Source organism: Mytilus galloprovincialis, chromosome 8 (genome assembly GCF_965363235.1).
Source record: "Mytilus galloprovincialis chromosome 8, xbMytGall1.hap1.1, whole genome shotgun sequence".
NCBI lineage: Eukaryota > Metazoa > Mollusca > Bivalvia > Mytilida > Mytilidae > Mytilus > Mytilus galloprovincialis.
This window is the reverse complement of record NC_134845.1, coordinates 22372533-22444621: the sequence shown is the minus strand read 5'-3', so window position 1 is coordinate 22444621 and position 72089 is coordinate 22372533. Positions and strand designations below refer to the sequence as shown.

At 32.8% G+C, this 72089-nt stretch overlaps 1 protein-coding gene, 1 long non-coding RNA gene and 1 pseudogene across 2 annotated transcripts; 1 reads left to right on the top strand and 2 right to left on the bottom strand.

Moving 5' to 3' along the window:
* Window positions 1-620: 620 nt before the first annotated feature.
* Window positions 621-2730, bottom strand: LOC143043181 (zinc finger MYM-type protein 2-like; annotated as a pseudogene).
* Window positions 2731-42286: 39556 nt separating this feature from the next.
* On the bottom strand, window positions 42287-44224 carry LOC143043180 (uncharacterized). Its single transcript, XM_076215599.1, has 3 exons — window positions 44156-44224; window positions 43733-43842; window positions 42287-42618 (listed from the first exon to the last, which is right to left on the bottom strand). Exons 1-3 carry the CDS (start codon window positions 44220-44222, stop codon window positions 42301-42303), a joined length of 495 nt encoding a protein of 164 aa, XP_076071714.1. The 5' UTR covers window positions 44223-44224; the 3' UTR covers window positions 42287-42300.
* Window positions 44225-46925: 2701 nt separating this feature from the next.
* LOC143085330 (uncharacterized) lies at window positions 46926-68471 on the top strand. Its single transcript, XR_012981300.1, has 2 exons — window positions 46926-46961; window positions 67101-68471. It is a non-coding gene; the product is annotated as an uncharacterized LOC143085330 (long non-coding RNA).
* Window positions 68472-72089: the final 3618 nt, after the last annotated feature.

Genomic DNA, 72089 nt, shown 5'->3' with positions numbered 1-72089 from the left:
GTTTCAACTTTCTAAAGCACTAAATCACAATTATGATGTTGTTTAAAATTTATCTTTTCCAGACCATTTTTCCCACATAATTGAAATTACCAATAAGTAGCAAGTTACGGAATAAAGGAATCAGATGGGTCGTCAAGTTGGTTACCTATTCCTTATTCTTATTCCTTATTAGTAATTTATTTCTTATTCGTAACCTATTCCTCATTCGTTTTCGTTACTTATTCTTTATTCCTTATTCGTTACTTATTCCTTATTCGTCACCTATTCAATACTTATTCCTTGTTCCTTATTCTTAACTTATTTGCTTTTTAATATATTTCCCCGTTTTTGATTCTTTATATTCTAATATCTCTGGTAATTATAGTTCTTAAAACATTGTTGTGACGTAATTCTATTGTTCTACGTGTTCTTTATTTCAGTGATTGGACTATCATTTACCTGTAAGAAACCAATATGTTACCTTTAACTGTCCAATATTTTTAAGAATAGATCTCTCTTTTCTTAAAAATATTGGACAGTTTAAGGTAACATAATAGTTTCTTACAAGTAAATGATTGTCCACTCTGACACTAAACTTTAAACATCTGTCTCCTGTAAATTTACATCGAAAGAAAACATGACGGCAATTTGACAAACACATTTTTATTAAGGTAACTTTCCTAATCAGTTATTTTGTGGACAGTTTTTTAGAACTTCAAATTTATTTTAACACTTCCAGCGTCAATGCTTATTTCACGGCCATTCTCATTTTTCGGGTCGTCTCCCTTGACGTCGACTTTGTCGACAATGCTCTTTGTAAGTGTGGAGTCTTGCGTCTTGTGAACTTTTGCGTTAACAACGCTGTCGACCATTATAAGCTGATCTTCACATGTCCTTTTATACCCACGCACTGCCGATGAACGATGACCAGTTTTTTTCTGAAATTAGCTGCTCATCTACACCTGCCGCGTATAGCCTTGTCGCTGCCGTCGCACGTAGAGAATGATTTGTGAAGTTACCAGAAAATTGAGCACCTTTACACAAATCCGACACCGTTTTTTGCAGCTGGTGGACCCCGATTGGACAATCGTCGTACCATTCATCACTTGTTGGATATTTCTTTGATCTCAAGTAAAACGCCTGACATTTTCCCTCATTTGGTCTGAAATGAAATGCAAATATCAAAATTAAACTCTACATAGCACCTCATTTTGAAAAAAGTGTAAAGTTAAATAATGAAACGACCAATCAACCTAAAGAGAGGAGTTGGGGAGGGATATCTTTTTTTTAATTTAAGGCATGCTCCAAAAATCTGTGTAAAACGTCATCCGGGTATTGATGCTCCGCAATGTAACCATTTGACAATTGTTGAACAATCAAAGTGAAAAAAAGATGAATTGTGTCGTCAAATATTATTTTCAGCGCAAGAATAGTTTACATGTATTGCACAAAACTGTTAACAAATGTTTATTGCATCAAATCTATTTCAAAATTTGTATTGTCACAATGATATGCGTTTAAAGGCTGAACGGTTGTTCATAATTGCGAGTATCAACTTCATTTAAACTTTGTTGGATAATCGTCTCATCGTCAATCGTATCACATCTACATATTTTATATTATTTTGATACTGTTTACATGTAAACTAAAATGGGGACAAATCATTAACAAAGAAAAGCGAAAGTATGAGCTTAAGGATGTACTCGGATGAAAAAATCTAAAATATAGAATCGATACTACAAGTCAGAAGAGCACTGTTCCAGCAAAGAAATGAGTTACAAGTATTGATAGGTTAAAGATCGTAAAACTGAAGTTTGAATAAAACGGCGGTAAAAGGCTGTCTTGGACTTCTTTTTTTTTTGCATTAGATTTTTTTAATGTTTCTAATCGAAAGAAAAGAAATATTCAGTCTGCTTAAATGTTTGGTAAGAACCTTTTATGAGCTATTGGAGTCTTATATAAAAGAAGAATTAATTTTATAAAGCAAAATATTTTACCCTGTATTATAGGGAGAAAAAAAGAGTCCAATCAATTGACAAAATTCCTAAACCTTATCATCTAAGTACATCCTTAATAGTTGCCGAGATAGTTAATAATTTATACCAATATTATTCTTATATAAAGTAATCAATATTTACCTCAGTGACATGTACTTTTGGTACATATTTATAATGCATCTTTCAGGACAGTCAGTATTCTGGTATGCCCTCACTACTTTTGATTGGATTTTTCGATGCTCTAACCCCCCGCAATTCGTTTTTGAAACATCCTCTGTATATTCTAAATACTTTCTTCCATCAGTAGGAGATATTTTCAAAGATATTTGTGAATTAGTACCAACACGTAGATTTCTGTGTTCTTGTCCGGCACGCAAGGCAAAGTTTAACCCGATACAGTACAATAAGGTGTCACAGAGTTTTTTTGGCGTATCAGTTCCTAAAATATTGTTACTCCACATGTATGTTTCCTGGTCAGCGCTTATCACATCCGCCTTCTTTGTTTTAAGACCAATTCCGTTTCTACTTAGTTCTTTCATTTTAGAATCTAGAACACTGCGCAAGGCACTAAAATCTCTGTCATCTAAAATACTTATGGACCGGTCATTTTGTCTTAAAAAACGCTGGATGCAAATTAATAGTTCATACAGTGTATTTGGATAGTATTCAAGTCCTTTCTTATTGCGCACTTCAGTAATAAAATACCCAAGAACTGTGTTGAGTTGATCATTTGTCATGGTAACTAATCTACCTTCACTTTTAGAAATCTCATAATCAGTTTTCGCTATTTCATTTCTATTCTCTAGCCAATTTTCGAACAGTTTCACAGCCCAATCAGTTTTGTTTTTCGTGCTTTTGGGGATTTCTTTTTGCACAAGCTGTTTTATGTCGTCATCGGTCTTCGGATATACAAATCTTCCGCTTTTGTTGTTGTTAATCTCTTTCTGTTGACCATCATTTTCAGCTACAATAAAAAAAATTAAAACAATTAACGCTTTATAGACAATGACACAATTCGATTGATTGATTGTTGGTTGCTTAACATCCAGTGGCAAATATTTCATGCATATTCAGGACGAGAACAAGTTCACAATAAATACAATTGGTAGGTTGATACGATAGAGGCCATCTGGGATGACGGTCGGAGAAATTTGGACTGCCACTGAAAAATGAGGGTATCTTGGATAGGGACAGAAATTCGAAGACCTTCAGTTAAATATTTTGGTTAAAATTAAGAGAAATTTGCTCATTTGATGTACACCTCCTACTGTGTACAAAATGCAAATCGGACACTTGCTTAATCAATCAAGGACATCATTTTTTTCTTAATTCACAGTTTTGGGCATTTGTTTTCAAGTTTGTTTTTATCTAAATATCAGATAGTATTGCCTGTATTGGAATATGACAAACTTAAACATAAATAACCTTTGCAGCAGTTTAAAGAGATCAAAAAGTTTTTGATTCGCACGTTGTTCCAAGTGACTGTTTAAAAACGGATATATCTTAAAGTATAGTCATTTTATTTTGACAAATTTAATCATATTATGTTTGTAAAATCAAATTCTAAGCAGTTTGCAATTGTTATATAATTAAGTCAAAAATTAAAACCGTTTCTGTATTTTATTGATTAAAAAAGGGGGGTCTTAATGAATGCATTTTATTTTAAAACGCCATACTATGATCAATAAATGTTTCGTTGAAATGTAACAACAGTTTCAAACAGTCTTCACATAAAAGGTCATATTGAGTGTATACAATGTATATTACGAAAATACAAGAAGGATACAATATCTTCTTTTTTTATATGTAAACAAAAATGTTTTGTTTTGTTTTTTTGTCATTTGCCAAGTGGGATCGAGGGACGAAATATTTCGGTAAACACTGAAAAGAGTAACACAAACATAATCGGATAAAAAGAGCCACATAAACCTTGTATAAAAATCGAAAAGTGAATGTGTGCGAGTTTTTTTTTATGTTTTGTTCGTTTGTTTGTTGTTGTATTTTTTTCTTTTTTGCCTTTTCTTTTGGGTCAGATCTTTTGCAACAACAACAATCGATTTTTCTATGACAAGTTTGAAATAAAAGAAAATTTATTCCAGTATATGTACACTATGACATGTCTCTATTATTCAGTATTTCTGATGTAATATGTTTGCACAGTACAAAATTCGTACAGCAAAGACTTACAGAAGGACTCATAAATTTTAACTTGATTGGTATGATATAATACTAGTATGCAGAAACTTAGAAGATAAGAACATCTAAATAATTCAAATTGCTTGCATGCATATTATCTCTTTTACTTGTGCTTTTTATTATATTCTACATGTATATATGGTGTTGCATTGTAAATAAAATTGAACGCGGTGCATTTGATATAATTGAACCTTTTTCTTCAACTTGAACCCGGCCGTCTTTAAACGTATAATGTTATTCAAAGGCAGACCAAGGGGGACCTTGGGCCATCCTCTAATTAGTCGAGGAAAATATCAATTAATATTTTTGGGGAATCACTGAAGCATGACTGGATCGACCTCTTCTTATGTCAGTCAGCGGAAACCCTTACAAAAATACATGAATCCGCCACTGCGTTTTAAAAGGAACTGAGGAATCAGTTAATAATAGGATTACATTTTGAGCATTGGTGTATCCAGGTGTGTGTGTGTGTGGGGGGGGTCCGGAACCCCCTTTTTATTGGCCGATCAATACATTTGAATGGTGAAAAGTTGTTGGAATACCCCCCTTTTTTTACTCTGGTGTGGGACCCCATTTTTTTAAATTACTGGATTCCGCCCATGTTAAGATAAATTAAAAACTTGCCATTATTAGCTGCCATTACTAATTCTTCGTCGTTGTCCGCACTGGATATATCAGAATAAAGATCCGATTTTAACACAAAGTTGGAAACAATATCATCACTATCGTCAACGTCGCTTTCTTCTTGTTTGAAAGTATTCTGCGTTATAAAAATACTTTCATCGTCGTCTATATCCATTTCCAAACATTAAATGCATTGAAAGTACTCACGGGGAGTTTATATGTAGGCCTAGAGCACGTAAAATTCGTGATACGCATGCACTGTTTTTGCATGTACCTTTACATGTAGTTTACCTTCAACTGTACATTCTTTTTTTCTCTCTATTGTTTGAGTTTGAGCTAGTGTTTAAAGGGGCCAAGATATAGGATAGTACTAATAAAGTTTTTGCAAAACTATTTAAACACTTGATGTGAAAAAATTTGCAAAAACACTATTTTTGTATGCTTTTGTATGGTCCATAACAAGTAAAACAATGTTTTAAGTAAGATATAAGCCTCTAACAGCCTGCGGCCTCAGACCTGTCCAATATTTTACAGAATGGACTGTTATCGGCTTATATCCCTTACTTAATTTGTTGAGGTAAATTACCCTTTTATCACCTATATATACATGTTTGTGCTCAACCGATTCTGTTACTTTATATTCGATACTTATTTGTTCCTTATTCGATTTAAATACGTTCTACCTTTTAACTGCTTTATATGCGTATGTTTGAAGGTGGTTCTTGGTTCGAAGAGGTGAAATAACCCTATTAGCACGTGTAAACCATTTCGGAGCTAGACTTATACCTTGTGTTTAATTCGTTTCTTATTCTTTTATACATTGTAATACGTGTATCCTACGTTGCACCTTTACGAAAAAAAATCAATATTTTTCATATCTCTGGTAGTGACTATGGGATCTTAAAGGTGAAATAACCCTATTAGCGCGTATGAAACCGTTACAGCGCTCGACTGATACCCTGTCACTTATTCGTTCCTTTTTCGCTTATGATACGTGTGTCATACGTTGCACCTTTAAAAAAAGATTTATTAGATTTTTCTTATCTCTGGTAGTACAAATGTAACTATGGGATCTTAAAGGTGACATAACCCTATTAGCGCGTATGTACCCGTTTCAGCGCTCATCTGATACCCTGTTATTTATTCGTTCCGTATTTGTTAATAATATGTGTGGTATACGTTGCACTTTTAAAAAAAAAATCTTTCAATTATTTTCTTGTTTCTGGTGGTAACTATGGATTGTTAGTGGTGAAATAACCCTATCAGCGCGTATGTACTTGTCCCAGAGCTCGACTGGTAATGAGGTGATTTGAGATAGATACACTTTAGTTACCAGTGTACTGTGCTTTTTTCCCCCTGCATTGATATTGTACTAAACTCGAGTTATAGAATATAAAACTTATTCGTTTCTTATTCGCTTATAAAACGTTTCTTATACGTTGTACCTTTAAAAAAAAATATTTTAATTTTTTTATTTGACCCTGGTTGGTAACTATGGACTCTTAGAGGTGAAACAACCCAATTATTACGTATACGTACCCGTTTCAGCGCTAGATTGATATCCTGTTATTTTCTTGTTCTTCACAAGTTGCCATTTTTAAGCCATGTGATTAGACATGCCAAAAATAAGCTAAGAAAAAGTTTTTTTTCAGTTATTTGACACAACCACAACACAATGATTTCAACTTAGAACCGTATTTGTTCCAGCTAATGCAGGTAGCTGGCAGCTGTGGTGCATATTTTGATGGGGATGGGTGCTGCTCATAAATATGCTTCATTATAGCCTTGTAGGACTGAACATACTAGCCTTGTACAGTCTGAACCACTTAGTCTGGTGGACAAAAGGGTCATAGAACCTAGACCACAACAGAGTAATGTTGACTATGGACCTTGCTGGATGGTAGTTACAGACCATGTGATGCTTAGTTTAATGTTGGTAGTGCTAAAAGATATACTTCATGCTAAGCATCCTTTTAGGACTTGACAATTTCACAAAACATCGTAAGTTTAAGTCTTAAGTGTTATACTTAAGACTTTCCTAAGTGCAATCCTAAGACAATTTCACAAAGCATATCGTAAGTTTTAATCCTACACTTAGGACCACTCTTACGATTAAATCTTAAGTCTTATCTTACGACCACTCTTAAGATATAAATACCTTAGCAACGTACTTTCGTTTCATCGAAGCATGCGCAGCGGTGTCTCCCTATGTAAACAAAACGGGACGGAATACTTTCCACGTAGATCTGATGGAAATAACAAAAAGAAAGCCACACTATTCAGAGAGTGAGCTTCTTGTACTCTCTGGCACAGTTACATCCAACATTTCTGTGATTAGGGGAGAGTTCGGGCAAAATCCTGACTATCCAAGACAAAAACAAGTACCTGTTGGGCACAGGTTGTCGAAAGGTGCAAAACTTTTTTTTTTTATTGCCCATGTAACAGTATGGCAAAATTAGGAGAAAAAATGGTCTACACTTCATTCTATAGAAAAAGTGCAATTACTTATTTATGCCTTTATACATGCAAAGAAATTGCTTCGGCCGTTAAATTAACTAATGTTGATCATTTGGTACATTGCACAGGACCGGGTCCACGTAAAATAAAAATAAAAACTATCGTCATTAGCTTATATTGTATTGAATATGGCAATTTATCATATTTATTACTTAAACACATACTCTGATTTCTTTTTATACTGATTCCCCTATCTGATGGGTGACTGGGACACCTTTTGAAACAACCAAAACGGTAAGTAAATCTATACATGAAATGGTTGTTTTGTGTGACACTTTCCCAATGGCCATTCTACATCTACCCGGGGGATACTCACTATATTTATGATACCGGGGCGGGTATGTTCCGACACACGGGGTTGCATTTTCAGCTAAATTGTTTGAAATTGGGTTATTATGTTTTTTTCTCCTTGCATTTGAAGGGGTCAGATTTGACTATCTAGAACGGGGTATTATAAATACATTGTTACCCTATTGTTCATAAGGGTGAATGTTTGGTACCATTAAAACGTTTAAACCCGCTGCAATTTTTTGCACCTGTACTAAGTCAGGAATCTGATGTTCATTAGTTGTCGTTTGTTGGTGTGATTCATAAGTGTTTCTCGTTTTTTATATAGATTAGACCGCTGGTTTTCCCGTTTGAGTGGTTTTACACGTCTAGTAATTTTTGGGCCCTTTATATCTTGCTGTTCGGTTTGAGCCAAGACTCCGTGTTAAAGACCGTACTTTGACCGTGTTAAAGACCGTACTTTGACCTGTAATGGTTTACTTTTATAAATTGTGACTTAGATGGAGAGTTGTCTCATTTCGGCACTCATACCACATCTTTTTATATCTACTAAATTGAATACAACGTTTTAAATCTATGATTGCGTTGGATAAAAACCGCAATTTTGATACGTTTGCATGCAAAAAAAAAATTCATGGTAAAGGGGTCTAAATACAGCACAAACAACATTTTCCCAAAAAAAGACCAAAACTGTGAAAAGGCATATCTTAACAAAACGGGTATTAGTTCAGAAAAAGCTATCGTTAAAGATTTATTTTTCATTTGTCATGCACATTTCATATAACCTTTTAACTGAATTTAAAACTTATACCTAAGATTTGATATCCACATGTTAATCAATACATAATTTGAATGATCCGAAGACAGACTATTTTCTCAAATTTGACGTTATAATACTTCATAATTTGATGCTAAATTGTTGAAAGCCAGGAGCTTCTGACCTTCCCCATGGACCCTTTACAAGGGCAACTGGAAGTATGCCTCCCGTTCTTAAAATCCTGGCCTATGACTATTGAAATGTAAAGTAACGCCTTATACCCTAGAATTTGGTATTTCTCGTTATTGGTTTTCTGCTGGTTGGATCCACCAACTCATTTTAATGTACCGTAGACAATTAATGGAGAGAATTCGGCATCAACCCTGATACTTTAACTATTAAATATACATGCTCCAAGTCAGGAACCGTAACATTAGTGCACTTCACAATTATTTTATTTTTTTAGCCAAAAAAAGGTCCAACATTTTTTAAGATTGTATTCTACGCTCCCTTTTTTTATGTATCCTTGAAACGCCCCTGATTGCATCAGCGACACGTACATGTATGGAGGTCTAATCTTCATCTATTAATTGGTACCGTAGAAGGTCAACCAGAGTTATGAGCGAGGATTTCTTGGCAAATATTCATGTTTATTTCAAACGCAGAGAAGTACAACCGGCACCCTTAGCCAAAAATAAATCTTCTTTTTTTTATGTGCCTTTGGACTTTATGTTTTGAATTGTAGGTCAACTTTCTATATTTGGTATTTATTCTATAAATGTTGGTCCTGACGAATTTATCGATTAAAAAGCAATATAAATTGGAAAGTCTCATTCAAGGCATGAAAATGGAGGGAGCAAAAGGATGTGTTCAAAACAAAATATTTGTATCTTATGAACTTTTACAATAATTTAAAAAAAAATGTTAGACTAAATGTGAATGGTCTTCTTTGTTTCTCCCATGCCATGAAATTGCCTCCGTTGAAAGTTTGCAAATATCCCATAGAGCAAATTACACGGATGATAAATATTGACCATTTGGTACATTGTCGTGTTGTAAGCGACACGTGCATGCAGGTCATAAATTAATTTGTTGAATGAAAAGTACAACAACACTTCAATTGCTGTTCTTTATTTTAAACTAGCTATGAAGCCCTAAAAAAATAGCCGTTCAAAACTCATACTTCACTAAACAAGAAGAACCCTTTTGGTTCAAATTATTAGTGTTGAAACTAGATTAAGCCAAGATGCAAAAGCCCAACATGACCTGTGGTCTGTTGATGAAATGGTAGTATGTTGCATATGCCGAGTATATATGGATATGATTTTATTAATTTTCTTACTTATTCAAACTTTCCAAATCAAGTGAATTTTGTATTATTTCCTTATTTTGAAGTCATACCATTAGGACGAATCAATGGTCATATATTCTAAGATAAATTGAAACTCTAATTGAAAATTGAGTTTTAAGGAATTATATTACAATTACGCTTACTACTTCAATGTAGTACAAAAATGTACATAACTTAAATTCGGACTACATGTATTGTCCTATTTTGAATCTATTTTCTTATTTTGAACATTTTTGTGTATTATATAAATGGTCTAGAAGTATTTACAAACATTGAAATCGCTTATTTCAAAAGCTTTAAATATAGTAAAATTTGTAAGGAGATCTGGTTTATCCAAATGGAGATCTAAGGTATATGATGAACTCTCAAGTAATAATGATACACTTTATTTCACCAATACTATGATAAACTGATGAATATATGCATTTTTCTATTTTCATTTAAATTATAGGTTTTATTTTATCAAACTATTTTACTAAAGTAATCGAAATGTAATTGATGATAACATCACAATTTTTGCTATAATCGATTAAATTACAATTACATGTAATCGAAAATATGGTCGATTACAGATAACTGTCGATTACTTGAAAAAATGTAATCAATTACAATCGATTATGATTACAGATTACGATTACCCCATCCCTGCTTCATACTATGCCATATGCTGGTGCTCGTTAAATAGCTTGTGAATCACCGCCCCTCCCTGGGTAATATTCATTGTCACCTTGATATGTGTCCATACACCGGAGTTAGGCTCTCCTATGGAACCGTTATTTTATCGTATCATTACGTTAATCCTGAATTTCATGACATATTAGCCACTGGACATTGAGTGACCACTATGCGTCTCTCTTCCAAGCATGTTTACTGTTTAATCTTCATTATGAAATCCACAATATATATGATGCAAAATTGTAGATTTCTTTTCTTGATATACATTAAGGTGGAAAACGGTAGCGGTTTATTATCTCGGTATCTGTATACATATCTAGTGGGGTCGTACGGTCTCTACATATTCTTTTTCTACGTAAGTGGCGTATGAAGAAAAAAATTGGCAACGCTGCAATCATTTTATAAGTACTTAAGATAATCGTAAGAGTGGTCGTAAGTATTTCTTAGACACTTAAGTGTGGGTAGAGGCACTCTTAACTTTACGATCAAAGTTGGTCGTAAAAGTTTTGACGTAAGTTCTTTTGTGAAATTGGTTTTTGACTTAAGACTTGACGTAAGTGTAATCTTAGACTTACGATGTTTTGTGAAATTGGCCCCAGACCCCTGAAACTGGTGTTTTATGGGACATAGAAACCAGATAAGATCACAACAAGGCAATTTTGACCCAGCACCTTGCTTGTTGGGTGTATAGGAAAATAGCTGCAGCCCGTCTTGCTTAATGTTTTTTTTTGTGGTCTTATAAGCATATGCGATGGGGTCATCTCCAACTTGCAGACTGGATCACTAAGTCCGTTGGACCAATGGGTTGTGTTTATCAGATACTATCGTAAATCAAGTGGTTTAGATCATGATGCTTGATTTTTATACCTTTTTGGAGATAGCTGCAGTCCATGGTGCTTAATTATTATTTTTGTGTTGTGCCTATAAACATATTAGATGGGTGGATATCTTGAAGTGACCAGTGTACCAATGGATTATGCTTATCAGATAAATCCCAACCAAGTGGTTTAGATCCAGAGCCTTTCTAGATAATTGACCGTGAATGAAAACCTAACGGTGGTCAAGCATTGCGTTTAGATCGTGAAAGACCAGATACCGGATCGTGAATGTAATCAAATGTAAACTCTACCTCAAAATATGTAAAAAAAAAAATCGCTTAATTTTCAAAACACGGAACCTATCTGAAAAAACAAAAATGTCTGTCATAACGATTCAACTTACTCAACAATACTGTGCAATAAGATAAAGAAAATATGCAGTACTTTATGAGTACACACAAAAGGCGCAATACATGTCTATGGGACGAATTAATTAAAAACACCCTTTTTGTACCTTTAATGGTCACATTCCAATATATCATGATCTATTTGAAACTTAATCTTTGGTGTGTCCGATAGTACAATAGAATAAAAGTTTCTTGTTTTTATACAGATTACATAAATAATTATAAGGCTGTTAGTTTTCTCGATTGAATTGTTTTTACACTGTCATTTCGGGGCCTTTTATAGCTGACTATTCGGTATGGGCTTTGTTCATTGTTGAAGGCCGTACGGTGACCTATATTTGTTAATTTCTGTGTCATTTTGGTCTCTTGTGGGGAGTTGTTTCATTGACAATCATACCACGTCTTCTTTATTTATATAGACTGTTGGTTTTCCCGTTTGAATGTTTTACATTTGTCATTTTTTTTACTCTGTATACAATGTAGCTTGCTGTTTCGTGTGATCCAAGGCACCGTGTTGAAGGCCGTACCTTGACCTTTTATTAATAGTTTACTTTAAATCTATAAATTGTAACTTGGATGGACAGTTGTCTCATTGCCATTCATACCACATCTTCCTATATCTATCTTCCCTTGAAATCGTTCATTTGTTTTATAAAAACCTTGAATTTTGTTGATTTTTCATCAAACTTGATCGTGAAAGATCAGGCAACGCATTATTTTGATCGTGAAAGAAAATGCGTGAACAGACAATATCTAGTTTACCAATTGATATTCAAGCGTGTATCTATTTTGATAAGAACAAACATTCAAGCTTTCATTTTTATGTCCCACCTACGATAGTAGAGGGGCATTATGTTTTCTGGTCTGTGTGTCCGTTCGTCTGTCCGTTCGTTCATTCGTCCGTCCGTCTGTCGTACCGTCCGTCCGTCCGTCCGTCCGTTTGTTCGTCCGTCTGTCCCGCTTCAGGTTAAAGTTTTTGGTCAGGGTAGTTTTTGATGAAGTTGAAGTCCAATCGACTTCAAACTTAGTATACATGTTCCCTATGATATGATCTTTTTAATTTTAATGCCAAATTAGAGGGTTTATCCCAATTTCACGGTCCACTGAACATAGAAAATGATAGTGCGAGTGGGGCATTCGTGTACTGGGGACACATTCTTGTTTTTCTTCTAATTTCAACCCTTTACCGCGAAAGTTAAAACAATAACGAAAAACGTGTCTAGATAAGTTGATTTCCAAAATTAAAGGACCTGATTGAGCGCAAATTGTCGAAAAAAGGTATATATGTATCTTTAAATGCATCTGCCTTGGAAAATAAATCAAATATATCGATGTGTACGCATTTTTTTGTAAGGGTTGTTACTTTCAGTTATGTTGAGTGCCGTTGGTTTAGTGTTTTCCCAATATCTTTACGCCATTGTACCAAACTTAGTGGGGAAATTTTTATTCAACGTATACTTCGACTGGAATGCCAAGTTTGAACTGTTATCTAACCGATTAAGCTCAATTTTCAATCGTTATAACTTTAACTGAATCTGCACTGGTATGTCTAGCGGTATCATACCTTTTTCAAGTCGCGTGTAAAAAATTCAGCCGTAATTGTGAATCGGTGAAATACAATTTAGTCAGACCTATCTACGTTACGTACCGCAACTATTTAGCCAATAATACGGGTATGCAACGTTTTAACACAAAGAGGTTAACCATCTACCATATCTTATAGCGAAAACAGCATCTTTCATTATCAATTTGAGATTGAACAATATCCAATGTCCATGCAACCTTTTGTGTTACAGTACTTTCTTATGTTCTATGTATCTTTATATACAACGTAGCAGATGTGAAATGATTGCCAATGAGATAATAAAATTGAGAATGGAAATGGGGAATGTGTAAAAGAGACAACAACCCGACCATAGAAAAAAACAACAGCAGAAGGTCACCAACAGGTCTTTAATGTAGCGAGAAATTCCCGCACCCGGAGTCGTCCTTCAGCTGGCCCCAATATTACAGACTAGAGAATACCAGAGCGCAAATGCTGAAATGTCTCGTCTTCTTTACTTGTGATAGTATGTATGTTGAACATCTGTAATAGGTAGGGTTTTACTATATGTGTCATTAATGATCAATAAAAATAGGTAAAGGTCCGATGAACCATGTCATACAGACCGATACAAACATCCCGTACACTAAATATAGTGGTTCTAAAGCTTACAGTACCTTTGAAACTGACAAATCTAAAAGTTATGATTGTCCAATGAATTCGGAACATAAGTTTGAAAGTATATGAACCCTGACCGACAGCCATGTAAAGACATCTTACTATCACTCAGTATATCAAATACAGTTGCCCTATTTTTTTTAGTATCTGATAAACTGACAAAACCATGGAAACATAACAAATATCAATGAACCATGAACATGAGATCAACGTCATATATGAAACATACAGAGAGACATGTACACTATACACCATATACATGGACCCTATAGCATACAGGTATATAAGCAAAAGACCAAACCACATAAATAAACCTTACCCAGTGATGCATATGATAATGAGGCCAAGGTTAGTTGAACCCTGAATAGTCGTAAAAGTATACCTTACAATTATAACTTGCATCACGTATTCTCTATACTACAGACGACAGACACACAAATGACACCCTTTTCTGCCATTGACAGTACACCAACAACACCTTCTTTTAACACATGGCAGTAAAAGAAATAAAACTCAAACACAAATTCTTTGCCGACAGCCCGTTGTACGTGATGGACGCCAGATATAATTATATAATACATCTATAATTGTGACATATAAATCAGTAATCAATTTGCATTTTCATTTACCAATCATTTCATTATGTACAACCACAGGAAAATATTGTATACTGTACGTTTAATAAAATTACCCCTCATTGATAGCCAAGGTCGACCAGGAAAAACCGTATTACGGAAACCTGTGCCCGAATCAATGCTCGAGCCTATCTTAGGATAATGACGTCGGACTTGGCTTTCAAAAACAGTTTTCGAAAATCAAGATTTTTGTTATAATGTACAACAGATAAATATCATCATTTAGAAAAGTGTAGTTTACACGATCAATACGACGGCTAGAAGTGAAGCTACCACAGAAAAAAACACCTTATGTATGACCACAACTCAGTCCTCTGATTGGATAGATTTTCTTCGGCCTACCGAAAATTGACGATTTCCATATCGAGAATACAACATTTTCCCGCTATACTGATCGAAACGCGGGAAAATATTAATATTGTTACCCTATCGGGTAGTAAAGTCGTCATATCTAGTAGCGTTTAGTACAGTTATTTTGTCTTAGTTTGGTTAAGTTGGTCATGGATAAGTTACATGTATGTTACTTTCCAAAACGATTGCCTTATATCTTTTCAAATGATAAAAAAAGCAAATTACATGTTTGAAATTTTTTATGAAACTAATATTCTACCTTTTTTAGCAATCATTAATTTTATTATGTCTTGCGCTAGTTCGAAATTCAGAGCTGATAATTTATTTCTAAAGAAGTTATGCCCCTTGGATACATTATTTATATTAAAAAATGCATTGTTAGAACTCTCATATGTGCAATTCATGTCAGCATTTTATGACACTTACATTGGAGGTTTATATTAGCAATGTCTTAGTCGAATTCAAAAATAAGTGCCGATCAATTAATTTCAAAAGAGTGATGCCCCTTGGTAATATAATTATATGGAGAACTGCATTGTGAGCGCTCTCATATGTACAATTCATGCCCGAATTTATGAAAACTTTAATCATAGGTTGATATCAGCAATGTTATCAGCAAGGACTAATTTGAAAATTAATACCGATCAATTAACTTTAAATGAGTTATGCCCCTTGGGAATAGTCATAATTTGGAATATTGCCATATATGCGCTCTTATGTGTACAAATCTTGTCCGATTTTTATGCATTTTTGTTCTATCATTAATGAACATCAATGTACTTGAAGAGTTCAAAAATCAGTACCGATCAATAAAGAGTTATGCATTTGAAAATATTAATTATATAAAAAAAAAAAAAATTACAATGTTATCGCTCTCGTGTGTTCAATTCTTGTCATACTTTTATGAATCTTATATTGAAGGTTTGTATCATCAATGTATTTGACACTTTCGAAAAAATAAATTTTGATCAAATATTGTTAATGAGTCATGTCCCCTAAAAATATGAATTATAAGGGACTTCCCATTGCATTGGCCCTGATGCCTTCATTACTGTTGCGTTATTATTAAAAGTTTTTAAAAGAACAGAATGGACCATGTACATTAGATAAATAAGATTTGTGCAACCATGGGATAATTAAAACTCTGTTCTTTTGTTCTTTTGGGGTGTTCATAACATATGGATATGATAAATATAACCACTGCTTTTATTAACGGGCTTGTGATATAAAAAAATATAAAATCAGAAAGCGTTGATTCTGTTTTACCTAGACTCTTTTCTCCATATGTCAATGATTCACTCTGCCGGGGATAATTATCGTGAGAAATGATTAATGACATCTAGTTAATGTTGAAAATAATCTCTGTTTTACATATTTTTGTACCAAATTATACATCAATTAATTTGAAATTATAGATTATGTCTATGATTAATAAAAGGAGATTATTTTTTTGTGGAAAGTGGGAGGGGGTGGGTATCCGTCCATGATACAGTAACCTTACTATAAAATTAAACAAACGATATCGAGAGGAAACCATATTGTCTTCAAACCTCAATGGAACAAAATGTTAACATGGACAACAGTTTAAACTTTTTTATTTTGTTAAATCAATATGCAAATAACTTTAAAAGTGTCGAATTTATGAAAGATCACAATTTCGAATTAGAAATAGGTCCATACTGTATGCCATAAAGTTCAGAAAATATCAGAAAATATTAGCATGAAAAATGTACATTATTAAATGTGATAAAAAACATATTAACTGAAAAATTCCAAGATACACGTGCATACTAAATAATGCACAAGTTCATTTAAACTGTGTACGGCCGTATTTATGACCTGACAAGACGAGAAATCACATACAATTAGGATATAATTGGTAACAGTATTTCCTTCTGAAATAAAAATAAAATAAACTTGTGTCTTAGGTTTATGATTTTTTTATTAGCTGTTATTGGCTTGGAATATACTCACAGATCGGTTCTTTCTTCTGTATTTTTTTTTTCATTGATTACTTTGCTTTGTATCGATCTGATTTTATAGTTTGATCTGCTGTTACATGTATGCCCAGGTTAAGACAAAGGGGGTGGTTGAGACCCACAAACATTTAAACCACGGCATATTCTGTCTGACCTTGTATAAACTCCAGTCTGTAATTCAGTGGTTGTCGTTTGTTCCTGTAAATCATATATGTTTGTTTTCTTATTGTTTTGAACCTAAGTCAGTGTTAGTTTTCTTATTTTAATTGCATTACTTTTAATTTTTCGGCGCCTTTAATTACTTGCTGAGAGGTATGAGTTTTGTTAATTGTCGAAGGCCGTACGGTGAGTCTGACCTATCATTACGTCAGTTGGTCTAGGGTGGATAGTTGTCTCATTTGAAGTTATACTGCATTTATTAATTGTATATTACCGTGTGCTTTCTTAGGTCATATCTGGAACTATAATAGTTTATCCTGCAATTAGCCATCTATTGTATAAATAACAGGTACACAAATAAAGTTTTGCTTTATTTGTACTTGTACAAATAAAGTCTTCTGTTACCCCACTTCCATGCATGTTGAGCAAGCGGTTATATGAAAACTTCTGTTTCTTAACCAGTTCATTTTGGGTCCTCTTCGCGATCCGCAATTTACCATAATATTTACAATATATGTATATTGTCGGAAAATGTAAGATGTATGTGTACTCGCTACGAAACAGGAACAAAGCTCGACAGAGCCTCGCTTTTCGTCCTGTTTCAAAAGCTAATACAAATAAATTTGATATTTTCCGACAACATCAGTATCAGCGAAAATATTGTTTAACGGATTTTAATAGTTGTACATATCTGTTTATTTTGATCGTGTCATTTCCATCATTCACGACAGGAATTACATAACTAAACCATTTCGTACACGAACTTAACCATGATACTAATGAACCAAACCATGACACCAAATTTTCTTTAATCTTAAAGTGTGTTAAAATGTAGTTTCGTTTAGGAATAATTGACGGCAGATTTATATCATAATGAAATATGTGATGTAACAGACAGTAAAGAAATCATTATACTTAATGCATTAGAAACGAACAACAACTTATAAATTTTGACATACACAATCATTGTTCTGTTTCAAATTATAACTATATGATAAAACCTTTTATGTACTAACATTTTAGCTATAAACAAAGATACTTACCAGCTTGAATTTATATTCAGAAGTTCCCTAAGCGAAAAATCAAAATGTTTATATTGTGTCATTGTTTGTCAATAAAGAACACATAACACAGCCATGTCTAACTTAACCAAACTATGACAAAATCACTGGTACTATATGGATCTCGATATGACCTTACTACCCGTGCTATAGGTTAACATATCCGTGATATAGATTTGACCATAAAACTTAACCTTGATCCATGAAATAAGGCACAGTCGAGGTCTCAAAATATTAATACTTTGAAATACTTATTGAGGATCTTAGCTTTATAAATACTAGAACACACCCGCGAAATCGCGGGCATTTACAGCTTGTAAACTTGTAGGATGAATTTTTGTAAAAGATTTTTTAAGTCAGGGGAATTTCATAAAATGAATCTCCCTTTTTTTTCCAAAGTCCGATATTTGTTTCCTCTCTGTCAAATTCAATTATTGTCGTGTTTCTGACCTTAGACCACAATTATTCTTCCCCTTTGCTACATGCATTTTTTGGTAAAAGTCAAATTAAATTAAAAATTTGCACCGCTGAAAACATGAAACAAATATAACTGCTTATAGACCATTATTATTTTAATAAACTATGCTTCTAGGACAATCCATCAGTGCTTTTTCTTTTAAGAGCCATATTAACATGCCAATGGTAGGATTTGGATCTTGTATAAATGACTAATTAATTAAAGTTTTTGGTCGAGGTAGTTGTTGATGTAGTTGAAGTTCAATCAACTCGAAACTTAGTAAATATGTTCCCTATGATGTGATTATTCTAATGTTAATGCAAAATAAGAGCTTTTACCCCATTTTCACGGTCCACTGAGCACAAAAAATGATAGTGCCGATGTGGCATCCATGTATTATGGCCACATGTTTTACTTATTTCAATATATTTGCAACTGATACGACCCCTTAAGTAGTAAACATTTCGAAGAAAACAGTAGACGGAATACGGACAGTCTCTATATATTATAGTAGTATAATCGTAGTTTACATGTAGATAAACGCGAAAAATAATTGTCCACTCTAATGAGGTGTAATAGTTGTGGTTCTTGCGATATAAAAATCATGATATGGAGAACGCTCTGATTGGCTTATATATTTTTCATTTTTGTTATCTATCATACGATTGGTTCTTCAATGTACTTGTGTGCATGCGTTTAAAACCGGATGTCTTATCGATGACTAAAAGTCAGTCTGATGACGGTAACAATATCCGGATGCCTTTTTTGTCGTTTTTCTCCCGAAGTAACTTAATTTGAATAATCATAAGAATGGATGACAAATGCGACTATGCATGTTACCTATAGGACACAGAGGCATGATGATTGATTTATCGTGGAAGGAAGAGAAGTGACACACAAAATGAGGTCTTCTCGTTTAATAGTATAGATAATGTGCATAATCATGAGCAATGAACATTATAAATACAAAATAAAACGGTCTTAAATTTATATAAGAAACTAAAATTCATGGAGGACGGACGGACGGACAAATAGACTGGTATTGCTATAATTCACCTATACAAATGTATGTGTGGTATTATAATAAGATCCAATGACATTGCACGAATATATCCCTATTCATCATCATCAAACGAAACTCGTGCAAATCTAAAAGAATGCTGATGATTTGAACGTCTTCGTAGCATCATATCTTTAACGATCCTTTTCGGTATCTTCAAAAGACGGTACATGATCTTTCACGGTCCGTTCGCATTCAGCTTTCATATTTTTTTTTTTACTTTTAGCGTTCTTTATATGGGTTGGTCCAGCTATGCGAAAAGGACGCATGAGGATTTTTATAGCGTAGTTTCCTTTTGTATATCCTTTTACTTCTATTTTATTATTTTATGAACTTTAACGGGTAAGTGTAAATGACATTTTGAGGGGTCACATGCTGAGCCTCTTTAGTGCCAAGTAAATAGAAATATTTTTGTTTGCCGAACATTTAAGCTGGTGTGCACATAGACATAAAAAACCTGGTGCTCATAACTTTCAAAATCGGATGCGCTCGACATTTAAACTAAGGTACACGAATTTGAAAGTTGTACGCCAATTTGAAAGTCATACGAACAAGTTTGAAAGTCATGCACACAAGTTTGAAAGTCATGAACACAAGTTTGAAAGTCATGCACACACGTTTGAAAGTCGTGTTCGCCAGTTCTATAATTTTCACAGCATCTTTGAAAGTCGTGCGCCAGTTTGCAAATTCTGCACATCGTTTTTATAGTCGGGCGCAACAGTTTAAAAGTCATCAACTACAGTTTTAAAGCCATGCGCACCATATCTTGATGGTCGTAAACACCATTTTGGAAAGTCGAGAGCACGTCAAGTCATGCACGCAAGTTTAAAAATCATGAACATATAAGTTCAAAAGTCGTGCACACGATTTGTCAATCAGGTGCGTGCAAGATATAATATCTGGCAAACAAACATATTTATATTAACATGACACTCAGGGGGTTCCTTAGTTATGCTTTACTATACCTACCTACCTATCCTCTTCAATTCTGCCGGAGCATAGGGTCGTCACAAGATTTCGCAATCCAGGTCTGTCTCTAGCCCTGGTTTTTGCTTCTCCCCAGATCATGTCAGGCTCCTTAAGTTCGGCTTCAATCGTTCGACGCCAGGTGGTTTTGGGAGTTCCTATTGGTCTCTTACCCTGGGGGTGTCCATCTAAGAGCTGTCCTGGTGATATTTGATACAGGCATCCTGAGAACATGCCCCAGCCATCTGAAGCGCCTCTGTCGAATTTCTGTCAGGATACACATAGATTTAGTAATTTCAAGGAGATGTTCTTCTGAAATCCGGGTTGGCCAGAAGATTTTGCAGATTCGCCTCAAACAATTGTGGTGGAAACTTGAGAGCGATCTCATATCTGTTTTTGTTACTCTCCAGTATTCACTTCCATACAAAAGGACAGATCTAACATTACTGTTATATAGCCTGATCTTTGTTTTCCTGTTGTATTGTTTGGACTTCCAAAAGGGTCGTAGTCTTTGAAATACTGATCTTGCCTTCGCTATAGCATACTTTTAATATCTTTTTGTGTCGGATCTTCTGTACTAACCACAGTTCCTAGATAAGTAAATTTATCTACCTGTTGAATTTCTGTGCCCTCAGCTTTTAGTCTCAAGTTGGATGTTGTGTGAAATCGCATTTCTTGGGTCTTTTTTGCGTTCAATTCTAGTCCATTTTGGCTTGCAAAATGGCTGAGTCGATCTGTCTTTTCCTGCATATGTTCTTGTTTTGATGACAGGAGTGCTTTATCATCAGCAAAGTCAAGGTCTTCTAGGGTTGTAAACATTGACCATGGGATGCCTCTTTTTTTTGTCACTGGTGGTTTTCTGCATCACCCAGTCAATGGCAATCAGGAATAAGATGGGTGAGATGATGCAGCCCTGTCGTACTCCAGATTTTACTTCAAACCAGTCAGTTTCCTTGTTGTTGAGTATCACAGCACATTCAAAGTTGGTATAAAAGCATCTTATCAGTGTTACAATCTTTTGTGGCACTCCATATTATAAAAGGATTGTCCAAAGAGTCTATCTGTGTAGACTGTCAAATGCTTTCTTGAAGTCAATAAAGTTGATATATAAAGGTGTCTTCCATTCTATACACTGCTCAATGATGTTTCTAAGAGCAAAGATCTGATCAATGCATCCTTTCCCTTTTCTAAACCCAGCTTGTTCCTGTCTTAACCTGTCATCCAGTTCAGAATCTATGCTGTTTAACAGTATTCTGCAAAACACTTTACTTGGGATTGAGAGTAATGTTATCCCTTTCCAGTTGTCACAATTCCCCAGATCGCCTTTCTTTGTTAATTTAACAATTAGACATTTTGCCCAGTCATCATGTATTGTTTTCTTCTTCCCATATGTGTTTAAAGAGATCATGAAGTATGACTGTTGCTGTGTTGATGTCAGCTTTCAGTAGTTCAGCTTGAATCCCATCTATGTCTGCTGACTTTCCTGATTTCATGGATTTAATTGCCTTTGTTATTTCTTCTTTATATGGTGGTTCAGTGCTTATATCTAGATCTTCAAATTGTGGTGCTCCCTAAAATTTATTTATTGGCTCTGGTCTATTCAAAACAGCCTTGAAGTGTTCTACCCAACGTGCAGCCTGTTCCCTTTCAGTAGTAATGATTTTTCCATTTTGTCTTTCACTGGAGGTGGTTGTTTGGCGATTTTGTAGACTGTACTTAAATCACCTCTTGTGGCCGCCTTTTCTGCTTCTTCAGCTCGTTCTTCAAGATGGTTCCTTTTATCTTACATGTATCTACCCCTATATCTTTCTCTGCATATTCTTTTTGTGTTTGTTCTTTCAACCTTGGTGACATAGTGCTAAGGACCTTCTCCTTGAGTTTTGCTCAGGTTCTTTCAGACGGTTGACATTGAGGATCTTTCTCCCAGGTTTGTTATTGTCTGGTACCTTTTTAAGCTTTAGTTGGAGTTTAGCTATAACTAAGTGATGGTCGCTGTTCACATCTGCTACTCTAAATGCTCGTGTATCAAGTAATGATCGTCTCCATTTGCCATTTATGATGATGTAGTCAATCTGATTTTTGTCCCTATTGTTTGGAGAATTCCACGTGATTTTGTGTATGTCTTTATGTTTAAATAGGGTTCCTAATTAGTCCATTAGTTAAACACATATTTGCCAGTCTCTCTCCGTTCATTCATTACGCCATGACCTTCTTTTCCCATAGCTCTTTTATGTTCTGTATTTACTTTCCCACCTTTTTCATTTTGTTCTCCTATAATGAGAAGAACATCATGTTGTGGTGTTTTGCTAATCTGAGCCTGAAGCTTCATAATAAGTGTCTTTGATTTCTTCTTCCGCATTATTTGTAGGCGAGTAGGACTGTATAAATGTTGTCTTGGCATAGCTGGAATTAACGCGAGCTCTAATCAATCGCTAATTTACAGGTTCCCATTCTATCATGCTCTTTGTACTTTCCATATCCATAATAATTGCCACTCCTCCTGTATGTTAGTTGTCATTTCTGCCAGAGTAGATGATGGTATGACCCTGTGTAGTATTTTTTCCTGACTCTGTTCACCTGCATTCACTGATGCCTGATATTCCTAGTTGGCACCTTTCCATCTCTCTTATGACTTGCGAAGATTTTGAGACCTGTAACATAGTTCGCACATTCCATGTGCCGATCCTAATTGTCTTTTTTGGATCCATGAGATTCCGGTTCCTGTCCAAGGCCTCATGAGTTAGGCTTTTTCTGTGTGCAATCATTCTGCTGCCTGTGCAGTCTGTCATCCTGTTTGTTGATTTCTTGTGTTGATTTCTGTAATAAATTGTTGTTTTATAAGACGAGGTTATTAGCCTCATGCTTAATACCCAACTTGGAGGACCAGGGGTTTTGTCGTTGAGGTTCTCGTCCTCTAGATCAGTTGCCGTGCTGGGCTGATGAGTGGTGTTCTACCCAGTTTGTTCAGAGTGCTCTCTCTTAGACAGATTGCCTTACCTGGCTTACAACCCCTATCTGGCTGACTATTTACCCATAGCTGAGACAAGGGCATTCCACTGTCGATATAAATCAATAGTTAATATTGCTTTTCGAACAGGGCCAATTTCGGACGTTCACTTCCGGTTTAATTTTTCTAACGCCATTATTTAAATTTGGTGGTATTGTTATGCATAGAAACGTTTGTATTATATTTTTGAACAGCTTAAATGATTTGCAATGTCTTGTTACCTTTTTTTAAAAAGTCTTGAAACGGAAAAACAGGGCCAATATGAAAAAAAAAGACGTATCGGCCCATGGGTTCATATACATGTTCATGTATCACTTCATGTCGGTCATTGTAAATATTGGCCCTGTTATAGATTCTCGATCAGCTGTATTGGCCCTCAACTCTTCCGATTCTCGGGTCCAATAAGCTTATCTCGAATCTATAACAGGGCCAATATAGAACCAACCAGTTAATAACACTATGATATTAAACTATCATATACGGGTCATTATAAAAATAAGTGCAAATTTCGACGAGGTAATATTTTGAAAAATGATGTCATTGTTTAAAACATTTAAATGTGTCCCTCTATTCTAAAGTATGGTAGCAACGATATTCAGAAATATGCAATGGGAAAAATGAAGAGTTCCTTCAATTTTAACATTTTTAGGTCATCCTTTGATAGAATCGTGTCCATGGTGTTACCAATTTAAAACATACATTTAGGTTCTGAATATTATTGTTAAACAACAAAAAACTGTTCCAATTTGTTGTTCAGGTTTAAATTACGACTTATTGACATAATTCATATATAGCTGAGCTATAGCTGTTTTATTCAAACATAAATTTTAGAATACATTGTCCTAAATAAATTAGCTGTCCTAATTATGGCCGTTGTAAATACTAAAAAATACACTTAAACTGAATATATGTAAAATGTATAAGATTAAGTGATAAGAATATGTCTAATCCTTCGTATACGACCTAAAACACTTTCATTTATGAACAAAAATTTACAAAAATGTTGCATTTTTATATAGTAACACCACTGACCCTCCAGTTACTCTAATGACACAAAAGTATCACCATTGACATCACATTTCAAATTTTACCTTTATTAAGTACTGAACACAAAGCCAAGCACACCGAGCAAAAGAAAAAGATAAAAACAAATTATTGTTAATAGTCTTACTAAATAGTGTCATTGGTGTTACCAGCATACATCAGTTTGTGAAAACTTTGAAATGTAATACACGATACTGTTAAAATATTGTTAAATAAGTATTGTGTTTCATAAATAATATGATGTTTCGCTTGTTGTACATGAAAGAAACACACAACAATGCTGATTGTCATGATACATTCAGCGGTGTTACTAAACTGGTCAATGTTGTTATTTTATCAAAATGGTCTCACCATTGACAGTAACACAAATGATTTGAGCTGTATTTTAAGATTTAGTTACGAAATAAGTGCTCCATACCCCTATTCTATATGTTGTTACTGGTGCATGTTTCTATAATCAAGGGTTTAAGAAAACAATAAGGATAATTGTATAACATTTCATACTGTAAACTGTGTACATTGCATCACAAAACAATCATATCTAACATATGCAAGTGTTATTTTGATACATGTTGGTATATGTTCATGTCTTTTGACTTAAACATACCAAATAACATAGTTTAGCATGTTTTTTTTTTCATGACCCATACGTGAACATTTAAGCAAGCAAAAGAAAACCAGATTTAACTAACAATTTATTAAGAAAAATGCCTATGCCAAATTAGGAAAATTACAGTTGTCTGCTCTTTTGTTTTAAACAATGTTTTTTTGTTTGTTCATATTTTACAAACATTTATTCAGCAAGGATCTTCGTTTTACAGATATTACTATGCATAAAAACTAATGGGCATCAGCTGAGACAATCTTTGCTTTTTAAACAAAATAAAACTTATGCAGGACGGACAGACACCCTTATATTATTGTAATGAAACTATTCGGTGTGGTATCATAAAAAAATCCAATCAAATGGCACTGAAACCATTATAGTCCTATTCACAAACAAAAGTGAGGCGGAATAAGTCGTGTAAATCCAATCTGATAATATACCGATTACAAGCATAAATAATTACTAATAAATAAAGAAAGATTCGTTTTCATAGATTGTTTTTTGCAGTAACGTATAAGCGGCAACAGATCGTTCAAGAGCCTTTTCACGATCATTCAAATGCAGTACCCGATCTTTCACGATCCGAAATATATTTTTTTTCATAAATAATACCGTTTTTGTAAAGTTTCTAAATAAACTGAATATTACCGTTTTTGTAAAGTTTCTAAATAAACTGAATCAAAATAACTTAAAAAACTATTCCAAACAGTAAAATTGAACGATATTTCTAAGAAAAAATGGTTTATGTATTTGAAATTTGAAAAAAAATCATTTTTGTTTACATTTTTATTTGTCTGAAATTTCGAAGAGCAATATACCTTTTGTAGTTATGTTAAAACGGTGAACTTTTAAGTCTTGACTTTTTTCTGATACTAATCAGAATGTTGAACCATTTTGGCAGACAGTTTCATTTTCTAATATTTTTTCATAATCAGTTAAATAAGATTATTTACTGACGGAGCATATGTCTTCTTGATAATATTTTATTCACGATCCTAATAGTATACCAAATCATTTACGACCTGAAAATCTCCAAAGACGCCGGTCCCAAGCCCGCATGAAAAAGGGTGAATGTTATTCAATAGTTGCATGTAATAATGAGACAAAAAGTAGAAAATGATTATTTTTTTCAGATCATGTGCCATTTGTAATCATCTTCTCAATCTTTTTACACCTATATCTTTTTGCCAAGAATTTAAAATTATAAAAGTTTACAATATTGTTATCATTAGATGCACAGTTTGATTTTTTTTTAATATTATTAAAATAACAAGTCGAACAAAACTCAAGAAATTTGTTTTGGCTTTAATATTTAGATAATTTTGAGAGATATACACTTCCAGAGACAAAACTAATAGAGACAAACTTTATAACCATACATGTATATAATAGCATGTTACTAAACCAGGAAAAAAACGTCTCAGTTACAAATCAAGCTTGTTACAAATCGACCAGGTACGGAACTACCAGGTTACAAAACGACTAGCATTCTTTATATTCTATAACTAGAGAGCAGTACAATATAAATGCAGGGGAAAGTACAATAATAAACAGTGTTAAGGTAACTAAAGTTTCAATCTATCACAAATACCACCCCATTACGAACTCGCTTAAAACATACGCCCCAAGTTATAAAAAAAGAGTTAAATCCCGTAAAATCTCTTTTATGATTCTATATCTACAAACCCACAGCAAACACAAGACAATAAAATAAAAAAAAAAAAGATGCAACAATTAAACAGTGAATAAGTAACGAATAAGTAACAGAGTAGCAGTCGATCGCTGAAACGGGTATATAAGCGTTAATATGCTTATTTCACCTCTAAGAACCAATAGTTACTAAGAGGGACAAGAAACAAAAATGAAACTTTGTTTTTTAAAGGTGCAACGTATAACTCACGTATTATAAGCGTATAAGGAACGAATAAGTAACAGGGTATCAGTCGAGCGCTGAAACGAGTACATACGCGCTAGCAGGGTTATTTTATCTCTAAGAACCCAAAGTTTCTACCAGAGACAAGAAGAAATTCAAATCTTTTTTTTTTAAATTGCAACGTATAACACACGTATAATAAGCCAATAATGAACGAATAAGTAACAGGGTATTAGTTGCACGCTGAAATGGGTACATACGCGTTAATAGGGTTATTGCACCTCTAGGAACCCATAGTTACTACGAGAGACAAGAAAAAAAATAAAGGTGCAACGTATACCAAACGTATTCAAAGCGAATGAGAAACGAATAAGTTAAAGGGTATCAGTCGAGCGGAGAAATGGGTACATACGCACTAAAAGGGTTACTTCACCTTTAAAAACACATACATTTTAGTAAACATCAGAGACACGAAAAAAAAAGTTTTTTTTTAAAGGAGCAACGTAAAATGAACGTTTCATTAGCGAATAAGAAACGAGTTAGTAACAGGGTATCTGTCGTGCGCTATTATTATCTTATTCGATTCACAGTGAATTATTTTGAATTGACAGCACACAAAAATACAGCAACAATTTATTGGTTACCAGTCAGCGGTCAAGTTTTTACCAACTTTTGAGGACAAAATGATATCGGAATCATTAGCACTATTAGATCAAGTAACGACACTGACCTTTTACAAAACATATGTAGCATCATTATTAATTTTATATATTGTCTTTTGGCTACATACGTCTTTTGATTTTGTTTGCCATGATTAAGTTGGTAATCGTTAATATTGCATATTCTGATTTTTTATGCATTTGGGTATTTATTTTTCCTAAGGTTTAATTTTGATTTTCAGTAATATGTCATGGTTCTCAGTTCCATTATTATTTAAGGTACACTGATTTTAGTGAGCTGCCATTTGCCCACTTTTAAGTAGTAGTATATAACATTCAAATGTATCCAACACTTCTTATTACAATCATCTGTCAATTAGTTATTATTTGTTTTAGCAATGGTACAATAGAACAGGTATGGATTGGTTTAAAGAGAAAGCATTCGAATGATATTTGGAAATGGGCGGACAATTCTGAATTAAACCAAACTACTGGTAAGCAACATTTCATTTCTTCGAACTGTTAACAATACAATAACTTATAATAAATATTTGTTAATCGTGATATAATTGCAATATTTTTATTTAAAATTGCAATTTAAAAGAATTCACAAGCATGTGGACGTTAACGCAATATTTTAGTATACAACTGTCGACTAAAACCCGAATACGTTCCCAATGACTAAAAAGTCATATATGTAACGAATGTAATTTAACATACAGCTGAATTTGATTGACAAATAGTGGAAAATCATTATACTTTCATCATTATTATCATTGATAATACGAAGCATTGAAAACATTTGCTTCTGCCTGACGGAAATGGAGAATTAATTCCATTGGATATGTTTTTTGGTGCTGAAATTTAAAAAAAATAAGGTTTGATACTTTTACTTACTTCGATCGCCTGAAAACAACAACCCCATGACGAAAATTGCATCCGGCGGTCTACATGTTAAAATTGCAAGTTAATTTTAAAGCTGGGTATTTTGTTCAGAGGAATATGTTTTTTAATTTGATTTTTTTATTGAATATGTTTTGTTGTTAAAATCTTAGTATAAGAATCAAATCGGCCGTTTAACACATTGAATATGGCACACAAAGTATATATTATGGTTTTGTAAGATGTTTTTGACTTAAAACACCTTTGTTCCACCGTCCTTGTTATGAACTATTACAGGAATAACTTAATGTAAATGTGAAAATGCATGATTAACCTATCTGCAGCACTACCCTGACAAACTCCTAATAACGCTGACCATAAACACTATTTCCACAAATGATGGCCCGACATGTCCATCATTATTTCTTAAAATTATTTAATACACAAGGTTTCAATCAAAACCTATTCCAGGGTGAAAGGAAATCATGAACGATTTAAGTGGTAAATTGAATAGTGTATAGGTAATGTGTCCAGGTCGGTGAAATTGCAATTTGACAGTAGGAAATGAATTGTTATAGCATTGACGATTGTTCTCTACTCATCCCTGTTAATTCAATTCACTCTGCAGTAATGTTACGTCAGTTTCGGAACAACGTGCGAACAAAGTATAATTGTATGTTCATCCGCACTCACCGTACTTGGTGTAAATTGCATTGAAATGTAATTAATTAAACTACACATTACATTACTTAAGTAATTAATAAAATTACACATTACATTTTATCATAATTTTTTTAAACAATATATATCATGTATATATATATATAACATATGCAAAATATTCATGTAAGCTTACAACACAGTTTTAGCATTGCAATTGATCATTATAAGTAGTTTTAAAGTTTTGTCCTTTAGTCTGTATCTCTCTGGTCTGAATATTTTGTTTTCGACAGGAGCTGATGTGGCAGGTATTGCTTGATCATAAGATATGTTGATAGAAAAGGGAAGGTGTTCGTATTGACTTGTTAATATATTAAGGGGCATTTTGACAACCCAGAATTGAAGCCATTTACTCAAACACAATATAAATAAGTAAAAAAATTAAAAATTAAACAGGTCTGCATGGTTTTTTTTTACTATATAATTATATTCAACAGTATGCTTGTCACAATAATGAAAACAATTTTAGTACAAACAATGTATATGATGTCTAAATATTAGCAATATTTCCTCATTAGATAAAAAAAAATGTAATAGTGATATTGTTCCTAGGCTGTTTTATTACATATTTTAATCTGATTAATTGCCATTTTTTTTTAAAGCTGATAATTTTTATTTTTTTAATCCTTTTGTGTAAGCTAATTTGACAAAATGATTTTGCATTACATTTTCATTTCATTACATGTAATTAAAAAAAAATGACATTCAATTACATGAAAAAATGTAATGCATTACCCTTAATTGCCATTACATTTTCAATTACTCCATCCCTGGCTCTCACCAAAACAACATCGGATATTAAACCAAAATGTGTTATTGTATGCAAAGTTAAGTAAAAAATCATATGAATAAGACATTTTGTGTATACGTAGTGTGTTTGTGTTTAGTGTCTGAGACAGGGGTGTGGAAATATTTGTTGTGAGTACTTGTCCCTGGGCAAGTAAAACTGTAAATTTTACTTGTCCGGAAAAAAAGTTACTTGCCCTGATGGTCCCAATAAATATTGTAGTATTTTATTGTTTAGTTAATATATGATTCTTAGCACTGTTTTGCATCCCAAACAAATCAGTGAAATCAATTGGTTTATATATAGGTGTAAAATTTTAGGAATGTTGGAAATGGGTTTATAACATCAATGGGACAGAAACTCAAAAGCAAACCAACTAAATGAAATGACATGTAAAGTTTTCAGTATTGTTTTTTAATGAAAAATTGTAGCCAGTAGGTACACTACATAATATACTAAATTTAGAGGACAGTGAGTCAAGAAATGGAAACTAAGTAATAGATTAACTAATTATTTCTAGCAATTAACTGACACACTTGTTTTGTTTTTTTTTTTGGTAGTTAAACACTTCTATTTACCACTTAGACAACACATAAGGTTGCCTTTGATCTATAAATAAGACAAAAACAAAACTTATTATCTGAATTTCTTTCCAAGGGATAATCTGATATTCACGATATCCGATATTCTCGCTTCCGTTTTTTTTTTTTTTTTACACCTTGACCATCTCCGATTGCGTTTCATGCTTTCGATTCGTCATTCTTTTTGTCTTGCTTGCCCGATGTTTTATTTTAAAAGTATTCATCAATCTGAATCTCGATTCAAAATCTTAAGAATTGAACAGGGGTGTGGAAATGCTATGCCCGACTCGCCCGACTCGTACATTTTAACACACGGACAAGTAATTATTTTTGTCTTGGTTGCCCGTGGACAAGTAAAATAATATACATGACAAACTTCAAATTCAGCAAAAATATAGGATTAATTTCAAAACGTATAAAGATGTTTAATTTATGTAAAAGAAACCAATAATCAGCGAATAAAAACATCAATGTTCATGACGATAAATATTACATAACTCCGGAAATAGATCGAATACCAAAATGAGTAAAAATAAGTATGCAAACCCGAGTCGCGTAATATTGCATTGGCTTTGTCCATTGACCCGGGATCGTCGATTATATTTTATCCACTATTCACCGGAAGTGTCAATTCTTAAGATTTTGAATCGAGATTCAGATTGATGAATACTTTTAAAATAAAACATCGGGCAAGCAAGACAAAAAGAATGACGAATCGAAAGCATGAAACGCAATCGGAGATGGTCAAGGTGTAAAAAAAAAAAAAAAACGGAAGCGAGAATATCGGATATCGTGAATATCAGATTATCCCTTGGAAAGAAATTCAGATAATAAGTTTTGTTTTTGTCTTATTTATAGATCAAAGGCAACCTTATGTGTTGTCTAAGTGGTAAATAGAAGTGTTTAACTACCAAAAAAAAAAAAACAAAACAAGTGTGTCAGTTAATTGCTAGAAATAATTAGTTAATCTATTACTTAGTTTCCATTTCTTGACTCACTGTCCTCTAAATTTAGTATATTATGTAGTGTACCTACTGGCTACAATTTTTCATTAAAAAACAATACTGAAAACTTTACATGTCATTTCATTTAGTTGGTTTGCTTTTGAGTTTCTGTCCCATTGATGTTATAAACCCATTTCCAACATTCCTAAAATTTTACACCTATATATAAACCAATTGATTTCACTGATTTGTTTGGGATGCAAAACAGTGCTAAGAATCATATATTAACTAAACAATAAAATACTACAATATTTATTGGGACCATCAGGGCAAGTAACTTTTTTTCCGGACAAGTAAAATTTACAGTTTTACTTGCCCAGGGACAAGTACTCACAACAAATATTTCCACACCCCTGAATTGACACTTCCGGTGAATAGTGGATAAAATATAATCGACGATCCCGGGTCAATGGACAAAGCCAATGCAATATTACGCGACTCGGGTTTGCATACTTATTTTTACTCATTTTGGTATTCGATCTATTTCCGGAGTTATGTAATATTTATCGTCATGAACATTGATGTTTTTATTCGCTGATTATTGGTTTCTTTTACATAAATTAAACATCTTTATACGTTTTGAAATTAATCCTATATTTTTGCTGAATTTGAAGTTTGTCATGTATATTATTTTACTTGTCCACGGGCAACCAAGACAAAAATAATTACTTGTCCGTGTGTTAAAATGTACGAGTCGGGCGAGTCGGGCATAGCATTTCCACACCCCTGTGAGAAAGGTAACAACCAAGACTGTGCAAGACTAAAGTTGGATAGCAACGTATATGATATAGAATGTACAAGAACATTTGTGACTATATGCCAACGAAGTGCAGATCTAGGTAAGCATGATATCAGATGTTGATAATAATACATTAGAAATAAATATTTGAAACAAGAGGATATTGAGAGCCAGTATTGCTCACCCGATAATACACATGCCACTATTTTCTTTATTTGCTTATTTGTAAGGATGTTTGCTATTCAGTTTCAAAATATTAAGCTTTAATGAATTGATAGAATATGAATAAAGTCACTACCAAAGTAGAAAAAAATCAAGGGTTTGTGTCCTTGTTTTCAAGATATAAGCCATTGGAAATTTTGCGGGAAATGATTCACTCTAAATTTTTCGTACAGTAAACATTACCTAATTTTTTCTGTCAAAAAGTATGGAAAATAACAAGGATTTAATCACATTTTTAAAGATGGTATTTTACACTACATGTGATAAAATTCTGAAAAGAAAAGTAGGAGTTAGTGGGCAATTATTTTCTATAGTTCTACATGAATAAAACCAGAGGTTTCCAAATATCTGTCAAAAATTTTAAATCAAAAGGAGCGAGCAATCTTAAGTAAAACTGTTGTTCCTATTTCTTTTGATACATTTTTGAGAAAAAAAAACTTCCTTTAAAGGCAACAAAACTCATATAAATTGTGGGACAGATTAGCTTTGCTGAGCATATCTGTAGACTATAATTTACTAATATTGTTTTTTTTTAATGGTGAAAACACGAATAGAATAATCATTTAGAAGAATAGTTTCTATAAAAACCGTTATGGAATTACCGTTTCACAAATGATATCGGATATGTTCCTTACGTCGTAACTACAATCCCCTTCCCTTTCATGAATGTGACCTACCGAATTAGACTATTTACCGGATTTGTAATAACATAAGCAACACGACGGGTGCCACATGTGGAGCAGGATCTGCTTACCCTTCCGGAGCACCTGAGATCACCCCTAGTTTTTGGTGGGGTTCGTGTCGTTTATTCGTTAGTTTTCTATGTTGTGTCATGTGTACTATTGTTTTTCTGTTTGTCTTTTTCATTTTTAGCCATGGCGTTGTCAATTTGTTTTAAATTTATGAGTTTGACTGTCCCTTTGGTATCTTTCGTCCCTCTTCTATAAAGATTCAATTAAAACTTTAGCCACGATGAATTATTTGCAGAACAGTTTTACATTTTCTGTCTATCTATCATTGTTTGTAAAATACCACATTTAAACTACATTTACTAACTTGTAGATATTATTACATTACAGATTGTTATTATATATTGTTGCTCTATATATATATTGTTGTATCTGAAAAAGGGGTTAACATTATCATTCAGGGCCAATAAATCCTAGAATACTATGTTTATTAACTGTTTCTTACTATCTTGTATAGTTTGTGCCGACACAAAAAAAACAACATCATATTTCAAGGGCAAGCACTTGAAAATTATTTCAGCCGTGTTGACTTACGCGTAAACCTTATTTTGCTAAACAGCTGCTCTTTGCAATTCCTCTTAACTAAGGATTTCTTAAACATTTATTAAAATAAACTTCTTTTAAATGTTACTACTTAATAGATATGTTGTTAGTTGACTACTTTGGTTAAGCATGACTTATTTGTAGATCTTATGTTGTTGAAGACATTTGTTTTTCTCAATTCTATAATAGTTTTTAAAAACGCAAAAATGAAGACAATACAAAATCTAACCAGGCTGATATCTCCTATTAGTGATTAATTGACGACTCTAACATGCTGACCTATTTGTATATGTTGTTTTGTATTTTTGTTTTTTAATTTCTGTTGATCATTTGTAGTTTGAGCACACACATGAGTAAATTATCTCCCAAGGGCTCCTACAAAGGGCTAACAGATCAATCGTCGAGATGGACTCATCTGTAGACATAATTGTTCTAGTAATTTTTACTCTGCATAACTTTGTCCATATCTGTTAACGTTATCAGAGAGTAACTAAAGATCGCGAATATTTTCAAATACAAAATAATATTTCAAGGTAAAAAAAACTCCAAAGTTGCCCTTTTGCGAAAAATATCACAACAAATAGACCTTAACCTGCTTATCAATTTAACCACATGCTAGATAGCTACTTTATTTTGTTTCAGATATTAGCCAACAAAAAACGTTGACATCTACCAAACATTAAATGTTCAGGGAGAATCACTATAAAATTAGATTTATTTTCTAAAAGTTTCAAAGAGATATACATTGACCAGATTATATTTTTTACATGGATTTTGTAACTGCTTTAGTCGATGATATATTATAACCCCTTTTATCCTTGTGTTATATTTCATCTTCAGGAGAGTGGTCATGTTTGTGACAGGAACAAATCTTCATATACAATTTATACTCTATATAGCATAAAAAAATATAAAGGTAATACCAGGAAACATTTAAATCTAGTATTATAAAATGGCCTTTAATGGAGAGAAATATTCGTAAAAGAAAAGACTGTTACCTGTTTTAGTTTGGTAAATATAAGCCAAACACTACATTTTATTCCTAATAATATATCATTTGACATCAATTGACGTTTAAACAGTATATGTTATAAAAATCAGTCGACCTCTTAGAAAATAAAATGCGTTAGTGAACAGTTATGCATACAAAAACAAATAAGAAAAAATGAGGAGACTCACTCTATTGAACCTATATTTTTTTCTCAACAGAAGTTCACATAAACCATGATTTATACGTATTATACTTAACAATTAAGTAAGATTTTAAAGTTAAAATCATCTCTCCCTAAATTTTTTATGTCGTAACTACAACCCCCTTCCCTTTTCATGAATGTGACCTACCAATTTATACTATTTACGGGTTTGTAATAACATGAAAAACACGATGGGTGCCACATGTGAAGCAAGATCTGCTTACCCCTCGTCGAGTTTTTGAGATCCCCTAGCTTTGGTGGTGTTCGTGTTGCTTAGTCTTTAGTTTTCTATATCTGTTTCTTGTGCACTATCATTTATCTGTTTTGCTTTTTCATTTTTAGCCATGGCGTTGTCAATTTTTTTTTCGATTTATGAGTTTGACTGTTCCTTTGGTAAAAAATTCCATTATATTGACAATGATGTATGAACATAACTAACAGACATAATAGGTAAAACTGTCAAAAATAGGATTACAACAGTCGACATTGTTTTATAATCTGAATCACTATAAAAACAAACAAATATATAACAAAAAAGCGAATATAGACAAAACATTTGAGCAATAATAAGAAAAACAAGAATATAAAAAATGACCATAGCACAATAACACGATGACGGTATGTATAAGAACAGAGACGTGTCTAATACATATCACCAAAATCAGACACAACAGTAAAAGAAATATTAATAAAGACAAAGAAAAGAATACGATAACACGTTATAAAGATGACACTCAACATTAGTACCAAGAATCTATACTTCAAGACCATCGTGTATTACTTGAGAAGTAAATACGGAATATTTATCAACTAGGTCTTGGAACCTTCCTGCGTTCTGTGGCATACCCCTGGTTTCTAAACTTTCCGCTCAGAACTTGGTGACGTTTTAAAAAGTCTCAATATGAGCTGCAAACTCTTGAATACCTAATAGAGATGATTCTAAAAATTACATGCAGTAATTGAGCTTTGCCGTAGACATGATACTTACAATGCTACGCAGGAATATATATATATCAATAATATTGAAACTAGAACAGGTATGGACAGCGAGAAGTCTGGACGGCGGCAAGTATGGACAGCGCCATCGATTTATTTACTTATCAATTTGATTAAGTAATTAATTTATAAAATTAAAAGTAAAGAAATGTGGTATTATAAGCAAACAAAACCCAACTGTACAATAAGGAGTTAAAAGGAATAAGATGTAAGCAATTGTAGAACAGTCTCGACAATTAGAAAAAAACCCATACCGTATAGTCGGTTATAACAGGGCCTATATTGAACAGTTCAATTCAACTTGTTTAGTTTATTTGATTATTCAATGTATTTTAACGCAATCAATTTATACAAATGCATTCAATTTATTCAATTCATGTGAGACATTAATACTTCATTTCATTGCATTGGTTGTTGATCTATCACACTTAAATTGTATATTTGTGTCATTGGATTGGCCTGGCACATGAACATATTGGTTGGTTAGCGCAAACGTATGTGCTCCTTGAAATTTGCAATCTGATAAATAATAAATTCAAAAACTCTTTTTATCATTCAAATGAATGTTTTGAGTATATAATTTAATTTAACGATCAATGCGAAGTGAAATTAAATATTTCTAACGTCCATCCAAACGGTATTATTATCGCCCCATATTCTTTACATTGTTTACAAAAAGAAGATCGAACAACGTCGTCTATCGAACAATAAACAACGTCAAGAACAACTACTGGAAGTCTTCATGACCAATCATATCAACGTATTTTTTAATATGCAAATCATATAAGATTTATACATCAATAAACTCTAGAAAAAAATGTGTTTACTCCTATGATGGAAGCATCTTCTCTTATCTCCTATTTTAGTTTTTGTCAGCAATAACTCTAAACCCCCATGTGTTACAACAACTATTGCAATTACATAAGGAGACCTGCGTATAAGTCATTGCTACCGCTTGTTGTTGTATGAAGGTATCATTAACGAGTAGTGTGGATACATTTTTACTCGTGCAGCACCAATTAGTTGGATTTCCTAAGTATGTGAATCACGAATACAATTTTCACCAATGTAAACATTGTTTATAGACTTGCATACAGGTATTAGCAAAACGACATCAATTATCAATAATTATAAAACATTCTCTAAACCCATGCAAATTGATAACCACGACAATAATCAAATTCATAGTAATTTTAATATATACAAAATAAACATAACTTTGGTTTAATGTCACTGATTGTTTTAACTAGCTACAAGAACACCAAAATCACGTCCATTTGCAATGTTGGATATAACAAAATACTTTTAAAAAAGGAAAACACTAAAATGATCATTTAAATGGTTATGATTTAGCTAATCAAGATGTATTCACTACCTGAAAATAAATCATATGCGAACACATATTTATATTCTTTATACTTATACCAGGCTTCATTAAATTAACCAAAAAGAATCTACAAACGATTTTCTTTCAAAGGTAAACATGTCACGTTACTAATACAGTAACTTAAAATGGACGAGATTAATATATCATGGTACAAAAGACTACAAACTGTTTCCAATGAAAAAAACCAACAACAATTCAATTCAGGCGTTATACATTTGTCGTGGCAATATATATGTATCTCTACAAGATCTAATTTTTGCGTACATATCTGTTATCGGTATTATTGTACACACATTTAAACTGTTTCACTCTTCCGTTTAGTATTGTTGTTTCTAGATACGATATCTATAAATATAGATTTATTATTGTCCATGGGGTGTAAATTTCTTCTGGCTTGTGTATAAATGTGTGCAACACCACGAAATATAATAACCATTAAAATGTTACTGTTTGCTAAATCCACAATCCACGGTTATTGCTTAAAAACGCTCTTTATGTCCAATTAATTTGTTAACTATATGCATTGTTCATTATATGATAAAAGGGAACCATTACAAGTTAAATGTACCGAATATATTCAAATTTCGTTTTTGATGTCCCTTTGGTATCTTTCGTCCCTCTTTTAGTCTTTATATGACTTATTAAGTGTTTTTATTTTTAAACCACATGGAATAGAATGAGCTTTACATTTGAAATATGTTTAATTTATGTTCTTGTTTCATTTTGAATAAAAAAAAAAAACTTCAGTTATTTTTTTCCATTATTATAATATTTATTATTTGATGCTTTATTTGTTTTGTTTTTTAATTTAGAAACAACATCTTATATTGACATTACGTCATCTCAGGAAATCACTTCCACAAACACAAAAACGTCGGAAGGCCCAACAACTACTGAAGCAGGTCTATTTGAAACAACCAGTGCATATGTATCGACCGAGACAGAAAAATTTGTTGATTCCTCGACTTCATATATAAGACAATTAGGTATAGTAGATTTTAAAACAAGAAGGAGTTTACAAAATTTTAAATTAGCATAAAATATGGATGTAATCTTTTTTCCGTATCCTCGTATGCACAAATCTTGAGATCAACCTAGGTTCCTATTGGGGTGCGTGCTGCTTGGTTCTTTCTTTTAAAATTAACTGTTTACACATTTTGCAAAATGTTTTGTCGACAGACGAATTCTTTTTACCAAAATATATGTATATCTACTCAAAATACTTTGTGCATCTATATCTGTTATCTGTATTGTTGTACACATATTTTACTTTGTTCACCCTTTGTTTGCCATGGTCTTTTATAGATACAGTAAAAATGAGAATGTAAATGGGGAATGTGTCAATGAGACAACAACCAGACCATCGAACAAACAACAGCAGAAGGTCACCAATCGGTCTTCAATGCAGCCAGAAACTCCCGCACCAGGAGGCGTGCTTCAGCTGGCCCCTAAACAAATATCTATACTAGTTTAGTGACAATAAACTCCGAATTATACACAAGAAACTAAAAATAAAAATCATACAAGACTAACAAAGGCCAGACGCTCCTGAATTGGGATAGACGCGAAAATGTGGCGGGGTTAAACAATGTTTTGAGATATCAACCTTCCCCTATACCTCTAGCCAATAATACAATACGCAGAGTAAAATATCTATTCACCTCGCCAAAAGTTAAGCAACACCTAAATGTTTTTGCTTCTGTTTAAAAAAAAATCAAATTTTGATACTTTGTTTTCATATATTTCGTTAATTTATTGTTAAACCACAGGTAAAAATTCAGATAAAAGATTTATTCCTAGGTAGCTTAAAAAAAAGTTTTCGAAAGCTACATAAAAGTTTTTTACTTCCAAGTTTAGTACAATGACATGTAACTGTTAACCGCAGACTATACTGTGCCAATTTACGTTCCCGTAGACCAGCCGAAAGACAATTGCTGACTCGTATGCATCGTCAAGCTCGACATCAGTGGTCACGTGTTCACCGCAATTGGACTTTGAGACAGTGGTGTCAAGTTCATTGGTCTGACGAGAGCAGGGTCTGCCTACTTAATATTGATTGGCGCATGCGCGTATTGCGTCCTCGTAATATAGCATACAAGAAACAGCATATCTTAGGAACTACAGCGTTTGGTGGTGGAGGTTTGACAGTTTAGGGATGCTTTTCATTCGGCTGCAAAATTGACATTTATGTCCTGGATATAAGACTATAGCCGGTCAAAAATAACGCAATAACATCTTCCGGGATATCCACTGCATGAAATGATTAGTTTAAGTAATCAATAAACTACTTGAAAATCAGTTGTAAGTTCCGAGTTTATTATTTTCCTGGTAGTTTATTGGTCAAGTAAACGCAATATTTAATAGTAGTTTACAAATGGTTTACTGGATGCAGTAAGTTCACGAATCGACAACTGATTTACTGTCCAGTATTTTTCAAATTTATTGAAGTTTAATAGACATACAACTTCAAATTTAATGTAGAGGATACATGTATAACATGATTTACTTCACATTAAAGTCAAAGATATTCCAAACAGAAAGCTGTTTACTCTGGTTTTAATTCTGATTAAACATCGAGTTGCAAATTTAATACAACAATAAACTTTCATTTAATGCAAATTGAAATCGGATTCAACTCCAAGTTTAAAGATTTAATGTGTGATATAACTAGATTTACTTCAAATTGAAACTCATTTTGACTCCATATGCTATAAACAAATATGTGTATTATTCGTGTTTGTTGCACTAAATATATGCCAATTGATCTGCAAATGCACTACAGAAAACAGTTTTCATCAATATATCACCAATAACAGTTCGTACAAACTCTATCATAATGCATGACATATTTGTTTATGGAAAAATTCGCCAGTATTACAAATGAACCCATAATTGTGCACTCTAAGTTGCCTCAACCAATAATTCGAATCAAAGACTCATGATTGCCTCAAAATATGAGATAATTACAGTGAGAGAAACAAGCTGTCTGTAATGGAGAATTCACTTTGCCTGACTAATTAAAGCGAAAACCTGAATAAAAAAACACAATTGTATAACGTATTAACTAAATTTATTCTTTATTTTCAATTTACAAATACATGACATATCAAAGAACTAACATTCCTTTCTATAATAATTTGAAAACAAGAACAATATCTGCATACATATTGAATTATACAACTCTAATTTTGTGCGTTTTTGATTTTTTTGTTATACTGAGCGGTTTTAAGGAACAATAAAACATACATAAAACATAACATTTAAATATAATAAATATTACGATATTTGAAGAATCCTATTGTTGTGGTTTGGGAACAGTATATCTAACATATATATGTTCCTGTTGTGGTGGATTCTATTTTATGACCTAATTGATCCTAATTTTAAACTAACAATTGTTTTAATAGAAAGAGTTAGTTCCCTTTGAATACAAAAGTTTGAGCTGAATAATGAAATCCAACGTAATTTGGAGGGTTTAAAAAGCACCTAATTATATGCAACCGGTTACCCCGTTCTAATAAAAAATAATAATTAAACGAAAATTATCATACTATGTTTTTATAAGAATCTAAATAATTATGAACGTATTTATAAAAATTTAAGTTAAACATGTTAAAACAAAACCTTCTAAATATACCGCTGCTGTACCGTAATTATATTTTATTTCATTACAACACCCGATATCCCAAAGTGAATGTTGTTTATTCTCTTCTTTTGATTTATTTTGATTTTTTGTAATTGCTAATTACTTCACTCTTAATCTTCACATATATAATTATATTCAAAATATCCATCTTATCACTTTTCAACTGACATAACTTGTAAACTAATAAGTGTAAATCATTCGTTTATATGAGTTTGTAACGTTTAAATAAGGTTACAATTAAAGCAAAATTCTGTTTATCTATGTCTGCACTTTAAACATACCTTCATGAAATTAAAAAAATTCTTCATTTTTTTTAAAGATACGAAAATCGTTCTTATTCTAACAAGAGTTGTTTCCCTTTTATTGTTCAATTGGTATAACGAATCACATAATATTATGTGTCCCTAGTCACGTACGTGCATGTGTATATGTTTAAAATATTATATTTGATTATGCTTGCTTGGACACCAATGAGCAAAATACACAATGAAGAGTTTCACAAAGACAAGGATTTTTAATGTAAAATCAGCTGTTGTCTACATGCATTGTATAATTGCTTACATAAGGATAGCAGATTCACTTTTATTACTACTACATGGCTTTTTCATATATTGTATAATCACGCACAAAAGAAACATTAAAAATATTGAAATTTAATTTATCCGAAGTTTCTTACTATTTCGAAGAATTTCCATTTTGTCTTAAACAATTTAATACTGTGTGTGTGCAAATACAATAAACTTCTTGTTTACGCAGGAGCACATCATATATTAAACAAAAACAACGTCCGTGATGTTAGGTTTCAAATCAAAAAGGTTATAATATTGTTTTGCCAATGATATGTTATTTATAATTTTGCCTATAACTACAGTATTGTTGTTTCAAGAAGCACTTTAAATTAACTATTTGTATCAAAACATCCTCCTACGACCCGCTTGTTGTTGTTGAAGACGGTATGCTGACATGAGGGTGTATTTTTTGTATAATTGTTCGCATCCATTTGATTTCGTGATGACTGAAATATGTAAACATAATAATTGAAAATTACCACGTTTTTCTTTGTTTTTGTAGCTTTGGACATTTAATTATGTAAAAATTAATAACAATTACATGTAGCAATTACTGCATTCCTAAAAATTATACATTTTAATCAATGACTTTTACTATCTAAACACCCATTCATGTCCTGGCACGACTTCTGGTTTTTTCCTTGAAGAAACTGCTCCAACCTTTCGAATATTATTCTGCCGTCTGCTTCTCTTGCTAAGTTTATTTTCGTGTTTCTGGTCTAGTTTTTTGACTAATTTGTCAAAATCGTCAGACCTCCAAGGCAGAGGTCTGACGATAAACGACCCTTCGTCTTCTGAATCGGTTTGTTCAGAAGACATATACTGTATCTCCATACTTGACATAACTGTTTCTTTTTGTTCTTTTGGCATGCTGGATTTTTCTTTTAATGCCTTTTTTCTGTTGTTTAATTTCTAAAAAAAGAATTAAGCTCTAATCAAAATTTCTTTAATATCATTTTGAATACATACAAATAGATTCTATATATGCATTAATAACTCTCTTCAATAAAGACATTATTATTTTCGTTATTTCTATAAACAATAACGTCCAGCAAAAACCAATCTAATTTCTTTTTGTATATAATTACACCTAATATAAGAAAGCCAGATTTTGATTGGTTGATAGCCAGTGTATTTTTCGCATATTCTAATATTTTTCCTCATTTCAAACGAATTTGCCTGTTTTTCATCACTGACGGTGAATTTGTCCGAAATACCATGGTATTTGTCATTTTTGGATATTCCTTTTTCACCCTCTCGAGCATCCTCCCTCAATAAAACTTGGATATGACGTTACATAAAAAAGCGAGCTAACGCGTATTAGTACATGTATAATTCCCACAGTTTTATGATAATTTCTTCTTAGCCTCAAAATTATACATAAACATGTTAATGAATTGTAGCTTTCAAGTTTAAAAATCAAAGAGTTTCATTCCAAATCTATACGGTGTAATTAAACAGATATATCATGTTATGTTCGGGTATTTGTGAAAAATACCAGTCTTGGGACCGAATTATTTCGCCTAGCGGCTCGGGAAATTTTGCAGTCCCTTGACTGGTATTTTCTGCAAATACCCCTCCATAACATGATATATCTGTCCAAAAGCGCCTGCAAAATGATGCAACTTAATTCTAGCATGCGATCCTATATCTGACGCCATAAGAAATAGTCGACATTTTATTGTAGCGTTACGGCCTCAACCCCTATGTATTTTACTAACCCTCTATGGATCCGTAGGGGGTCAGTAGCGAACCATATAACTTATAATAGAAAATAAATTAAGTTAAAAGGGGTCCTTAATCATTGTTAATTTAGAGTGATATAAGTATATAATAACAAATAAAGCTCCGCTCTAAATCCGTTGACTGTTATAATAGACTGTATATGCAGTTTGCAGAAAATTAAAATTGATGTATCAGAAATCTATATACCACTGCTTTTTTTTGGAACTAATACAGATTAAAGTAATCCAAGAATCGGGTTTTTTTTCCAAATTGTTTACCATATTAAAAAAACAGTTCTTACTCTTTTCAATCTGCTGTACACAGCCATTTTCTTGTTATGTTCTTCTTGTTTACCAGTCTCTTCTCTTCGTTTCTTTGCTTTGAACGATTCAAAATTTGTCTTTATTCCTTCTACAAAACAAAACTTCTACTTAATGCAATTCAAAATAATAATTAAACAAACGATTGCTTTTCTCGAATTGAGACTAAACCGTGTCAATTGGTAGTCCATTGTAGATTTTTTTGATGTGATATGATCGAAATGAAAATAAATCTACTAAAGTTACATGATATTATGCATTTGCTAGTAAGTGATTCGATAACACTAAAACTTGTTTATGATATGGAAACTATACAGCGTTTCAAAATATAATTGAAAGTTATCAGTACCGCAGAACTGCAATTTCGCCAATTTTTTAATTATTTATTTTTGTGTACTACAAACCTCTTACAACCCCCTCCACTTCGTCAGGATATTGACCTTTTACGAATTCAATGATGAAATCGGACATCTCTTTATTTTCTGCAGAATTATATCTGAAAAAAATTCATTTGAAAATTAATCTTACTGGACATTACAGCTGAACAAAGGAGATCATTTCTTAAGCAAGAGTGTAACAAATGTCGGTAAAATAATCAATGTGTGCTGAAAAGTTGTTTGAATCTGACTTGAAGTATGATAATTAAATAAACTTAATATATCTTGCAAACTTTTCATTTAAAATGACTTAAAAGTTCAGATTTAAACTCGAATTAGAGTTATGATAAAAGATTGGAAGTAGCTTAATGATCATGTTTTGCTTTAGTTTTTTAATTCAAAAAAAAAATATGTTTCAATGTCGTTAATCACAGATAATCGACCATAATCATTTCCGAAAACCGAATTGTTTACTGATAAATGTTGACACATACATAACTGATTAATTGCATGTAGATAAACCATGCGTTTTTTTTTTCAATTTCCAACGGAATTTTAAAATCATTTAATTATAAACATACTTAAGGATATTGCCAGCTTCGTTCTTTGTTTTCCAGATGAAATCCTTTTCAGTCATACCTTGCTGGAAACCACACCGTATTGATTGCTGAAAGGGAAAAGATACGCTCTTATGCATTTGAATGCATTTAATTGCATGCATAAAATAAAAAAAACTGAGAACTGAACAAATGCATATGTGTAGAAAGTCTCAAATTATACAAAAAAGTAAAATATATATACATAGAATTTCACGACTTCATTAATATTACGTTTTAATAAACACAACAACATGTATTCAAAGTTAGTAAAATGTCCCAGTTTTTGTACAATTAATACACAAATTGTAAGCGTGCAATATTTATGCGAATCTTTTGCCGACAACAATCATGTTCAACGCTTAGCTTTGTAATCCGTTGAAAAATAAAAATAAATGACAATTTGCTAAAAGTATTGAATTTTCATTTCGCAAACATAGTGCATATTGTTATGTTGCACTACATAAAAATAAAGATTGTATATATATATATATATAAGCTATCCCTTCCTTCATGCACAATGAATAATTACTTACTGCAATTTGTGCAGGGACGTTAATCTTTTGGCTTCCTTTTTTTGATGCATCTGTTTTTGAGTGTAGCATTTGAATCAAAATATCCACTTTCTTTTCAACATTACTTTGATTTTCTTGCACTTTTACCAGCTGTCTTTTCATTTTGATGACTTCACTTGTTAAAGTGTCAATCTAGAAGAAATACAAATAACTAAATCATTTGTAAAACATGAATTACAAAACTTAATGAAGTTTATCATTTAGGAAATAAAAAAGATACGTCATACATAAATATATACTGTATGTACCCCCCCCCCCCCCAAAAAAAAAAAACAAACTCTAAATGTATGAGAGTCATTGACTTTTTACAAGTTGTGTTTATTACAGATTAAAAGCACAACATTATTATTTATTCATCTGAAAAAATCAACAAATTTAAGATTAATTATGTAAATGAGCATCTATACGCAGGTTTTTACTGTCTTTTATAATTGAACAACATTGAATAATTGTAGCAAATAACTCTGGCGATATTTCACTAAATTCAAGCATTTTGATTATTGTTTGAATTTTAATTTCCCATGGAAAAATTCTTTTGGCATTATCTGCCTCTTTTTAATATATTTTTCTATTTATGTAAAATTTGAAAATCATGATAACTGGTTTGATGATTTTTTGTCCTGACTGGAATGAAATCCAGATGATTTATACGAAATAAAGAAATATGAATATGTATAACTGTCTTATACAAATAATCCGTGTTCAAAAGTCTGAATAAAAGGACAAATCTGTGAAGTCTTTGAAAATGATAGTCTTTTGATTCCATCAAGGAGGTTACTTAAAGTTCTCATATAACTAGTCACGATACCAATCCTCTATAAACAGGCTTCTATTGATTCTCAAAATATATTCACTTATGAATGTTATATATAATATAAAACAACATATATAATGACGTGAATATATGACAGCATGCATTCGTTATTCGGATTCGGACAAAGATATAAGTGCTACCAAAGCTCCAAAATTAATGGATACTTAAGAAATTAGAAATCCAGAAAGAAGAATACCGAATTGAAACCTGTTACAGATCCAAGTTTGCCGTTTCATTCAGAAGATTCTACTTTAGTAAGTATAGTAAATAAACAGGAATGTATATTGTTCAGGGTTTGGGATGTCGATCTAGAATGGTGCAAAAATGCGTGATATTTAAATATAACATTTATTAATAAATTACAAATAAAGTTTTGTTGGATAATGGAAAAATGCACACAAGTTCAAGAGAATATTTATCATTTAATTGTAAAATCAAATGACAGAAAAATAAACGTAAATAAAACAAATTAAGAAAGTTTAACTTGGTGTTAGAACAATTTCCTACAAATATAAATGTAAAGTGTTAAATGTTTAAGCATATTTGATAACAATGTCTCAAAAGTGTCCCCCAGCTAATTGATAAATGTGTCAGCTTCGAAGGCATAAAGATAATTGTATATATACTTTTAGAATTAATAGACTTGAACAATTAAGATTGAGTCATTCTGCCTTTATCCGATATAGTCCATTGTTTATTGAAAGAGATCGAAGAAAGCTATTGTATTGAGTAACAAAATATTCACGTGTCAAATTAAGTCCAGTTCTGCTATTTAAAGTCGTACAAAACTATTTGGTTCATTAGACTGTGAACCAGAATAAACTGCAGTTAGCAGCCTATCTTTTAAGGTTAGAACATATGTTACCATTGTTTTATAGTTTGTTTTTTAAATTTAGAGGAATCGCGATCAAACAATGTAAAGATGTTTTCTAGTAAAGTAATTTTATTCACATTCGCAAGTAAAATCTTGATAAATTATAGGCAAAGTTTGAAATAAAATTAAGTTAAATAATTTCGATAAAAGGTTCTTTACTTATAAAAAAAAAGTATTTAACTTATTCGTATGGATAACTTTTGAAAATACAATTATTAATTTGATTCTTGATTAAATATTAAAAGTAAACGAATTCAGGGGAGATAACAGATGACACGACTGTTCATTTATGGCGCGTATACTATTGTCGGGTTTTGTATTATTGTTTGATTTATATTGCGAATTATTTGATGTATACCTATGATGGAAAAGTAATGTAATAGACTCTATTGTAAATACTTGATTAGACTGTGAACCAGAATAAAATGTAGTAAGCAGACTGGATTATCTTTTAAGGTCCCGTTGTCATGCCGAATCCAAGCTAGTTCCCAAAAATGTAACTTCAATTTGAGTAGTTCCCCGCAAAAAAGAATTGATAAAACCATGAAAGAAAGACTACAACACGAATTACAAAAACGGGATCAAGTTCCCGCATAATAGATCTTCTCAAATGAGGGGATTCGCCCTTTATTTCATTTGATTTGGTTAAAATATATAAGGTTAAAAGGTGGGGATCTTGACTGTTTACAAGTTCTCAATCAGGAGGGGATGGCATGCAGTGACCCACAGGGCACGCGCCTTTTATTTTATTCTATTTGTTTAATTGTACCATACATAAAATTCATATGGTTTAGGGGTGGGGATCCCGACCGTTTACATGATAAAAGTACATTCTAATCTGATATTGAAGGGGTCGGGGTGACCCACAGGGACTCACCAAATTTGTTTCATTGTCCTAGGGTCATTACTGGAGAATGCGTGTGTCTATCACTTACGTTTTTCAAGTTAAAATCATTTGAAAATCCATATGGTTCTAAAGTCAACATCATATATTTAAATTGAAATATATTGTAAAATTGTAGAATATTTTCAGTTTTTGCCGCAGTTTCAATTATACAATATTCACATAGCTACTGAAAATGAATAGATAATTCCGATTAGCGGCTTTTGACTCCGTTTTAATTTAAAATTGACCATGCAACTTTAGTTGTATAGCTATATGTAGATACGCATTGAAAACCCAATTAACGTATTGATATTGTATATAAATATTGATTTTGCAACAGTTCGTTTAGACACCATGGTAATAGTGCGAATGATTGGTCTTTATTTTCATTAAAATATTTATCTTATTTTGAAAATAAATTAACATGTTTGTACAATAATAATCAGAGAATGATAACAAGGATCAAGAATTGGGTTAACAAAGAGATACAAGTGGTTTTGCTGAAAATAGAAAACTCCGATGAATAAATCAGAATGAAGTGTACGTCACTGTTTTGTATTTATTCCATTATTTGATATGCCTTTCTTTTTGTGTGGTTAGTATTTTTAAATTAAAGGACATTCTTGTTGGGGTAAAATATTGTTTCAATTATTTTCCTTTAACCGACATGACCGACAAAATTTAGATCACAAAAGAATAAGGATATTTAACACCTAAACACACGTTATCATTAATTTTCAAAGATAATAAAGAAATATTTTTTTAGATGTTTAATCTTTATAAGTTAATTGAAGTCATATGAAACCTCAAATTAAAAAAAAAATTAAAAAATACTTCATATACGTTTTTATATCAAAACGGATAGTTTGCATTAATTAATTTATGTTCATTTACACTTCTCTGAAGAAAATTATTTATTTGTCAACATTTAGAAGTTTCCTTTTTTTAAATTGCTTGCATCCAGGAAGCAATTCGCCGACATATTTTCCATATGCAAGTGACCATAGGTTACAAGAGCGCAATTATTCGTAATGCATTTTCCATAGGGTACCACTAGTGTGCCGTATTTTTTTTTCTCGAAGACTACACAAACTAGGGAAAAACGGGTGGCAGTTCCTGTTACTAGAAATGCCAGTGTTGCATTACAACAAATAAAAAATATAGGGTCATGCGGCTCAAATTTACTTCAAATGCAGTTGAAAAATATCGTCTACTTTTTTCGCTTAATGAAAAAGGCATATTTTTAATGGCTCCGACGTGCAGAAATTGAAGATATTTTCTATACTTTGTGAAATGTGAATATGATTTTCGGCAATTTTTAAACCTATTTGGATAAGCTTTCGATTAAATGTAATTCCAATCCTGTATCAACCAATCAGAAGCCGTATAGGATTTTATTCTGAGTACCAGCATAAAAAAAAACAAACTTGCCGGTAAAATAATGTAAATAAATAATTGCGCTCTTGTAACCCTTAGCGCGACCCTTCTCGTAAACATCCGGTGATCGCAATATACGCAACGATCTGTCACTAATATAACTATCATCTGATTTAACATGTTATGACTTCATAACAGACAGAGAGTAAAAAAAAATGACGATTATAATATACTATTTGTTTGCCAAAAAAAATGACGATTATAATATACGATTTGTTTGCCAAAACAATGATAAAATCGTCCACAGAAGAATATGCATGCATTGGTTCAATAATTGGATATTAATCATTATGTTTCAACAGTCACTGTGTCATATGACTTTAATTAATTAGATGCTTTTTTATTTATTCATCAATCGGAATCCTGTCCCCAACTATATATCTTTGGCAAAATCGTGTCCGTTGTAAGCAGACAGATAGACAAAATTAAATCACAACATATTACAATTAGTAAACACTGCATTGTGGGAATTTTCATCGATATTAAAGTTTTTAATTACCTTGTTTGCTGATCCTGTAGTCTGATCTTTTCTTGATATACCGTCTGTGACAGGTGTAGGTGACCTGCTAGACTGTACATCTCCAGATAAAGGTGTTCTTAGAAAAGTCGGAATGATTGACCTGCTGGAACATGGTGTACTTGCCAAATTCGTTGGGGTACGAGAATTCATTTGAACGGATGGAGTACTAGAACGACTGACTGATACGCTACTGCATTCCAAAACACTGTCATTTACCGATGACATGGACTCATCGGGTATATTATCCTCTGGTCCACCACATGCTCCTGTCATAGTATCACTGGTTGATGTTTCCACTCTCTGTCTTTTGTTGCTGTTTTCATCTTCACCAGATGAATAGTATCGTAGATGAAGACTTTCATCTTCAATAGACACATTTTCGATTTTATCAAGTTCATCGTCACTAGATAGTAAAGATGAATAATCCATCACGAGTTATAACTACAATACGATCTTTTTAAAGAAATACAAAGATCTAGACTATTAAACTGGCTATCTATAAATGAAGGACAGACTATTTGTACTCAAGTAGTATTATTTAGGGTGTGTGTTTTTATATAGGTTGCATAGACAAAGTAAGTTACTGTAAATTGATTCTGAACGTCCGTGCCCAGAAGTTGTCAAGACAAAGGGAGCACTATATTGGCATGTAGAGTACTTCCATACCCAGACGTTTAATGTGTGGTAATAGAAGAACGTTTGTCCACAAATGACCGTGCAACAATGTGCATTGATAACGGGATACGTTAAGAAACAGATCGTCATAGATTCAAACATTAAAAAATAAACCACGAAAACCCCCAAATAGTATAGCTATATATCGTGAAAAATGGTATACTAGGGCCGTGTCAACGAAGATTTCATATGACTTGGACGTGTCTTAGGGTGTTCTTATGGCACGTCTTAGTACTAAGTCAGTTTAACGAGTGTCTTAATTTAAAAATAAAATATAACAAATTTGCTCCAAAGTCGGGATATATCCATAGGTGTCTTACAATGGTCTTGGGATAAACCTAGATAAATATATATATTACAAACATAAAGGAATCTGATGTACAGTAGTTGGCGTTTGTTTATGTAAATAAACGTGTTTCTCGTCTTTTTTTTTTTTTTATATATAGATTATAGACCGTTGGTTTCCCCGTTTAAATGGTTTAACACTAGCAATTTTGGGGTCCTTTATAGCTTATTATTCGGTGTGAGTCAAGACTCCGTGTTGAAGGCCGTACCTTGACCTGTATTAGAATAAACAAAATATCCTTAGTATAACTAGTTTATATTTTTTAAAGATTTGAAAGTCTTGCATTGTTAAAAATTTGTTAACCAATTGCTTTAATATCTATCATTGATTAAGGTGCGTTTATATTATTCTGTGTTAGTTTTTGGAACACAACGTATGTTTGATAACCCTTTGGTAGCTAAATAAGAACAAATCTAAGGCCGTGTTCATATTGACCTAAATTATGTGTTGTGTTAGTGTAACTCACACATAAACTAAACATAATTGCGTTCCCATTGATAACACTCAATGTTAACATGCAGTTTAAATCATGTTTTGTCTACATGCAGTCGATAGTCGATGTAGGCCTTGTGTAGGTTAAGTGTGCACAATGAAACTAGGCATTCAGAACTTTAATTTTCCCATGTATATTTAAAAAAAGAAACATTTTTTTTTTTATAAAATTGATACTTACAACACTTATTAATAAAGTTCTTTACCTAAATATTTGTCTAAACTTGATATATTTATTTGTTATAAAAACACTTTACGTAGCCTTATTCACCCCTAATCAAGACTCATCCATCATCATTGCCGAACAAATAATTCATTTGAAAAGGTCTTCCCGAATCGATTAGACGTACATACTGACAGAAATATTTGCCACTGGTCTGTATACTCAAACAACGATTCACTTATAAATGCATTACTGAAAAAGGGTGAGGTTAATTGTTTGTTTGTGTAGTACATGAGACCCACTCCCTTTGCCAAATACTCATTGGAGACAAAAAAAGCATTTGAAACAAACAGAAGAGATAGAAATGTAGTGATCCTTAACATCGCAATTCTTTTTCTTCGTCTGTAAGCACGCTGATGACGATCCTATGTTTTAATGCGTAATCGAGACATCTTTAAACTACTGCACATCATCTAAAATGACTTTCTTAAAGGAGCAACCACTTTACTTCCAAAAAAAAAAACAAGGGGGGGGGGGGGGGGGGGGGGGGGGTTCTGAGTCAGATTTTTTTCTCGCGCGAATTTTATAATTAGTTCTGTTTCGTAGGTGCCAATTCAACATTTAACACTATAATGTATGGGGAAACTTTGGATTCAGAATATTTGTTCATTTTATAATCATCTGAATGGCCCGATTTAAAAAAAAATCAAATTGTGGAAAAATCCCCCCCCCTTTTTAAAAGTCGTTTCCTCACTGCTAGAAAAGTTGTTCGAAAATTTGAATTCGGTTCTACGTAATGAACATTCAAATGACATATAGTTTACAAGTGTGAACAAATCTTATGTACAGGTAACTAAACAAGGTGTATAGATGTGAACAAATTTAATGTGAAACTAGTGTACATTACATTAAACCAAATGTAAACATGTTTACTGTACACGGCGTTTGATATGAACACGGCCTTATACATATGATCATCTATACATACACCAGTTCTAAATACATTGAGATATTCCGGTCATTTGGTGAAGTACTTTTAGAAATAAAATAATAAATTAAATACAATATATAGTATGAAATGGGCATCCATCGCATCTCACTCAACAGTATGTTTCACGATGTCAAGTTATTTCGCTAATTTTAATTAATTCGTACTGCCCCTTTTTTAAGATTTAATACAAAACGCTTTTAAACCACACATCCCATATAGCCTGCTATGACGCGACACTTTTTTTTTGTGTTTCTGCTATTGATGGTCATCCAAAGATGCATTACTTTATATTGTCAAATATAAAATTATGTATAAATGTATTGGTATATTTATATTAAAATTTTTCATCAACCAGTATGATACAGAAATGCTAGCATCATGGGTAAAATTGTATAAAAGTTATAGCACGACGGCTAGTTTCTAGGCTTCATTAGTCAAATAGCAAGATCACTATCCAATTAACAACTTATTGATATATCGTTTTGTGAACATTAAATTGTTTATTTGTCTTCACAGCAGGGATTGTGTTATGACTGATAAGAAAATGACCAGCTACTGACTTTTGAAGTTTTTTTCTCAAGCGTATTTTGGAAATTTATTCTGTTAATAACTGTGGCCAAATCTTATATTTGCTATGCTAAATTGTATACAATCGAAGAAAATCAACAAAACCTATATTTTTCCATAACACATCGTTTTCTGGTAATAAAAGGAGACACGAGTAATATGTTCTCTTTAGAAAAGGGGAATGTGAAGAAAACATTTTGTTTTTTTAAGAAGGAAAGAAGATGTGAATTATACAATACATGGCCATAATGATTCGTCACGGCCTACAATTTTTTGCTTTATATATTACATAAAATGTACAGGTTTCTTGTCTTCATATAAAAAATGAGGGACCATTTCTTGATGGATTTTAATCAATTTGGTAACAATTGACGCAAAACTATTTTTACAGTGGATGACCGTGAGGGCATTCCGGTGTATTGCTATCGCCTAGATTTCCATTACGTAATATTCGTTTTGGGTTTTTATCCGATATAAACATGATAACTACGCGGATAATAACGAGTGCAAAATAGCATTCTTTATCGATTGTTATAAAAACAACTCTTCAATGAATACTGATAATAAATATTTTTGTTTAAACCATTAATTATGACAATGTGTTGTCGTTAGATAAATATGTATAAGTAAAAACAATCATTGATAATATCTATATGCACATGTATCGAAAAATTGTGTCAAAGCATGCAGGAGAATATCTCAAACAACGTTTTGCGACACTCCCTACAAGCACAAGTTGTTTTTTTTTATCCGGGAAAATATGAATGCCTACTCATATTAAATCTTTTAGAAAAATCGAGTTTCAACAGAAGAGTGTCCACCATGCACTTGCACTGCACTATTATTACAAAAGTAGAATAGAATGAATATACAAATGGATGAAAAATATGTACTGTATATATACATGTAACTGTTATTTGAATATAATACATAACAACAAACAAGTATATACTGATTTGTATCACTACAATATAATACTAGTACGGTGAGGTTGAATTTCCCGTCATTTATTCATTATCCACGCAATAAAGTGTATCAGAAAAAAAAATATGTGTACATTAAGCTCAGTTTTAAGTATAGAGCCGTGTGATTTTTTCTGTGACAAGTGATTTTGTCCATCCACAAGAACTTGCGGTCATCCGATGTGCAGTACTTCGGTACTTTGATTTTTTTTTGTTATTTGGTTATTTTGTTGTGAAGCGTTATCTATCAACTTCTGCTAATCTAAACATTTACGTAACCTTTGTCCGAAAAAGCTGTAATTTCTTACGAAATTAAATTTAAAAAAATACACTTATTTGCGCGCGTCAAGAGAAGACAAAAATATATAAAGAAAAAATTATAACCAAATAAACAAATACACTGTAGACAATCCTGTGTTTCAACACATGGTTTGTGAAAATACAACTGTAATGCCGTCAAAACGTTGTTGTATATAATATTCATAATCACTGACCGATCGATGTATTTATGTTTAAAAAATTAAAACCAGAACTAATACACATATAAAAGCATTGGAGAGAATGAGGTATGGGATAAATGCAATAGGAATTTTAACGTTCTTCTTTCCCGTACACCAGCAATTGTTGAACTACCATGGTATAGGCATTGTTTAACTGTTCTAACATAAAATGTCACGGTATTGCATTAACTTTCTTTTTATTTTTTTCGATACTTTTATAAAATATTTATAAAAAGCAGATTAGAAGACTTGTTTTTACTTTTTAGAAATTTTTCTATTCTTTCCAGTCATTTCAATTTTTTGTTTGTTACTATAGAACAAATTTAGCGTTATATGTTTTTATACCGATTAGTTTTTGTGTGATATTGCATGTAATAAGAAACACTTTACCAAGATACACAAATAATGTAATAATCAATAACAGATAAATTGTACACAGTATAAAGTACGGAATAAGTAAACAGACAAGTATCTTCCAAATAAAAGAATGCGGATTAAGTAAAGAAGTATGCTAATAAGGAAAGATTGTGTAATGCAAGCTATTGTGTATTATAGTGTTATTAACTGGCTGTTTCTGTATTGGCACTGGTATAGATTCAAGGTTTGCTATATAGGCTTCGAGACCCGTAAAAAATTCTTTGTACAGCTGACAGAAAATCTATAAATAATCCAACTTTTTCAATACAGACTTGTTCTGAATGCTGTATTACATACATTAAATGTGAATGCAGGGCCGATATTTCCAATACGGACTGGCAATGATGTGAGTATAGGGCAAATATTTCCAATACGGACTGGCAATGATGTGAATATAGGGCAAATATTTCCAATACGGACTGGCAATGATGTGAATATAGGGCAAATATTTCCAATACGGACTGGCAATGATGTGAATATAGGGCAAATATTTCCAATACGGACTGGCAATGATGTGAATGTAGGGCCAATATTTCCGATACAGACTGGCAATGATGTGAATATAGGGCAAATATTTCCAATACGGACTGGCAATGAATCTTGAATTACATGCACAATATACATGTATGTTTACATGTAATTAAGGATTCATTGCCAGTCCGTATTGGAAATATTGGACCGGGCCGAAAAGCAATATATATAGATCACGGGATTTATATGACCAGGACGACGTCACCAGTATGAAACATGCCATTTTGGTAGTATAAGGACTGTTTTAAGCGTACTTTTTTAATAAAACAAAATACTACGTAGTATATCTTGAAATTGCAATCTTTACATTTCGATATAAAGATCAACACAAAACAGTCATGATTGTTTTATTGGTTACTTAAATAGTAAATGGATGTGTAAAATGATGAACAAATCTTGTGTTGATTAGAGCGTAAAGTGCTTTTCAATAAAGTTATTGTATGGTATTTTAATTAAACTAATAAATATTATCAGAGAGCCCTAGAAATGGACCTCTGTTCTGATATCCTAAATAGGAACAATATACAAGTATATGTTCTTGTGCTGTGACACACGCTTTAACGAAATTCTTTGAAAACTGATTGTTTAACGCCACTTTCAGCACTCTGTGTTATAGAAGGAAAAGAAGACGTCTATTTCCATAAAACGGCTCACAAAGAGCACATTACGAAATAACACATTATTCTAGGCACTAAAGTGCACAGAGAAAGCAACAGACGTTCGAATTCGTCAGGAAACTAACACTGGCAATACATTTTGTACTAGTATAAATTAGTATAAAAAAAATGAGGACACTAACATTGTGATATATAGGAACACAACCTTGCAATGCATCGATATTTGATACTAGTCGAAAAAAATATCATTGAAAGCGTAGAATATTTTCTTTTTTATTTGGAATTTATAATACTGGCTTCATTTCTCCGTTCTAAAATGCATAACATTATTTTTCATTGTTTTTTCCGAAATTTTTAACCGCAAAACGTGGGTTAAATGTTTAGTAACGGGAGATCTTTGGAAATTCATATACTCACTATTTTAACCAAATGATAAAATTCTGCAAACCTTGTTGTGGTGAACATGAATTGACTTTACGGCCATTGTAACATAGTATGTTGTTACACATAGACAATCCAGTTACTTCAGAGGCATATTTACTTATCCCTGAAGAAGGGGTAATATATTGATCAAATTCATTCATATCGTTTATGGCTGAAATTTGAACAATGTCACAGTTCAGAGATAATGAAGTTGTTTCCAGGTCGAAATAAACACATGGAATATAAGGTTGGATATTTTGGACATGAGTAAGCTCTTCTACAATCAAAGGATTGGATATAACGTCTGTTTCCTGCATGTTTTGACAAAGCATATCAATTTCTGTTTTGTAAGTATCCCCTTCTCGTATCTCTAGAACATTATTTTCATTTCTAGCTAAACGCTTTTTATCTAATTTCTTTTTCTTAAATTCTTTGGAATTACAGTAGCTCGAATGCATTTTCCTCTTTTTGATAAGTTGATTGCTTGAGTTTTCTGTTACTTTTCCGGGTGACAACCCACATTCTACATTTACAATTGATACATAATTGAAAGACTCATTTTTTTGTGCAACAGTACAATTTACTCTTGCTTCCAAGCTTGTTGAAGCCGAATAATGTTTATTTTTGGGTGCCTTTGCTGTCAGCATGTTGTTAAACGACTCGTTTTCTTTTGTAGAAGCACAAGGTACGAGTTTGTCTATGTTTTCAATATAATCTGAAAATATTTTGCTTAACTTAGATTTTAAATCTAGATTTGACAATTGAATGGTTGGGGTGTAATTTTCTGGATTTTTTAAATATCTACACCATCGTACATTGCAGTGATCGTGTTCATTGAACACATGTGGGACTATGGCAGACAAATCATTTTGCATTTGTTGTTTATTGTTCTTATTGCTGTGAACTGCATACGTAAAACATTTCATGAGATGAGCTATATCGTCATTTCTTATTGACTTTCTATAGGATGTTGGTAAGACATACAATTTTTTACCAAGGCTATTCTGCACATGCTTAATATCACTCCATTTAGTGATGTCATGGTCAATATTCTGTCGAATTTTTGACATTGTGGTGGCATCGTCGTCCATTATGAGAGTTGACACCGTACATTTCTTTTCTTCTAATTTTTTAATTAATGAAACACCTACATCCGGTTCCATGCCCTTTGATGTCCCATACCAATTTCTTGGGCAGTCGTGAAGTGCTGCCTCTGTTCCCTTGCCTTCCCAATATGAACATGTTCTACAATTCTTTGACCGTATTTCACGTTCCAGCACTTTACCAGTTTCGTTCCCTATAGCCACCCCAACACCTGACATAGAGTCGTACTTCCTCCCACTTCCTCTCTTTTGCCAACCCATATCGTACTTGATTTTTATTGGAATATTTTCTGTTTCTTCATTTGTGCTGAAAATATGTATACAGGCACAGATTTATCAAAATGAAAGCAAACATTATTAAATTAAATGGTAAGACATTATCTACCTTATTACACATTTAATTGTGACACTTTTTAATAAAGTTATTCAAATGTTCACGTCTCTCACCTTTTTTATTTAAATTTACAGATTTGTGTTAATACATTTTAAGTCGTTGTCATGGCTTAGTAATTCATTCACTCTAACAAATCATCTAAATCGTTATTGCAATTTAGCTTATCCGTAATCCTGGGTTATTAAATCGCTATGGCAACTTATGTGAATCGATTTAACGACTAAACTTACTCCTCATAAGTCTCATAATACAATTTAGATAAGGCAGCAACCATTTGATTTTCGGGGGGGGGGGGGGGGGGTATCTATGGATTATTTTGAAAAAAAAGTTAGTTTCCAGTTTTTGGAGAAAAAAAATAATTTGTTTCTCCCTCAGCTGTCACTATACGTAATGCTAAAATTGAAAGAAAAAAAATTATTTTCGACTTGTCGCCCCAAAAAAGTTTGACTTGAAAAAAATCCATAGCCGTCACCCTCCTTTCCCCCACGACTAAGCCAACTTGAATAACGACTAAGTATCTCGTTATAACAAGTTATGTAAGTCGTTAATATGAGTTAAATAAGTCGTTTTAATCATTTATCTAGTCGTGATGACCACTTACGAAGTACCGAAAACAGGTGAAAATAAAACTGCATTCAGACACTTTCCGTCTGCTTACAAACCACTCATGTAGAGGTCATAATTTTTTAATGCAAAGTGTATTTATGAATTCGTTGAAAAAATCGTTTAATACTTTTTAAAAGTGCTAGTTGGTCATCTGTTTAAAAACTATTATTAGCAGATCCAAATATGTACATATAGAATAGTATATGCTTTCATATATATGTATCTAGCAAGATTATTTATATAGCAACAGTTAATACAATGATCCACAGTGCTCAGAGGTCGAACCCTTAACAGTTTGGGCAAGTATGAACACAACATTCAAGCTTGATACAGCTTTAAATTTGGATTGTTATTAAATAGTTGACACAGCATAGGTTTCTGACACAGATTGAATGTGGCCTAAGAACTTAGAAATCTTGAATTGGACATTTACCGTTTATGGTTCGATATCCAAATTATAAATACATAGTTAGATTCAACATATCACAGGACCTCAAAAATTCATTTTTTGATGAAATCAAGTAAAGTTCAATTTTGGACCCTGTATACCTCAATGTGGACCAACTTGATAACGGGGTCCAAATATCAAACCTCAAAATACATGGTTAGATTAAAAAAAAAAATCATTTTTTTGTTAAAATCAAGCTTAATTTAATTTTCGACCCTTTATGATGAAATCAGAAGTTAAATGTTGACGCTTTTTGCACCTTATTTCTAAACTGTTGTAACCAAAACCCCATGAATTATTTTTGTTTACTTATATACTAAAGTTTTTTTAAGAAAATCATCCGTATTCGGACGACGTTGACGACGACGTGATATAGAGAATAATACATGGCAAAATCCGTATCATATGTCGTATCATCCCGAGACATCAATATCAGCCTGAGGGCCTTTGGGCCCGAGGGGTGATATTGGTCGAGGGTGATACGGCATGTGATACGGATTTTGCCATGAATTATACGCTTTATCATATATTTCAACAGAAGAGTATTATATTATATGAACTGTTTTCTGATCCATAGCACTGGGTTACCTTCAGTTCTGCTTTTGTCTTGTTCAAAGCTTTAAAATAACTGCTCAACTATTTATACGAAGTACATAGGTTACCTTACAATCTGTTGTTTTGAAAATATTTTGTTTTAATAAGCAAAAAACCCCCCCAAAAAACTGACTTTAGTTTAAAAAAAAAAGAAAAAAAAAAAGGTATGCGATACGGGTTTTACCATGCGATACGGGGTATGCGATACGGGGTATGCGATACGGGTTTAGCCATGCGATACAGGGTATGCGATACAGGGTAGGTGATACAGACTGGAAAAAAAGAACCTTTATTAGATATACAAAATAGCTGTATTTTGTACTAAATATATGATAAATACCAATATTCGACCATAAAATAATTGTTTGTGTTCGTATAAAAAGGCAGTTGTCCGTAGCCTGTAATTTATTTGGTGCTTGTTGTTGGTTGCGGAATATCGCGTTTTTTTTTTAGCTTACTATATATTCAGGTTTTGATTATTGCTGAAGGTCATAAACTGACCTAGTTGTGTCATTTGATCTCTGATGGATAGTTTTTTCAATGGGATGATACCGTTTCTTCTTATTTTTATCTACTGAGTCTAGTGTACTTTCAAAAAAATATTTTAAAGAAAATGGCACGTACTAAAACAAAACCAAATATATCAGCGTTTCCCCTTACTTTTTTCGAATTAAAATGAGTTTAGAGCTATCGCTAGAAAATGCTTTTTTTCATATTACTTGCAACCTCGGTAAAAGTTTATACAAACTGGGTCGTCCTATGATAAGAAACGAAGTAAGATTAAGTTACCTTGAAAAGGACGCATTCTTCTCTTCTTCTAATGATCTGTCAAGGGACTCATCGGTAACTTTTTTTATCGATCTTGAAACTTCTTTTTCACGCTTCGCCAGTGATGATGCACTGATTCCAGGGATATTTAAATCTGCTAAAAATCTGTTAGTTTTGTGTTCTCCCAATCCGGTGTCGTACATTGCTGTGAAAAAAGGAACAAGAGTATACACACTGGAATATCTCGCCTGCTTTGCTGGTTATTGATTTAATGTTTATTTTTTTTTAAAGAGTAATAAAGGATTTTTCTACAAGTATCACATACCATTAACAATTTCAAAGATCGATGACTATAGAGTCTAGCTAGGTCAGATAAATCCTGTCAGAAAGAAAAAAAAACTACTAAATCAACCAATGTACACCAAATATCGACGGCCTACAATTATAGTATATTGCGAAACGGACTTTATCACGTAGTTTTAAACTTGGTTGATCCATGAAATAAGGTCGAGGTCATGCGAACCATGTCTGACAGACATGATGACGTAACAAAATTAAACCTATGCCATGCAACAAATAAACTTAAAATATATAACTCATTATAATTGAGAATTGCACTTGCCAAAAAAAAAAAACCACAATATATATTTCAATCGGGAATAATAAAATTAAGAATACGTGGAAATGGGGTATGTGTCAAAGAGACAACAATTAACCGACCAAAGAGAAGAAAATAACCTAATGCCACCAATTAGGCTTCAACATATAATTAATTAAAGTATCATCTATAGTACTAAAATAACTAGGTCTAATCTGTTAGCCATCATGGAGTAAAAACGACCAATCCAAGAATTCTATTTAGCATATTATATATATAGTGTTCATTAAAAATTACACCATTCAAGACCCTTTGTTTTCCATATAATTAATATCGCCACCGGGTATGTATGTACCTCCGATATCAGAAGAACCCCTGGAGAGCTGCGAGGGTACAGTGGAATCCATGTACACTCCCTATCGGAATTAATGGAGATATGTCACTAACGTATTTACAAAGTTTTAATATTTACAAGGACAATCCCCACCCCATCAACAAGGAGTGTTAGGACATCGGGAAGAGTATGTCATGATGGTGGAGAAAGCTACCGGGCTGCTCGACGGGAACAGACAAACCGAAGAGATATCACTGAGCAGATTGATCTCCAGGTCAAAGTAGGAAACAGCTTTGACCAACCGAGGCCCCATAGTAACCATGCCAGATTAAACTCCGGTCTGGGTACCAGAAATGTGTTTGAGAGGGTGAAAATCACCCTTCTGATGAATTGACATTTTAAGCATCCCGAGTGAGGATCGATCTCAGGACCTTGAGCACTGCAGCCATCGGTCTTAACCACTACACCACGAACTCCGGGTCAAATCCGATATCGATACCGATACCAATAATATATGTTCACCTATTACCTATTACCTATCTGTACGTTCCGTATTTGACAGGCGCACCACCAAACGGTGTATTTAGGATATGCTATATACACGGGTCATAATCACAAACTTGACACTACTAATTTCAATCATTGTCACATTGTTACATATTGTAGTATTTTAATCAGCATGACTTTATAAGATGACAATACGAATTCAATAGAAAAAAATCAGGCTATAATAAGGCTAACACGTTACTTTAATTCAGTCACGGACTAGTCCAAATAATTATGACGTCTGGCAAGGCTATTTTAATTTTTTTCTGGGACGCCTTAGGAGAAGGCGTCCCAGAAAAAAAAAATAGCCGTCCCAGACGTCATAATTATTTGGACTAGTCACGGACCAATGATATCACCGACCCGAGTGTGTTCTAGTTTTTGTAATTGTAAACCATGTAAACAGACAACTTTAGATCAACATTGAAAAACAAGAACTCCATGCCATTGTTGTGAACATCTTATCTTGCCGATTATTTTTGCTTATCGCATATAAACTCGGAAAATAAAAACACGGCGTATTTTATTCAAAGAAGCTTAAATGATCTAGAAGATCTAGTAAAGTACCGGGACCCTAGCTTTGAGTTTCTATGGAATTTGTGTCTTCTTTGAATAGCAGAATCCTTTCACAAATACGTAAATATCAACCATATAACTAGTTTTTGGGAAAATTGTTTTGAAAAAAATGCGTATCTAATACTATTTTGCGGGTCAACTTAATTGTACATGTATGCATAAACAAATAAATACAAGGAAGGTCTTGTTGTCATATTAGCGGTATAGGCTACTTTTGCATACATGTAAATGTTTCTGATATCAAAATTGCAATTTACACCATTCGTAGATCATTCGTACACATCGACAAAAAAATCATTAAATTACTTTTGAGGGCATATCTACATCAAAAGATAGGGATTTAATAACAAGAGTTTACTATAATCACTTCTAGAGGTCACATATATATAATGATTTCCGACATACTCATAACGCATTGTTTAAAGAATTAAGTTTTATAAAAATAAAGAGATGTGGTCTTGAGTGCAAATGAAAAAAAACACTATTGTTTTAATTATTAAGTATTCAAAATATGTATTTCTTTTAAGAATAAAATCTTAATGTCGATCCAACTGCTGAGGGGGGATAGGAGGGGTCCTGATCCCGAAATCCCAGGCTTAAAAACACGAAATCCCGAGGTCCCGAATTTAAATAAAGTAAATCCTGAATTCCAGAAATTCGAAAACAAGAATTCCCGGATCCCAAAAGGGTCAATCCCGAAATCCCGAGCTTAAAAACACCCAATCCCGGAGTCCCGATAAAGGTCATATCCCCCCTCACTGCTAGCAGCTTTTATATCTCTAGATAGATTATTATAATTGATCATTAAACAAGGAATAATTAACCAGTCAATTATTCCGTACACCATATTTTCAAAAACTCTTCGTTCGCACAATTTTATTTTGAAAATTGGAACGGTAATTAATTTATTAACGATACTATAATTTAACATTTTACACTTTTCGGGTACTTGCTTACTGTGACGTCACTGAAAGCACTCTTTTTGATGACGTCACATACAAAACGTTACATGTTCAAAATAAAATGACATTGTTGCTTATTTAAATACAGTTGTGTTTAATGTTGTTTTTAAAACATGTAAATATTTATACAAAGAATAAAAGTACATTTCTCGATGAAAACGATTAGAAGTGTTATCATAGATAATATTGTTTACTGCTTTACGTTTGTTGCTTCAACGGTTACATTTTATATAAGAATAAAATAAAGCCACATCAAAATATGCACGCCGTTATTTATTTTTGCAATTCTGAATTCGATGCAGAAACAATATGGTTTTATGTGAATTATATTGGATATGTTATATGTGTGTAGGCATGAACACTATAAACTTACCAATTGCAGCTTTAGAATTAATATCAAAGATGGGTCTGGTTTTAAACTTTGCAGCATCATGATGGACTTTTCCTGATTTGATAGCATTCATACTTCCACATTCGCAAAGAATATACATAATAAAACCTAAACCACAATTTGTCTTAGTCACTATGTCTGTAATATGCAAGGTGCTCCCACAGTCGGTGCATCCTGCTTTCAAATCTTTTGAAACTTGGTATGGCTCAAATATCCGTCTTTCTCCTGGTAGCCAGATAGACTGGTATGTGTCCGTAGCTTCTGTGTTTTTTGTATGATCGGCAACATTTCTATCGGAAACGAGTTCAGATAACTGTACACGTCTGTCTTTCTCCTGTTGTCGTACAAAGCGACCCTTAAATCGAGCCATCATGGCCGCTATAGTATATCGGCGCCGACGTCTTTTAAAATGTTTCGCGGAAAAATTGACGCACGTCATAGAAAAAAACGAAACAAAGGCGTCGCAAGGCGGAATGCGCAGAAACAATAGAGGGATTTGTCTTTAATGCAATGAAACGTCGCACGATACTGGTGTCACCTAACGTTACACACTCAAAGACGTAAGCCAAAATAAAAACGTTGGAATGCATGTTGTTCAGATGGATTTTTACAATAAATTTTAAAGGATTGATTTTTTTTCCCTAAGAAAGGATTTATTGTTTTTTCTTAGATAAAATATGCTAAGCTTTATTTTATTAACAAATTAAAAATAAAAAAAAGTAACTTGAATTGAAACCATTTGTTTTATATACATTTTAATTATAAATGTTGATTGATCGATTACTTTTTTTATGGATAAACTATGCACTGCAAATGCACTCATCTTTGCACTCCAGAATGTCAAGGCGAAAGGACTACGGAATATCTAGCATGTCAGTTCTGCACAAATATATGCAAGGGAATTACTTGGAACAATTATTATTGCTGGTTTTTTTTCTATTAATTTGTATTATAGCGGATCCGACTATTATAGTCCGAAAACACTTCAGTTCCGCGAGAAAATCTCTCCCAACCCCTTCTCTATGAATCGGTAGAGTTTCAACATAAAACATTAATTTTTAAGTTTTCTTATTTTAAAAGCAACAAAATAAAATAGCCGTATTCCAAATCGTCTGTGAAAACCGCAATAATGACAATTAGACGGAACGTTAGAAGTATATTTTATTAAAGAACGTCAAAATCGTATGTGGGGACATTGTATTGGACAATTTAGTTTTATCTGATATCTTGTATATTAGATTTAATTTATGGGAATTTAATATCAAAATAGAGATAATTTTTTGTACTTTTATCCATTATATTTTTTTTTAATGTAGCGAATGGCACTGTATTAAATAAACATCATGAAAAAACAGTAAACGTAACCCTACGTTTAATTTGGTTTGAAGGGGACAAAATGTCGGACTCGAATAATAAGAATTTATTTTAAAAATTCCTGGTTATTGCATGAGGCGAAAGTGTGATCTTTGTACAAAATACTAGTATAAGAATTATTTACTTTCGACATGGGGATTGCTCTGGAATTCCCTTTTTTGGGACAATTTAACAAAAATTACGGCAACCTTTCGTACATGGGACACATAATTTGTATCATCTTGATCCCTTTTTTTTTTTATATTTCCGTCTTTTCGAGAGAAAAAAATCGACATTACGTCATCGCCCAATTATGAGTTGCTTGTTCTAGACAAACTTTTATATCGTTTGGTAATAAAATTTATATGTTTTTTACGGTATTCAGAATTTCACAAAACTAAAAGTGTAACGCGGGACAAGGAAATCGTATTGCAAAATAAAGGTTTTATTGAGTTTTAATTAATGAAAATGGTCTGTTACATATACAAAATTGCAATAATCTGAAAGAAGAGTTTAAAAGCTTTAAAATGATATACAACACTTTATAATATCATATCTTATGTTTCAAAATTAATAAGATGAATGTGTCTTGTCCGTGATTTTACCAAAGTAACACCAGTAGCGTGCGACGTTTCTATATATTTTTTTAATAATATGGTTTTCAGGGGACCCTTTCTGATTCTATAACAAATTAAATAATATTTGATCAATCGGCAGTTCCAGCTTATTCAAAACACACTACTAATGTTTAAAAGAATCCTTATTGCAAGACGTTTCTACAAATTCCGAGAAAATAAAACCAGAAAGAAAAAGGATGTGGGTAGTAATTACCCAGACATGACATAGTGCACTGCTAAAATTTGTTTTATATTTATTCTTATAACTAAGATAAGAAAATAATCTTCTTATATCTAACATTTCACAGAATGAATCATATTTTTGTGTCACTTTCAATCATTCGTTTCTTTAACTACTTATTTGAAATAAGTTCTTCAAATCAGACATCTGAATCATAATTACATTCAAAACACACATAATGGTTTCCTGGCACACATTTCACTCATTATAGATCTAGCTAGATGTCCGAAAAAGTGCTCTTCTACTAATTTGAATGATTCACGTGTCTGCTTTAATTTACTTTTAATCTATCGTCAATAGTCCAATTACCACGGTAACAGATAAATGTTTCAACTTTCTTATATCTAACATAGGTTGTAATATATTGAATGAATTAATTCACAAGAATAGATTGTGTGATCTGATATCGCCTAAATTTTAGGATGAAATCTAGGGTTTGTCCCAGCATGGAAGTATCAAATTATCATTTAATCTATGCATGGTGACCGTCCGCCAGCCTTTGACATTTTAACCTTGATGGGCTTCTCCTTTATCATGTTTATGCATCTTCATCTGACCGTAATCAATTCCATTGTTTTATAATTGTTTTTTATATATAATTTATTGTACATACCTTATTGCAAGATTGATAATTTGATATTAAACCTAAAGGAATATGTTTTTTTCCTTCATGTTCTTTGATGCAAATTTTGAACGAAAATCAATTTGACTGAAATTTACAACGGATTAAAGTAGATAGTTTACATAAGATATGCATACAAGTATTTTGGCAAAAAATGAAATGAGACTTCTATCATAATTCAGAAAATGAGATATACCTGTTCCTGCGAAAATGATATCTTTTGAAGATAAAATTATGCGTAAATGCTATATGTTAACAAAACCCCTAATTAACACAATAGGTCTGCATATGCAGTCATTTAGTCATTCGGTGTTTAAACTTAAGTGTATCTACTTTATGATAAGTATAAAATGCAATGCTTAGAAAAATAGAAAGGTCCAAAATATCGGGTTCTATGTTCTAGTAATTAAATATGCTTTTCTTCTTTTTACAGACAAGACATGCCACCAAAGCACAAACTATCTACCAGTCATGAGTATTTCAAGAAAAAGAAAAGAAGGAAAATGTGTCCAGGGTGTGGAGGAGAATTTGTCGATAGACATTTTGAAAACCATAAAGTTGAATATTTCTGGGACAACAAATGGGAGTGTAGCAAGTCAAACAAATCAAAACGAGAAGAAAACAGTTATCAGGAAGTACCACCAGAACACACTATATCTGGAATGCACCAAGGAAACCATTGTGAAGAACCAAGCACCTCTGGCGTTCAGCAACCTTTGGCTCATACGCAATCAATGATAGAAGTGAAACGCAGGTTCAAAGATCACTTACGAAGCCTCAGTGGAAGTGAAACCTACCCAGAATCTGACAATGAGGATGAGGAATTTTGGTCTAATGTAACTTTAAACGATATTGATATGGATATTGAAAATGAAAACATTCACGAAATCCAAGAGAAAAAACAGCAGACGGACTTTGATACAGCAAAAACAGAGATGATCAAGTCAACAGTTGCAATATTTCAGTCGATTTGCATTTTTCTTTGCTGTTGGCAATCATTCTATATAATTACAGATACTGCCTTAAGTAGCATTTTGTCGTTTTTATCCACAGCATTTAAACATCTTTCTGCTGAAAATGTTGCACTAACAGGTGTTTCATCAATATTTCCCTGCTCAGTGTATATGTTGTACAAGAATCTCGGCATGAAAAAAGACAATTTTTCGAAATACGTGATATGTAAGAAATGTTTCACTTTGTACAACTATGAAGACTGTATAATAATAATTGAAGGGGAAACGTCTTCAAAGAAATGTTCGAAAGTTATGTTTCCAAACCATCGACAAATTGCTAGACGAAATCAATGTGGTGAACCATTACTGAAATCTGTGAAACTAAAGAGCGGAGACATAAAACTATATCCGTATAAGACCTACTGTTACAAATCTGTGAAAGAATCACTCTCTACAATGGTAAAACAGAAATATTTTGAAGATAAGTGTGAAGAATGGAGACACAGACGACAGGAACCAGGAGTTATGACAGACGTGTATGACGGAAAAATTTGGAAAGAGTTTGGGGAAGACAAAAATCAACACTTTTTGAAAACTGAGAGAAATTACGGTCTGATGCTAAATCTTGACTGGTTTCAACCATTCGAGCATGTTCGATATTCTGTTGGCGTCATCTATGCTGTTGTGTTGAATTTGCCACGAGAAGAACGATTCAAACTGAAAAATGTGTTTCTAGTTGGCATTATTCCGGACATGTCTGGCGAACCATCAGTCCAAACATTTATTAAACCATTTGTCGAAGAAATGAAAATTGCTTGGAGTACCGGATTTCTTTTGCGATCACACAACAATCCGAAGAAAGATGCAAGTTTTAAATTAGCGTGCCTTTGTGTTGGATGTGATATACCTGCTACGAGAAAGTTATGTGGTTTTTTAGGGCATGGTGCAACCCTAGGGTGCTCCAAATGCACAAAGAAGTTCCCTGGAGAAGTCGGGAAAAAAAATTATGGAGGCTTTGATGTTCCCAATTGGAGATCTCGCTCTTTACCTGACCATCTTTATAACCTCGAGAGAATTAAAGAAGCTACAACAAAAACAGACAAAGAAAACATGGAGAGTCAATTCGGCATTAGATATTCACCTTTATGCGAACTTGATTACTTTGATCCGATTCGTATGTCTGTTATTGATCCGATGCATAATTTATACCAAGGAACCGCAAAAAAAATGATTAAACTTTGGTCAGAACTTAAAATTTTAGAAAGTGATAAATTAAAAATTATTGAAAAGCGTGTTGACTCTGTTTCTGTTGCAGCTAATGTCGGCAGCCTTCCCAGAAAAATAGCTACATCATTTGGCGGTTTCACAGCTGATCAGTGGAAAAACTGGACCAATGTCTTTTCTATATTTGCATTAAAAGGTGTAATACCATCTGAAGACTTTGAGGTGTGGCGGAAATTTGTTCTTGCCAGTCGGTGCATCACAACAAAAACAATAACCACTGTAGATATACTTAAGTACGAAAAACTAATTTTGGAGTTTTGCTCCGGATTTGAGAGGATCTATGGGGATACAAAAGTTACTCCAAATATGCATCTTCATTACCACATGGCAGATTGCATTCGAGATTATGGGCCTGTTTACTCTTTTTGGCTATTCAGCTTTGAGAGATACAATGGTCATCTTGGATCGTTACCGAACAATAGCAGATCAATTGAACTTCAAATCATGCGACGTTTTCTTCGAGATTCATTCGTTAATTGCCTACAAGTACCATCTGAATACAAAGAAACATTGGACAAAGCGTTCTTTCTAAAAGAACCAACTTCAGTTTCGGTAGATGTACAAACCGATGAAGACGTTTCATGTATTATGTATATGGGAAAGAAAAATGCCCCAATCAGTGATCAACAATGGACCAACATCAAACCATATAGAATACAAAAATCAATGGTTGACAGTCTTTCATCAGGCGAACATGCTGCATTAAAAAACATGTACAAGATATTGTATCCGGGAAGAGAAGATATGATTATCCCGATGTCCAGCAGAAGATGCAGCTCACTCTTTCTTGGGAATGAGGTATTAGGTTCGTGGGATTCAAGGCAGAGGCGATCATCATATATTATGGCATACTGGAACGATTTCGATGGGAGAATAATGCGAGACGCTGAAAGTGTTGTTTTAACTCCAGGAATTGTACAAAAGTATATCCTCCACAACTTGATCGTCGAAGGCAATAATCACATCCACTTGTTAGCCAAAGTAAACTGGTTTACGCCTCTACCAGCTTCATTACGATACCACTGTGGAGAACCTATCGAAGCTTGGAATAGTGAACTTATTGACACATTTGGTCCATCAGCTTTCATACCCGTACAGAGATTTTACTGTAGATTTGTTCAGGCAGACGGGTTTATATCTAATAAGACAGTTTCCTTCGTTTGTCCTCTTAATAATGGACTAAATGTTTGATAAGCTTTGATGTCATAAATTTTTAAGCGAGGAACAAGATTTTGCAGATGATATATTTTTAATTACTTTATAATTTCTAATTGGCAAACACTTCATGTAAACAAAATTCCACGCGCGTATCATGTATATTAAAGATACAATTACTCTCTAAATACCTGAACGTATATGCAAAAAACACGAAGTTAAAATATCCATTCGTAGTACTAATTTATCGTAGGACGTGTAGAAAAATCCGTTTGTTCGGAACAAAACTCGAGCAGTTCAACCCTGATATTTTAAGATGTCTGCACGTTGATTTTATTTACAGTCAGATAATTTATCATTCATATAATTTTTGGTATATTAGATTAATATTTTCTGTTAAAAATATCTAATTTTCCGCTTTTTCAAAAACGAGGTTTATGTCCTATATATGTGAAGTTTGACGGGGGTCGTTTCAACAAAGCGTCTGATAAAAAAATGTCTTTAGACACTCTTACAAATTTTGAAATGCTTTTTAAATAGTTCGATTGTGTTCTGCACAGGGTTGTGGTGTATTGTTTAAATTCAAATCTGTATTAAATTTTGTTCATCTAGACCTCTGGAATGATTTTTGAAGTGAATATCTTTGTTAACTCTTTGTGAATTAGTTTTATGCATGAAGCGAATTTTTATTTATCAATTGTTTACCAATCTCTTCAACACATTATTTTTACTGAATAAAAGGATGTGTACTTTGATGGGTTTTACATATGATCTTTTTGTTTTAATATATTTTTTTTTAAATCTTCCTTCTCCAATTCCGTCTCAAGTGTCCCTTTGAGTTGAGTATGCAAGAATTCTATAGATTCATAAGAAAAGAGGCCATGGCAAAAAATGAAAAAAACAAACAGAAAAACTATACTTCACATGACACAACATAGAAATCTAATGAATAAGCAACACGAACCCCACCAAAAAAAAGGGGTGATCTCAGGTGCTCCGGAAGGGTAAAAATCGAACCTTCCGAACATCATTACTTTTCGCAGGAAACTCAAATGTATAAGTGAGAGAGGCATTGAACGAAAAAGTAAGCTAAAAATACATGCGACCAAAGATAAATATCTAAAGATAACAATGACGATAGAATCTCACAAAACGTAAGGCAAGCTATATATGTCTGCCTATGTGTCTAATAATAATAATAATAATTCTTCATTTAAAGAGGGTTACACAGTTAGCTATAAAGCTAATCTTCCTCGAGACCCTGTCTTTCTGTGTTGTGATATTACACATTTGTTTCAGATAAGGTAAGGGGTCTGTACCAATTAAAACGTTTAAACCCCCTGCTTTTGTTTGCACATGACCAAAGTCCGGAATCTGATGTTCTGTTGATATACGGTTCATAAGTGTTTCTCGTTTCTCGTTTTTTTAAATAAATTAAACCTTTGGTCATTTTTTATAGCTTGCTGTTCGATGTGAGCCAAAACAAATACAAAAAATAATATATATATACATGTATATCAAAGTCAATGTCATAGGCAAACAAGAAACACAATCTTATAATTTTGAATTTTTAAGACTGAAATATGAAGACATAATAAAATTGAGAATGGAAATGAGGAATGTGTCAAAGAGACAACAACCCGACCAAATAAAAAACAACAGCAGAGGGTCACCAACAGGTCTTCAATGTAGCGAGAAATTCCCGCACCCGGAGGCGTCCTTCAGCTGGCCCCTAAACAAATATATACTAGTCCAGTGATAATGAACGCCATACTAATTTCCAAATTGTACACAAGAAACTAAGATTAAAATAATACAAGACTAACAAAGGCCAGAAGCTCCTGACAGGCGCAAAAATGCGGCGGGGTTAAACATGTTTGTGAGATCTCAACCCTCCCCCTATACCTCTAACCAATGTAGAAAAGTAAACGCATAACAATACGCACATTAAAATTCAGTTCAAGAGAAGTTCGAGTCTGATGTCAGAATAAGTATTATTTAACTTATTCAGGAAAATACACAAGCAATGT

Coding starts and splice junctions, on each gene's coding strand:
- LOC143043180 (XM_076215599.1), bottom strand. CDS start 44,222: ATGTCCGATTTCATCATTGAATTCGTAAAAGGTCAATATCCTGACGAA. Junction 43,843..44,155: donor AGTGGAGGGGGTTGTAAGAG/GTTTGTAGTACA, acceptor TTTGTTTTGTAG/AAGGAATAAAGACAAATTTT. Junction 42,619..43,732: donor TGTACAGCAGATTGAAAAGA/GTAAGAACTGTT, acceptor TTCTTTTTTTAG/AAATTAAACAACAGAAAAAA.